Source organism: Astatotilapia calliptera, chromosome 9 (assembly GCF_964374335.1).
Source record: "Astatotilapia calliptera chromosome 9, fAstCal68.1, whole genome shotgun sequence".
Lineage (NCBI taxonomy): Eukaryota > Metazoa > Chordata > Actinopteri > Cichliformes > Cichlidae > Astatotilapia > Astatotilapia calliptera.
The window spans coordinates 24,424,718-24,494,953 of NC_137430.1; the positions used below are offsets into that span (position 1 = coordinate 24,424,718).

The window sequence follows — 70,236 nt, forward strand, 5'->3', positions numbered from 1 at the left end:
ATATATACGTATATTGAAATCTATAGGAAAGCAGCTTTGTATTTTTTGCTCTGTGACTTCAGTGAAAACTTTCTCAGTGACTTTCTGATCTCACTCACTGTTTTCAAGTGTAAGCACTTTAGGGCAAGCACACCCTATCATAGACAAATCACTACCACTTGAGAATGCACCATTGGTCGACTTCTCAAATCCACACTTTCCTTGGATATCACGGAAAGTAGAGGTCTCAGGTTTGGGCTTCAAATCAGGTCTGCAAAGCAATGATGATGATGATGATGTGACGGTAGCTATATTCATTTATATATGGGAACAGACTTGTATAATCTCTCTTGAGTTTCTTTCACCCATAGAGTCGAGAGTTGGCTATTTTTGGTCTTACTGGCAAAATCTGGGGATTTCTTTTTTTTTATTTCTTATTTTTTTCAGGTGGAAATATCAAAAAATGTCCTAGGCTACAAAAATTAATGGTTGTTTCGGTGGAGTGCGGGATATCACATAATGCCATGCTGGAACGTCCCCACCATTGGCTATATTTAATAGGAGTGGAAGCTCCCACTTCAACAAAAGAAAAACAAATATCTTGATGTGAAAAAGGGCACTGAGGAATTACATGTCTGTGTCTGTTTGGTAACATCATCTCTAATTAAAATGTGCTGATCATGAAACCAGTCTCCTAAAGAAGAAAAGGATGGCGTGTCCTATATGTGGGAATAAATCACACAGGTTTCCATAAGAAATAATAAATAATTAGCTCTGGGTTGAGTCCCCCGCGCTGAGTGCCGGTTACTGGAGGAGGAGCAGTGGCGTATTTTCCCCTCTCTTTCTTCCCTGAAATAAGCCCGCTCTGAGTCAACACCTTTCAGAACAGACTGTCAAGAGATTGTGTAAATGATAAGCCTGCGAGATGTGTGATTTTCCCATAACCCGCAGGCCATAAGTTTTGCATTTTTTTGGACAGTTTCATTTCGATATTAGTGGTTCTGAAAGCTGGTCGGGCTTTTAAGCAGCTGCAGTTTAACCACCCAGGAAGTAAAGAAGAAAGAAAAAAAAATACTCAGCATACAGATGAGTTCACACAGCTGAAACTGGAGGCTGTCCACTGTAAAAAATCAAGAGTCAGAATCTCTTACAATATTATTTGGTATCATTATAATTTTTCATATGGTTTCAAAATTTCATTCACATGAATTAGGATATGAACTTTAACCTTGAGGTATAACATATATAGTAAACAAAGTATTTTTTAAATGTTTTTGTTAATAGACACACAAATAAAGCTATAAAAGCTATAAATCTATAGCTATCAATAGTGTTATTTTATTTTATTTTATTTTATTTTGTTTTACACCTAGTAATGTGTTGTCCCAACGGGTAGAATAATTAATTCATGAATTAATTAACTGGGTTTCTGTACATTATACATGCTTTTTTATATAAAGCAAAACTATCTCTGTAAATACAGTAAATGTTAGCTTGGTGTTAAGTTTAAATGCTAGAAAAATATTCTCTCGGTTAAAAAAACGTAAATAAAGATTTGCCATCTTTTGCAGTGCAACAGCAGATTTTTTTTTTTTTTTGTCTTAGTCATCGATTCATACCATAAACACATCGTCTATTACCGCTCGAGGCGTTGATTAACTGCTTGTACTTTCCTTTCCTTCGACAAAGTCGGTCAGTCGCTCAACTCATTCTGACTGCACGGGACCGGGGAGGGAATCCCGGCAGCTGATTGGACAGTCAGGGTTTTCCCACGTCACAGGGGATCCTCGGTATAACTGAGAGGCGAGCCGGTCGCGTCGCTTCAATTCACATGTTTTTTAGTCGGGTCTGCACACTCTGAAGACGCCTCCGAAACGCAGTATGGTGAGTCTGCTGCTTTTTACACTTCGCTATTACCGTTGCTATTATCCAACAACTCTGACCTTCTACTTAAAAAAATTAAAAAAAAGTTTTGCTTTGTACAGAACACTGACCTGGACTCAGAGCAGGAGGAGTTCAATAGGCTTTTATATCAACTTGGACATCTTGTCCTGATAAACATGTTAGCTCCTCAGAGGTTTTTAAAGGCAGTTTAAATATTGATGATTTACCGAGGAACGTGCAAGCTGAGGTCGGGTAACCACGTGACAGCGCGGGGTATAGATAATCGACATCCTTTGTGGGTATGAGTCAAGTGTCACTTTGTGCCATTACAAACAAACTGAGCTCACTGCAGCACAGTATCTCCGTGGAGCACAATGACTACGTCAAGGCTGCAACACACTCTTTGAGTAATTGAATTGTTATTAGTAATGACTGATTAATCGTTTTCTGAGACAAAAGCAGAAATACTTGTAATATTCATTTATGCTGATATCTTTGGGAATTTGCATTGATGTCAAATGAAACTGCTGAACCTGTGGAAATATCTGTTTCTACACTGGGGTGTTATGTCAGAAGAAAAACTCATTTTAGGCCATCCTAATGTAAATACATCTCTGCTGGCGTACTTATTCTTACAATAGAAGAACCGTTTTTTTTTTTTATTATTAGTATTATTAATTTCATATAAAACTTATAAGATAAGATAAGATAACCTTTATTAGTCCCACACGTGGGAAATTTGTTTTGTCACAGCAGGAAGTGGACAGTGCAAAAGTTATGAAGTAAAAATTAGAATACAATAAGAATAAATACAGTACACAACTGTACAGAATAGAATAAAATAAAATACTATATACAGTAGAATAAAATAGAATAAAATATACAATAAGATAAAAATAGAATACAAATGCTATATACAACTGAGTAAGTCCTTATGTCCTTGACTTTTTCTTTTTTTGACAGTCTCTGCTTGAAAACTCAACGGCAAGGCTGCCTGTGGACCCATCAGAGTCAAATGACACTGACAAACACAGACAAGCCCACAGACTGTATCCATCTCTGCCAAATATAGACAGGTGAGACACATCACAGCAGCACTTATGTGAAAATTGGAGTCAGTTTTTATGGAGGAACGTGATGCAAATAATTTGTTTTTCAGGTATGAGTTTTGGTGCAATACTGGGGAAGAACTACACCCGTCTGTGAAGCTGGAAAACACACAGGTAACAAAAGAACAGAGAACCACCACCTTTTGATTGCCTGACCACAACTGAATGATGATATTCGTTGGGTTACTGGAAGCAGTGTGAAGCAAAACTTCCAAAAATGTGTAAAAGGAAGTTGGTAGAGGGAGTCGTGTTGCATAATTTCCCAGAGTCGCAGGCATTTGGCTGTTGATGGATTTACTGCGTGCCACATTTGAGTAGTTCCTGTTTTTCTCTCTTTTATGTGCCTCAGCTGCAAGGGTCCTCTCACAAAAGTGATGTCAACATGAAAACACAGATTCTTATCTTAGAAGAGCAAAAGAACGAGGTGAGTACTTCTCAGACTTTCTGTGTATCCATCCTACGACCCGCGTATGCACGTTTAAAGGTTCACAGTCTTTCTGTTTTTACTCAGCTTCTTTCTATTAATGAGAAATGGGCAAAAGAGTACCGAACCATGGTGCACTACTACAAAGAGAAGGTAAGAAAGGAGCAAGTTCACATCATTTAATGTTGTTTTTCAGCTCGTGTCGGTTTATTATCGCGCTTGTTTATCATTTAAGTGTTGTCTGCGTTCTGCACCCAATGTCCAGGTCGAGGAGTTAAAAGCATTACAGCAGTGTGATCGCTTTGAAGAGGAAGAAGGAAAGCACGTCACGTTAAACCGACTGAAGCTCAAGGTGATCAAAGGAAAAGAGAGCGCACAGGTAAATGCGCCGACCGCTCTTTGATAGATTAAGTCGTTTGATCTGAGCGCTAACGGTTCCCTCATGGGATGCTTTTTCACAGACGGAAGAGAGTGATGCCAGCTCTGAGAAGCTCGAAGCACAGAAAGAAGTAAAAGAGCTGCGAGCGCAGAACAGCGCCCTGACCCGCAAAGGGCAGCATCAACACGAGGAGATCAGACGACTGAACAAGGTGAGGCATCAGGCTTTCTCTGATATTCACTGATGAAAAGGAAGTCTCATTCTAACCCTCGCAGTAAAAACGCTCTAACAGTGGTTTCAATGTGTCTGTGCAGGCCTTAAAGGAGGCGCTTCAGGCTTCTCAGTCCCTTGGAGTGGACAATGAAACACTAGACATCTGGAAACATCAAGTGAGTGCTTTGTCTTCATGTGTGTGATGTTTTTCTTTGCATAAAGACTGAAAACAAAGGAAAAAGGTATTACTTGTCCGTGTCCAAAGGCAATCAAAAAACCTATAAAATTCACTCTGTAGTAGTCTGGCTAATAGCTGCTTTCAGCTGCCACTTTGCCACAAAGCAGGCACCCTGCATGTTTGATTTTTGTCAGCGTTTTACACCGGATCCCCTTCCTGACGCAACTCCAAAAGGGATTTGTGTCTTCAGCTCAAATCCACTCAGCTGCTTTTCACTTACTCACTTAAATGAATGTGTAAACCATATCTTATAAAATCCAAGGTTAAATGTAGTAAGGGGTGTATAAGACTTGCCCAAACTGTTGAGTTACCCCTAATGGACATCTGTTTTTATTTGTCTCACGTCCATATTTAGGCTGAAGTCTTTAAGGAAGACTTTCGGAAGGAGCGCAGAGACCGGGAGAAGCTTAAGGGCAAGTATCTGGAACTGGAGAAGAAGTATACCAAAGCTCACAACGAGCTGCATGTCCTCAGATCTCAGGTACCATTCGTAACCTTAGAAAATTCAGCATGTGAACTATAGGATTAGTGCTTGACTTTAATATGCTTTGTGTATATTCTTCCAGATGACATGGACTCGGCAACTGCACCCCGTGCTTAACTGCTCCTGTGCAAATCAAGCCAAATGTCCGAACTCGGAGGGCCACCAGGTTAGCCAGAATCACATGAAGCTGCAGAGGCGGTGCACTCTCGATAACAAGCAGTGAAGCTCAACCAACTCCTCTGACTTTTTGGGATATTGTTTAGGCGGACTTTCTGGAAGTTTTTCCCGGAGTATGAGCAGCCAGATCAGTGTTCATTGCCAGCAGAGTGAGGAAGTGAGCTCTGTTCCAGCTAACTCCTCTGCTGGTCCTGCTTGTAACAAGGCCACGGCATCAGTCTGGGTCCACTGAGAGACTTATGTGGGGCAAGGGAGGAACCTAATACACAAATATCGATGCATACGCTTACCAAGAGGAGAAAGGCAGCGAAGGGTAAAATGAAACTGTCAAGATAGGCTGATTACACTTCGAGTGTGACACAGGTTTTATTGCACTGCCCAAACACTACTGACATCCACCATACTGATCAATGATGCAACAAAAATGTGGAAATTTCCTGTGTTTAGCACTTGTAAACACCCTGTGCTGCACTACGCTGTAGAAACCTCTTAAAAAACAGAGTCTTGCCCCAGTGATGGGACTAAAAAAGATCAAAACTATCACAGCTCTGTAAGGAGGCAAAGAAACTCGAGCTATGCTGTGATTATAAAGGCTGGTGTTTTTCTGACTTATATTACACTATGTTATGTCGGTCGTATGCAGGCGCTTTTACAACAGCGAGAATCAAGCCTGTAAGAGAAAGAAGTTAATATATAATATATAATATATACATTTATGTTGAGCAGAGTATTTATATATGTTTGGAAACGTTTTTTTGCACATTTTTGTCTGTTTCTTATTTATTTGTCGTGAAAATAAACAACTATACGCTGTTTGTGTTTTAACATGTTCGTACGCACTTCATTCACTGAAATCACTTTTTCACAAGATCAGACAGGCCAGATTGTCTAATTTAGGTAATGCACACTCAACTTTAACACACACTCCACTGGACTTTTTAAGGATTTCGGTTGCACGATACAGCGCACTGCAGTGAACTCATTTTCACGTTAAAGACACCAGTTTGAGGTGAATATGAGATATGTGACGTGGTGTGTTATCCACCCAGTGTCTCAGCAGAAATCAAGACTCATCAGATCAGGCAATGTTTTTTCCAGTCTTCTAATGTGCAGTTCTGGTGAGCCTGTGTGGGCAGCCTCGGTTTCCTGTTCTTAGCTGACAGCACCCAGTGTGGTCTTCTGCTTATTTGAGTTACCGTTGCCTTCCTATCAGCCCAAAGCAGTCTGGCCATTCACCTTTGACCTCTGACATCAAAGAGATATTTTTTTACCCCGAGATTTGCTGCTCACTGGATATTTTCTCTTTTTCAGACTGTAAACCCCAACGACAGCAGTGTGGGAAAATCCCAGTAGATATGAATAGATGAGCAGTTTCTGAAATACACCAGTCTGTCTGGCACCAACAACCATGCCACGTTCAAAGTCACTTAAACCGTCTTTCTTCATTCTGATGCTCAGTTTGAATTTCACCAGCTCGTCTTGATCATGTCACCGACTTGCTGCCATGATATTGATTGATTAGATATTTGCTTTAATGGGCAGTTAAACGGGAATAAATAATAAAGTCTATATCTTTATATGGACTGGTTCTTATATAGTGCTTTTCTACTCTATCTGACCACTCAAAGCGCTTTATACAACTAATTCATTCACCCATTCACACAGGCACTTTTTTTACAAGCTATTAAGTGCTTCATACACATTCTCACTCTGATGGATGCATCAGAAAGCAACATGGGGTTAGTATCTTGATCAAGGATATTTGGCATGCAGACTGGAGCAGACTGGGATCAAACCACCAACCTTCCAGTTAGTAGCTGACCTGCTCTACCACCTGAGCTACAGTCTTTGACTGTAGCTGTGTTTGGTAAAGGATAAAGTTGAATATATAGCAGAATATAGTACACATGTGTATCTGTGAAGCACTTAATGTCTTAATGTTTTCAGCTCATCCGGCTGATGGACCGATTAGTTTGTTCTAGGGTGGGACCTCCCTGCATCTGTCTACAATTTACAAGAACCGCCACTCCTCCTACAGTATTAGTGAGATTTCAGTGAAACAAACACACTAACCACCTAATTCATCCAAACTGTGCTCAAGATCAAAGTCACATTCATAGTTTTACAGGTAACAACTTGTGAATCATGATGGAAGTTGAGCAAGACGAGCAACTAATTCATTGACAATCTGCTCACCTCTTAACAGGTAACATTACCTATTTGCATTATTGAATCAGATAAAGGAAACGTGATTTTCCCTATATTGCACCGATATGTTGAAAAGCTCAGTTGTTAAATTTCAGGAATCAAAACTGATTTTTTTCTGAGGCCTGACAAGCAAAATTTGTGTATTTCTCATTTCAATTTAAACTGGGCAGCTTCAATGACAGACCTACAGTAACTAAGTTTTCAGTGTCACAGCACAAAGATGCAAGAGCAACAAGACGCCAACAACTTGCCTTTGCACTCACTCTTACGAGCCTCAGAGCTTCCTGTGTCGTTGCTGCAGTCATTCAGTCAAATTGGAAGTCATCTGCATGAGGAAAACTGAATATGAAGCCTACTCTGAGGAAACTGATTCCACTTATAGTTTCATTGCATATGTTAGTGCTGGTGTAGCAGACTGCTTTGTAGAAACCAACCTTGCTTGTTTGAAAGACATCTGAAAAAGATTCTGTAGTTGGAAACCTAAATCAAATTTAAAGCAGACCATCTAATTTACTTACGAGTCAAAGACACACTGATGCCTCCAGCAAACCAATGATTGATTCAAGAGACTATAATAAAAAATACTTGTGTTAAAAATAGTTATTTTTTTAAGTCACTTAATATTGTTCATAAGTATCAAGTATCAATGACGGCTCAGCACTGAGAATCAGCATACCTCTACTGACCTCTAGTGGTAACCAGCGCAACAAACAAAACCTCACTCTGCCTCACAATTCTCAGTTCCCTAAATAATGAGGAAATATGACTAAGCCGACCTCGGAGCCAGCAGAATCTCGATTACCTTATTTTAGTAATTTGTCCATTACGTTACATGTTTACATGTCCACTAACTGGAAGTCTGTCTCTGACTGTATCTGTACACATAAGCAGAGGGCAGTTCTGTGAAAGGATACTAAACATTTTTCCCTAAATGTTTTCTACTAGATATCCTATCCTCCGCAAAGCTTTCAAGTAAAGACTTTAAGAGAGCTGCAGGATCCTTCTATTTCTTTATTTACATGATGATAATTTACATCTGGCAGTGAGAAAAAAGCACAGCCTATGCTGGCGGAAAGATTTTTCATATGTAGCAAGTTCATCTTGAATTTCTGGGCTTTGTTTAGGTAATGTCTCACTGAGGCATGAAAAAAAAAAAAAAAGATTTGGCAGCAAGTTCACCCAAGCCCTAGACTTCCACTTGCTAAAGGTCATCACTCAACAAATGATGCTTCTCTGCTGCACCGCCAGAAACCACAGAAAGAGCTGGCTGTACATCTGTAATAACAGCTGTACAGCCAGAGCCTTCAAAATGCTGGAAAAGTTTTTAGAAAGCAGGAACTACAGCAAAAAGGATCGATTTCTGGTAGGGGGGGAATGAAGGTTTTAACTTGAGGGGAAGTATGTTCTCTGGCTCTTGTCTGGCAGCTTATTTGCTGTAAATCAGGTACATACCTGAATTACACGTAAACATTGCTTGCAAAAGGCTTTTGATCACTGAAATATCACTGCTTTGGATTCTCATAAACTCAAACAGTAACAACCAGCCACACTCAACAACATGGTGTAACTGACTCATTAGAAACTACACTGCATTGAACCCAAAGATAAAGCCAATTAACCCGTGTGGATCTAGTTTTATACAACTCATTGTTGTAACTGATTTAAGGCAAATAAGCTCTCCTGCAAGAGCCAGAGAACATGTTCACATTCCATTACAGGAATTTTTGTGAGATCTTTCCCCCTCAAGTGTTTAGAACACAAGGCCCCCACAAGTGGACAGACGGACAGGATGTGCAAATTCTCCTCCATCTGCTGCTTTTCACTCTCACTGCGCTGCAATGTCCTCACACACAAACAACAGCAGCTTCAGAGCTCTCTTAAAAGCCAAAGAAAACCAGCTTTTCTCAGTTGCACTGTGGTTGCACTGTGATCATAAAGTGATGGCCACAGTCGGCAACAACAGATTAGATTTTAGATATTAGTGTGAACAAGACGTTGACTGGGTATACCTAACAAATGTGTACAGGTTATAGACAGGTTTGGTTTATTCAGTTGAATTAAAACAGCACGCATGCTGTTTCTTTTAAGTCTTAAAGGGGAATAGCACGTTACACGCCCATATATGGCATTCTCAGATATTCTCAGTCACCTTAATGACTCATAAACATGCGCAGGCTAGGAGGGAGTGGATTTTTACATGAAATTTATTGGCACAGTTATAGCAGCAATGTGTTCTTGTTTATTTTCAACACTGATCCCATTCCTATTTTTCAGTAAAAGCCCCTCTCAGGAGCAAACGTGCTTTCCAAAAAAAAGTCAGTACTACTTTTGCAAAATGTAAACAAAAACATTGTGCATTGATTTGCTACGCATTTAAACTCCACATTGCAGTTAGACTGGTACAAAGACAACATGGTTCCTCCTGTCTGTGTTTAAACGTTAATGCTCCTTGCAGTTCATGGTTTCTGGATTCCTCTTGCTTAGATCTTAGATCTTGCTCCTCCTGCATAGATGGTTACCGTCCCTCATGTTTCCACATGTTCTGTGTGCTCTGGATGTTACCTTACCTGTCTGCCTCAGCATCCAGAACCTCTCCACTCCTCTTATTTATTTATTTTTGACCGCATGCACACAGCTAATTAGGTTCATTACCAAAAGAGCATCTTGGAGAGTCTTTCAGAAGTAAAGAGAGTTTTTAACCACTCGTAAAAAAGACTAGATAGAGATCTACTTGAACTGTTTAACAACAGCAGTAAGGAATATAAAAAAATGCAAAGAACTGGAGGATTTCATTATTGAGATTACATAACAGCCAACATGCCAGATTTCTGGATACTTTCTCTGGGCTAAAGAACTGAGGAACCATCCAGCAAAGTTTAAAAGGAGCTGGAATCCATGTGGGATGTCCGACTTAAGCTTTCTGTGGAGGCATCAGTAATGATATTCAAGAGAGGCCCAAACCACATCCTGCACATATTACAGCATGGCTCTGTGATTAAACTGAATGTCATCCTTGCACAATTAAACATACTTTCTATGATTTGCATTTTATTTACATTTTATTGTATCCCGGCCTTTTTGGAAACACTGTTTGCTTTACTCGTGACATTTAACTAACACAAATGCATGTGGCAAAATGCTAAATATAAGAGTTTGAGCTCAGTTGAAGTGATTGTCAGCGCAAATGCATAAAGTGCGTATGCACACAACACAAAGAAAGTGAAACTGACTATAGTCTAAATCACCAGATCTGCTTAGCTGCTGCTACATTCTCAGTGGTTTAGGATCAAGAGATACTTGTTGTTCAAGAATAGCTGTAGAAATTATTACAATGATTATGTTTCAGGGCCTAAAGGTGACAATGACTTAAAATAAAATAGATATTACAATACTTTTAAACTGTAACACAGCTGTACCCAGTGCTCAGTGTTGTAGCATGTTATTACATTGCAAACTGTGATGTTGGGGGGGGAGTAATACTGTACTTTTCTGCCTTTTTGTATAGATAAATATGTTAAATACATTCTGTGGAAGTATTTTCAAAGGATAGCATTAACAGCCATCAAGCGAATTTAAAAAGACAAATTCTGGCCAGTATTGCACGCCGGTTTTCAACTAGCTCTGACACATCAGCCGCTGAACTCTGCCAACACCATAGCAGGAATATTAGAACATCCACTTGTCAGAAGACCAGTCCAAGAACTCCCCGTCTCAGTAGAAAGCGGGGTTTGTGTGCTCGATGACGCAGCGCCGACAGTGGCGTCTGACGAACCGCAGAGCCTCCGGTGACACCTCGCAGTCCTGCACGTTGAGCAGCTGCAGCTCGCAGCAGTTGGCCGCCAGAGCTTTGAGTCCTCTGCCTGTTACACTTTCGCAGGCTCTGAGACTGACTCGCCTCAGGCCTTGGCAGTACATGGCTAGCTGCTCCAGCCCGCTGTCCGACACCAGCGGGCATTTACCGACATCCAGAGACTTGAGTCTGGGGCAGCTCCTGGCCAAGTGACTCAGGCCGTGATCCGTGAGCCCCTCGCAGCCCCTCGCATTCAAGTAGCGCAGTCTTGGGCAGTAGCGAGCCACATAGCGCATGCCTACATCTGTAATGCGGGTACAGTGGGCCACGCTTAAGTAGCGCAGGCAACCCTCTAGGCGGGCGACTTCCCGGAGGCCGAAATCCCCCACCAAGCGGCAGTCACTGAGGCTCAGCTCCCTCACTGAAGGGCAGTGGAGAGCCAAATGACGCAAGGCTTCATCTGTTAGTCTGGTGCATCGCCGCAAATACAGATGAGTCAGGCGAGGGCAGTGGGAGGCGATAGTTCGCAAGCCCTCGTCCTCGAGGGAAAAGCAATCGGTCATGTCCAGGTAGTGGATGGAGATCTGCTGGCCGTGCAATGGAGACAGCTGGAGTGAGGCCTCTTGGGTTAGGCTGATGCATGTCACCTTGGAGCAGCCTGGAGGGAAAGGAAGCAGAGGTGATTTTTTTCCATTAAAGAGAGTCTCGCTGTTGATGTTGAAAGAACAGGTGTTAATGCAGAGCTCACATGTATGTATGCACATGGATTTTATGTTATAATGCAATCCAAGAGTAAGAAAAGAAGCATTTTCTCTCTGTCTATGTAAAAATGATTTTAAAAGTTCTTATCTCTTATTGTGGGACAGCAAGAAAGAAATTATAAACCAATTGAATTCTCTTATCAGGCCTCCTATTACCATCTGCTGCACTTTCAAGGCTATTTGTGTACAGCCTACAATGACAGAGGGAGGCGGTACAGTAGCCCAACACTGACTCTTAAAAGCTGATGTTAATTGAGTCGCCACTTGATGGCGCCAGAGTAAAAACCTGCTGTGTTAGATTACAGCCAATCAAGCAGAAGAATGAAAATGTGAGCGCAGACAAAGAAAACACAAGTGCGGTCGTTTTTAGAGACCAAAAAGGCCAATTCAATCAAAGTCTGGTGTCTTTAACACTTTGAAAAGGGCTTATTTTTCCTTTTACTACAAAGAGCTTCCTTCCTGCTGCTAATAGTGCAGACCTCGCTCTGCTCCAGTCAATGTTATTTGTGTCACTTCCTTAATGAAAGCAGCAGACCGCTCCTCTTACCCATGTTGAGGTAAGCTCTGCTTTCAGCTAAAGAAAGCCTTTCTTCTCCCACATGGGGACTTAAGGTTGGAAGAGCTTCTCCTGCTCCTCTAATGATTCTACCAGCTTTACAAGAAATCACTAAAAAAGGACTGAAAGGAGAAGTTCTTTGAGGCAAATCCACACATGTGCATGATGTCAAGTAGTGGCCACTCCTTAAGACTTAGAGCTTGCCCAAAGATTCTAATTAAAGTCAGATGGGGTTATTTGCTTTTTACTCAATATGACTTGTCTGTTTCTTTTTACCCGAGAGGTTTAGGTGTTCCAGGTTGGGACAGCGGGATACCACTTCAAACACGGCCTCATTAGAGATGTTATAACAGCCGGCAACCTCCAGGCGGCGTAGCTCGGGGCAGCACTGGGCCACCACGTGCAGCCCCCGGTCAGTGAGCCTCTTGCAGCCATTGACCACCACCGTCTCCAGGGTCAGACAAATGTTCGGGGTGTCTTGGCAGAGCCGGTGGGTGAGGACCCTGATGGCACGGTCGGCATGAAGCAGCTCTCCTGTTAGCTGGATAGTGCTCCACAGCCTGGGGTCCCAAGCCAAGTTGTACCAGCGGCGGCAAACGCGTGCGCAGCGGCACAGCTGGTTGGTCGAAAGGTGGGAGAAGATCTGCAGGAGGGTGTGGTCAGGGAGGAGATCGATGGGGGCGTAGTGGTGGGTTTTCGACTGTCTGGAGCGAGTGTGAGTGCCGGGCTGAGGGTGGATCACAGCGACCGTCTCAGCGGGGGCAGAAGACGAGGACGAGGAGTTGGTCTCGTGGCCGTTGCTGGAGAGAGCAGGTGAGGAGAGGGAGGAGGACTTGGAAGGGAGAATCAATCCCGGGCTCGGGGTGCTCAGTGTTCTTGTGCTGGAATCTAAACCTGAATAAAAACAATAAAACAAAACAAAATGAGACAGAATAATTCTTCTGTTTTGTTTTTTTTAAGTTTTACTTTTAAATGAATCTTTTGGCTGTTTAAGCTAATATTTGAGCTGTTAGGTGGACCAACCAAAAAGGGATTTCCCCTTTGCGATACCGCCTTACAATAAGGGACTCAAATAATTGTATAGTTAATTGAAAGAGTCAACAACAAGCTGAAGTTAAGTTAATCAGTCCCTTTATAATCTCAATCCAGGACATTACAGTAGATAATTGTTCAAGTAAAGTTAATAAAAGTAATTAATTACACTTAGGAGACAAAAACTGAAGGCACTGGTATGTAATGTGTAACTACAAAGTAACTGTAAGTAAGTAACACAAAAAGAGTAGCTAATGTTAAAGAAATGAGAAGTTACTGTTTTGTGACGTTCAACTTTTGCAATTAATCAGGAATGACTCATGCAGAAAGTGGGGAGTCCTGTTGATTTACAGATAATTATGAAATAATGGCAACCTAATGACTCACAATTTCTGGAAGTCATTATCTTCTAGACGGGTAAGGAGTTATTGAGTTAGAACATTACTAATGAATGACTCATTAACTGGTTGTTCCTGTTTTGTTGGTGTGGCTGTTATGTTCTCAGGAGGTAGAGCGGGTCATTTACCAATCAAGAGGTCAGTGGTTTGATCCCTGGCTACTCCAGTCTGCATGTCCAAGTATTTTTGGGCCAAATGCTGAACCCCGAGTGTTTGTGTGAATGTTAGAGAAGGCGCTTAGGTATCAAAAAGATGTTAAAAAAAAATGTAAAAAAGTAAATAAATATAAAATGCAAAATAAAATTTGAGAAAATAGAAAAAAAAGCATGATTTGTTTTCAGTGTTTCCAGGTATTTCTGTCTGTGATAATGACGTGTTTCCAACGATTTCCAGTCTTCTTATCTGAAATTTGTGGGAGACACCTGATATCTTCTGTTTTCTCGTTTGTGTAACGCGTCGTGATATTTTTCAGTAACACAGTCATGTTACATTGCAGTTACAATTATGTCGTTACTTGTGCTAAAACCCGTCTGTTATCTGCGTGTTTTCTTCTTGTGTGTGCACTTGCGCTACAATTATCTGATTTTAGTGGGCGAGAGGAGGAAAATTGTAGAGTCATACAGCGATACAGCTTCTGAGGCGTGGTGATATGGGCATTATTTTTATCTGATGCATCGGATGCACTGAGGAGTGATAGTGGGGTCTGTCTCTTAGCCGTTTTTTATCTTTGTCTTGTTGTCGGCTTTGTGGTCATATGTGAAAAGTACGAGAACAATAATATGTGTGTCTTTATTAGGAAAAGGATTTGTATCAGTGTGTGGTTCGGCAGACTAAAGGTTTATGTTGTTAACTGGTAAATATGTAAGGGGGCGTTTGAAGTATCATATTATGCACTAATGAGAAAGTAACAGTGTAACAAATTACTTTCTCTGGTGAGTAATTACGTGATGTACTGCATTACAATAACAAGTAATGTGTACTTCACTTTTCTTGAGTAACGATCCCAACGCTGCCTCACAATCTCTTGTTGAGACCTAATAATTCTACTGTAATCAGATTATGACATCGATTGAGGTTTTAAGGTCTCCGAATCTACTAGTCCTGGTTTGAAGAGTGCATTCAAGATATAATATATAAAGGTTGATTCTGTTCATCTGGGCATAGCGTTTTCAGTTTTTCACAGTGATATTTGGTACAATCCAGACGTTTCTTCATTTTTTTTTCTAACACATGGCCTTCTGTTTTGTTCCCCAAACTCTCTAACTAACAGTAATGACATCTTCATGCTTTTATAGAGTCTCCCAAAAACCAAATAACACTTGATATAGTTCCAGTAGCACTAATGGCAGCCATTATACCTTCATATGTAAAGAAAAGGAATATCATTAGTACTGTATATGAAACCTTGCTTGATTAGAGGGAAGTGATGTACTGCATTCTACATTTGCTAGCTATTATCAGAATAAACAGAATAAGAATAAACAGATAAAAAGTTGGAAAAACTGGTCGAGAAACTTGGAATCCACAGTTACAGTACTACACAAGCTTTTATCATCAGTGAAGAGGCGTTTCCATGGATCCTATTATCAGGTTTTGGGATGTTTTTGGAAAAAAGTGTGTCACATTTATCTGCCAGGCGTTTGGGCAGCACACACAGTTCCTCTTCATCAGATTAACTCTGCGGCTTCAAAGCAAAGCAGATGAGGAGTTTGGTGCCTGGTCTGACAATATATGGTTAGCCCTGTGTAAACACTGAGGCCCTGACAGATGTGCACTGATTGCTGCCGTGTCTGAAGATGCAGCTGTGAGAAGACGAGGCTGGATCCCATCACTCTAGCGTGAGACGACAGAATCCTTTGTCAGCCAGGGCGCTGAATCTGATTCCCGGGGTCGAACTGTCGCACTGGGACACTGAGCGCTCTCCTCTGATGAAGTCTGCAACCCTCCAATCTATTCTTTACAATCTTGAGGATTTTAGGTGGACTGATAGTCATCACTAAAAACATTCCAAGAAGTCACTAGTATGATGTCACCCACAGCTGTCCAACCATTAGTACTAATCTGATTGACCTAAAAAGTAACAGTATGTGGTGAAAAAGGCAAGCTAGAATGAATCGCGTCACAAAGATTGCTTCCCAATAATTTGTTTAAAAGACGATGTCTCAGTTTTGGACAAAGGTTGTTACTATAACAAGATGAGATTTTTTGCCTTTTAACAGCAGAAATCCACTTAAAGCTTTCTGGGCTGTTCAAATGTTCCTGCCTTTATCCATGCTTTTTCCTGTTTAGGGTAGAGTAAGCAAAAGCTACTGAGTAGCCAGTTGTTTACGATTTGTTTAGGTGTCAAGCCAGCTCTGATTTATGCTTCCATCAACATCAGAGCTTTTTGGGAGACTCTTTGATGAGCTTACCTCATGAAAATGAAGCACTTTAGTCTTAAGCGAGTCTAAAGAACGGTAAAAAATTGAATGTAGGCTTTTTTTCGATGTAGAAATTTCCCACCAGTGGGATAAAGAGAGAATTTCTTATCTTGCTAATATGCCATTTTTATTCCAACGAAATGTTTTTTTAAACATTTTTTCAGAAGTTCAGACATTTTACCTTTAGTTTATCTGCTTTGATGCAGCTGATTAATGGTTTGTAAATTTTCTAGGCTATAAACATTCAAACTTGTGAACCACCTGAATGCCCAAAAATTTGTAATTAATGACAAAGCAGAGGACGCAAGTGCATAGAATTCGGCACTATTTCTTCAGGAAGCAAATTCCAGCTGTCTCAACATTCATCCATCCATCCATCCTGGATCCTATCTCAGCACTTAGTGGGTGAGAGGTTACACCCTGAAGAGGTTGCCAGTATTTAGACAACACCGTGGAGCTAATTTCCTAAGATATGTGGTGACTGGTTGTCTTACAAAAGCTACATTTGAATGAATTCTCTTTACAAACATTGGGCCCAAGAAGAAGAGCACAAATGTCCCCTTTTCTTCTACAAGAACTTTTCTAGGAGCCTTTTGTAGGAGCTCGTGAATTAGCAGTGTGTGGTTATAGACTCATACTTCTAACACCCAAACATTCATTAACTATTTTCTAAAGGGTCCGTCTACTACTGAGGTGGAGTCTCGTATTTCAAAATCCGAAACTACTGGTCCAAGACAAACTCTGAGTAACTGAGTTTATTTAAGAAAGCCCAGTATGTCTGTAAGATCAATATCAGGACCTCATTTATTAGTAATTCACATTATGGAGATTACTGAGCAGAATTATCAAAAGGTCAAAATAATACCAACAGTCATACAACACCCAATACGTCACAGACGGGCTCACAGCTATCTGCAGGATCTGAGACAATATTTTGGTCAAAAATAAACTTGCAAAGTCTGCAGGTAAGTGGTGAGGTCGTGACCTGTACGATTGTTGTACTTCAACAGACTATTGACAAAAAGGTGATTTCCATGTTAACACTGTCTGCAATCTACAATCTATATTTAAACTCCCAGTCGTGTGAACTGAACTATGTTGGTTAAAATGAAAGGGTAAGTCAATCATCTGCTTCTGCACAGTGTGTCAGCATGTGCAGTACATGACAAATAGACAGCATCCTGTCTGCCATGTGGATTTGTGCGCTGGGAGAGGTGGGCAGTGACACCGTCCTTACAGTCGTATTTCAGATGTAGATAGCAGAGCTTCTGCTCAGTCTGCTTCCCATCTCACTTCTGATGACATCCACAGATTCATCCTCTGGGGAACATGTCCTCGAATCCTGCTTTTTAAACTGCCTCTTGTGTGCTTTAAAATTCTCATTCAAATCCAAATCCTGGCCAGATGAAGAGAATGCATCAAAACTTTTCACATGTTGGGCTTTTTTTTTTTTTTTTATTCTTGTGGGATAGAGTCCACCTCATTTTGGTTATAATGCATCACATTCTTGTGGGTGGTCCATCTATGATTAAAATATGCAGGACTATTCTCTTGAGGACTTGTACCTTTTCTCGGCCAATAGATTTCTCCAATAACAATTCATTTTTTAGCTTAATGCAAAGGATTTAATGGTCTGACGTCGTTACAAACACCTCATCTATTTTGAATTTCACACAGCTGTCCAAATATGTCTCAACAATAGTAGTGCTGTACAACATTCCCACAATACCTAGTGACTGTTATTTTTTTTGCATAATTTGGCTGCAACCCCACACCATGCAGCACAAAACTCTATAAATGTGAAAATATGTTTAACTATCTTCCAAAAAAGTGAAGTTTCACTTAATAATGGGAATGAAAAATATCCTGATACTGCAGTAAATCTTGTGATGTGAAAAAAAATGTATATGTGCAAGTCTTGCGATGAAAACATCACAGCATCCAGGAGAAAATCAGATTTTCCATGAAGCTGTGTGCAGGCATTACATAGACACATTTTGTGAATCATTAGTTTTGATGGATGAATGAGGCACCGCTTTATTGTCCAAATCCTAGCTAATGCGATAGATTCAGCATGCAACTCATCTGCCACTGGCTAAGGAGCAACTTCCAAATTGCGTAATTACATGTGTCACTGATCAGAAGAGCACTCCAAGTCCAGGCTACACCCAACCCCTTTAATCTGAGACACAGTTTCAAACAGCTGGTGGGAAAAGTTAAGTGAAGTCAGCTTCGCAGTTGCTTAACTGTGCATGATTCTGGATAGCTAGCATCTGGATTACTTTAAGGAAATCCAGGTGTTACAGTTGTCTATGTTTTTCAGCTGAGTGAGGATCTTGTTTATCCGGGTATCACTGAAGACTCGAATGATCTCATTTCTGATATTTTCCTTCATTTTCCTCTAAACATTTTTCACATCCATCTGGTACCTGAATTACAAAGTATCACAAGATCCCCTTGTACTTCTTGTCTTCTGAGGGATTCATGCAGTTCATGCAATGCATTTGCAACACATATTCTTCATACTTTCAAATGTTAGGGGTTTGCGAATACAAACACAAATAAAAGAAACAACATGAAAGCACTTGAATGGTCAGTCAAGCACATAGTTTGAAAGCCCATCAGGCGGAATTTGCTATACAAAAACTTGTGGAATGAAAACATTGAAAGTTAGAGCCTGATGGGGTCGATATATTAACTGTTTGCTGATATATCGAGACCAATTTAAAAATGACAGATAAATGAAAACTTAAAAAGAAATGAAAGTAAAGAAAAAAGAAAACTTTAAAAGTAAAAAAGAGACACCCTTCAACCATGAGTGTTGATAGTGCATAGTCTGTCCACCAGAGGACACTCTGCCACTTTCCTATCCGGTCTTTAAGTGATGACATATCAACCCTTATTGCAGTTGTTCTCCTGACTGAAGTTTGGTCCGTTTACAGCATCCTGTCATGCGATTGCATTTGTCCCTAACCATCAGAAACACCCTCGAATAACTTTTACCGAATGGCTTCAGCTTTACTGTGCTAATGTGTTCATATTGTGCTAACCATAGCTGTGTAGCTAGCCACCAGGTAGCACACCATTATATACCAGCTAGCCCAACTTCAGTAACCCTACAAACGTCACTGCTGTTTAGTTTTCTGTCTTCATTTATCTCGAAAGTGATAGCAGAGCTGTACATTTTAATTTTTTTCAGAAATCCCTCAGTCAGAACATTAACAACAATCACAGCTTATATTTCCCTTGCTAGGTGAAGCCAGCCTGGAGCTTTCAACACACTCATTAGTGGACCTTAAGATGGAACTGTTTTGTAATCTTCCTTTCAAAGAGGTCAAGAATGAGCTTTATGCATAAGCCAACATGGATGAGAAGTCCTAAAAGTGTTATGGAGAAAATTATAACAGCTACTGGGCTCACATGTCAAAATATTCTTCGCTATGACAACAAGAAAAACTTTCCTCTAATAAGGTCCATCTGAAACAGCAGAAGGTCTCTAGAAAACGTGGATCTCTTCAGAAGGTTTACTTGCAACTTGCAAGAATAAACTTTCCTGTAACTTCCAGTTGCAGCTTTACGAGTTAACCAGTAGTGTCGTGTTTTATATCTCTGTATCATTGCAAGCCTATCATTAGCAGAACAAATACTATGCAGCTGTTAAAGTTCTCTTGAAGTCACTGCAAGTGCAGATGGTGGAAGATTCAATTTAGTTTAAGAAATCAGAGAACAGTGGAACATCTGGTCTTTACCCTGGGCAAAGAACAACTGCACAGTAATGAAATGAAAGAGAAACTCATGCATTTTGAATGCACATATAGCCACAGCATGGCATACTTGGCTGAAATCATTTGCCACAAATACCCAAATCTGTGCTGATCCATGGCAGTGCCGCAGCAGGATCTCATTAACGTCAGCTCAGCTTCACTTCTAAAGCACATCTGGACTGTGCTTTGATACCAGAAGTTTAATGTAAATCAATCGGAATGATCACTGAAAAGACACCGTGCCTGGATGATGAAGAGGCGCAGCTGGCTATTTGGAGTGAGGTCGACTTAATAACAAAATCCTGATTAATATTTTTCTTTAAAGTAGCACACAAAAACAGATTTGAGGAAATCAGCTGAAGGCTTTCAAAAAGAAAGCAGGAGCAGTGGGGAAGGAAAGAGGGAAGATAAATTGGCAAAAGAGCCTGCAGACTTTACCAGAGACAAAGACAAGTGCACGGGCAGGGTCAATCCAGACTTTGACGCAGTCTGGTCATAAACTAAAGCTATAGGGATTCTACTCAGGATCTTGCAGTGCCGTGAAGCTCTGCTAAGACCCTGTCTGGGGCTCTCAGGATTATTACTGCTGCATCTGGCAGAACAGAGCAATGCATTACCTCAGTGACATTAGCCGTGTGACATGCTCCTGCTCTGTAAGCTTTCACTGGGCTCCTCCCTGCCAGAAGTGTGAGGGAATAAAAAGAAGCTCATTTTCTACCCATAAGTCAGGAAATCAAACCAAAATTAATTCAAGAGGAGTAACACGCCAAGAAGAAGTATCAGCTAATAAAAAACAACCAGGCAGCAGAGAGTTGACTGAAAAAAATGCTATTGATTTATCAGCACTAAAGGGGCATGTGCTCTAGTTCTTTTCTTTAAAAAAGGAAACATCCAACTGAGAGAGAGGACTGCTCGGATGAAAAACATCTGGGTCTGTCTCAGATTTTATTGAATACATGGAAGTTGATATTACTGTACAGTGTGGCGGCTGGGCTATCAGCAAAGCCTTCACTACAGGAAGGTCTTACGTCACTGCGCAATCTGAAAGACAATGGGGCTGCTGGTTCTTTCACAATGCGCACACTCGGACAGGAAATAGACTTCTTCACTCGGCACAACCCCCAACCCACCTATGCTTCTGGACGGCAGCTTTTCTCACACTCACTCAGTCTTGAGATTCTTTCTTTGCATTTTTCTCTCTTTATTTTTTTTTTGAAGATTTTGCTGCAACAGATTTGGCAAGTACATATGCCAAGAACTATAACACGTTTTTCCCCACAATGCGACTAATTTCCTCAAGGGAGTTTTTCCACCTATTAAAGCCCCTCAAACGTTTCCATACCCTGCTCTCGTCACTTTATAAATCCTCAGTAGAGGAGGACAGCAGACGCTCAGATATTCTACAGCCAGATTGGAACGCGAACTCACTTCTTCAAAAATTAGCTCTTGTGTGTGCGCAAATTTTCCAGAATGCAGATGAAAGTTTGCAGTCCACGAGTGATTTGGCCCAATTCAAAGATGATCTGGCTTTTGGCAAATAATTGAAATTCAAGATGATGTAATTTTTCTTTTTAAAGGTCGTTAAATTGGGATGTCAAGGTTGGGGTGACCAAGTTTGGGGAGTCGTGTGCATGATTTCTCTTTTATGGACAGTTTCACCATTTTGGCAGAGTGTGTGAGTGGGGTTAGAGTGCAACGTGACTGTAAGTCATGTCAAACGACCGAGGAGGGTAACGTAGCTACACAGAGCACATCTGACACAAATGGAAAAGTGAATGCTTGGCCAAATGTTTGATTTGGTTGTGATGAGGAGCAAATGTAATGATGTCATGTGGTTAAAGCAATAGAACAAGGGAAGTGCCTGGACTCTTTGGTTATAAACCCCTGACAGAAAAGGGCTTGGTTGAACTTCTGAAAGAGGTTGTTTCACATCAAAGTCCTGGATACCCAACTCATGGAAAAAGCTGACAAGTGCATTTAAGGAGAAAAAATAATAAAAACACAATTTATTTTACCACAAAATACTTCTGGAAACAGTACTGGATGACAGGATTAACATCTCTCTTTTGTCCATATGCTAAATCTGTAGCTACAGCATGAAGATGATTAGCTTGAGTTAACACACCTGTCAACAGCAGGGCTCTCTCCAGTACTACTGCTTTAACAGTCTTTGTTTTCCTTGCTTTTTACTTTCAATTACTCCCTGAATCAGAAGGAATGGTGTTTCTTTGTAATACACACCTGATGGTCCAGATATGGTAAATGGTAAATGGCCTGTATTTGTATAGCGCTTTTCCAGATCCAGGAAAACCGAGTTAATGAAAAAAAAAAAAACGATAACAAAATAACGCTAAAAACCGATAAAAACCCTGAAAACCATACATTTCACACCCGAGTCTCAACTCTCACAGCCCGGTACCAAACGACTCGTTGGGGACCGCTGATTTAGAAGATAGGCCTAATTATTCATGACCCCAAACGATGTACAACTACTGGAAAGTTTTTACAGAGGTCAATTCATATTCTGCTACTTTAGATTTACCTGTGACCTCAGTAAACACTTTCCTAAGAGTTTAACTGTGACTAGCTAGCATGTTTCTGGTAAATCTAATTTTTGTGCAAATAATGAAAAATGACTTTGCAAAGCTATTTTCTGGCCTTGTAGTATCAAACTTCCAATAATTTTGTACAATATTTTCAGCAATCTCTCATAAAAACGTTTTCATCAGTTGCTTTGTTTTAGGCCTAAGGCTGTACAGATCATCATTCAGGCCAAAATTCTGAGCTAATATTTTTCCTCCTATGATGGTGACACAAGTGTATTTCTAGACCCAAATGCTTCAGATAAAGAAGATGTTTAGTTGTTTTTGCATTTGCGATGTTACATAGTTACATAAAACACGATTAATAAAAGAAAGACTCCCCGAGGGTGGAACAGTCTCCACAGCAATGTTCCTCTCATTTTTGTAACGCTGGAGCTTCAGCCACAACTGACGCTTCCCTGCTTACGTAACGAAACAAACCACAGAGTGAAATGAGGGGAGGGGAAGTCCAATGTGTCAGTTCAGCTGTTCCACAATCGCGGTCATATTGCCACATAAAAGCCCAAATACCCAGGTGGATCATAGTGAAAACATCGCTCGCGAGCCAAAATCTTACAGGAAGCGAGCATGTGTTTCTTCCAGGTGGCATCTTTCCCAACTCCTGTCAAATGTGCTCCTGTAGTAGACCTGATAAACGTGACCCCTGTTGAAGAAAATGGCAAGCACATTCAAAACAGAAGGGCCAGCACTTCCTCCCTCTCAGCAGAGAAAGAGAAGACCAAGTCGTAATCACAGAAGAGTTATGAACTGACTTCCCCCTCCTCCTCCTCCTTCTTCTTCTTCTTCTTCTTCTTCTTCTTCTGTAAACTGCTTTCACTTGTTTTTCTTTTGGAGCCTTGTTCTGTGCTTTTTCGCTCAGATTTCCTGGCTTGTGGAGTGGTAGAAAGGAAGGGGTAGGAGTGAAGACAGCTGATGGAGAAAATCTGGGCAGAATAGCATTGGCATTCTGTTCCTCACTGTGTTCTATCTTTACTAAACTATTTCCAACAAGGATTAAATGCAAACCAATGATATTTCTTATTGCAATCACTATAGGCTTGTTAAAAATGCCCTTGGATAACTGCAGGCAGCTGTTTTGTGTCCTAATTTAGGACAGTAAAAAAGGTGCAGATACTTGTTGAGGTGGTGAATTTCTGTGCATTAGTATTTCCTTTAATAGACAGTAGTTAAATATCTTCCGTTAAAAAACAGATGTGATGTTTGAGAGGAGGCTATAAAAAAATAAAAGGAGGCTAACACCTTAAATCTCATTTTTGTTGTAAAAATGCCCCTAAGTCAGCGACACTTACGGACATCTCTCTGCAGGATCTGGCAACAATCAACAGGGAAACACTATATATCTGGCTGAGCAAACACAAGGAAATGGGCCAACAGTATGCAGAGTTAGTTTATAGATGAAGTGTGAGGGATCTTTTGCTCCAGGGAGAGCAAAAATATTAACTTGTTGGAGACAGGAGTGAAGCTGTTTAGACTGCAAATGTGACCCCGACACGGCATTCGACCCACAAAAAGGGGGATTATTAGTTTGTAATGCTTTATATGCTACATTGGAGCATATGACTAGTGCATTACACAGATAGCCTAAAGATAGAAAGATGTGAAGTGAGTCATTGTGCTGACACAATGCATCTATCTGGCATACTTGCCACAGGATCGGTGTCCATATACAAACCTCCCACGTACACTAAAGCTTTCGGTTTAAGTGTGTCTTTGTGAGAAAAATCTAGTAGTGCATCTTAAATAGCAGTTTTTTTATGTTTTATTTCATTTTGACTTGTTTTTTTCCAATTCGTTGTATTTTCAGGTTGTTTCCAGACAGGATTTTATTGTTTTAGTTTTAGTTTTTATGCTTTTCAGTTCTAGTTTTAGTCTTATTTTTAACCCGTCACCTTGCTCCATTGCTATATAAAACTACACAGAGCCCCAACCAGTCAGTGTTAGTCTTACTCTTGCATTAACTCATATAGAAACTTTACTTACGTCATGCAGAAAGTAGATATTTATAGCAAAATATCATCTAAAAAAATTGCTTTTGATAACCCTCTAGTTAAGAGCATATAAATTACAAAGTGTTTACAGTACAGCCATGTACTACAGTGTTGGAAGTGCTATAGAAGGACAGATTACGTTTTTCCTCGGTACTGTTATCTCTGTTTCTTTGGTCCTTGGCAGACAGAGAGGAAGTCAGCACGTTCATTGTTCCCACCATTCTCCTGTGTCTGAGCCACCTTCCTGGTGCCATTATGTACGAGTGAAGGAACTGACCCCAAACATTGGCTGTTTTTACATAATGAAACTGTGCTACTTCATTGGGTAAACCTTTGGCAAAGGCTCCAGCTGATACAGCAACATCAAAATGGTCTTCAAGAGTCACAGCATGTAGGCTGAACACCTCAGGGTGCTGTCTGTTTAGCGCTTACTATGTCTGAGCCACATTCCTAAGGTACCCGGCGTCCAGCTGTACCAAAGCGAACCCTTGAGGCCCAGACTGGGTCACTGTGTAACCCCTGCTGGGAGATACTCAATTTCATCTCACAGGAAGGATTTACTGTCCCAAGCCTGTGCCTTTCAGTCTGCAACTAATAAGCGATTCAACTGGGTCAGGCCACCACAAAGTTGTCTAAATAATAACTGAAAACAGAGACGTATTGCAAAATCTTGCCAGATGACTGCCCAGCTCAGTTTGTTTTCAAGAAAAGAATGAGTGTGACTTCCTAATGTTGGTTTTGTTGGAATACTTGACTGATCATTGAAAGACGGCAGGCACCAGTCTACTTTCCGTTTGCATACTGATATTATGGCTGGGCGATAATTCAGTAATATGGTTTTCATTAGTTTTTGAGATGATTACAACCTATTTGAAATTCTTGCGATGGCAATAGTTTTTGTTTAGAGAAATATGAAACAGCCCTTATGGGACTTGGTGCAGTCTCCAGCCGTTCATTTCCAGGGTCTCTGGTTTGGATCTGACATACAGTGGCTGTAAAAACAGACAGTATCGTTTGAAAAATAATGTTTAAAGAGAAAAATATTCACCTCAAAAATCTAAAAAAGGAATGCAAACTTGCATAGCATTGGTTGTGAATTAATATATACATCTTTTCCATGTGCATATACAAAGTTTCTAGTAAGGTTAACTTTGGTTGTTTTAATGGTAAGCTAACAACAAGTATTGTTCTAAAAACCTCACTCCTTTTCTTTTTTGGACAGATCATTGTTAAAACCAGATTCATGGATCTGCTTTGTACTCTAGATAGTGCAAAGCAGGGAAGTTCTGGGCAGCCATAATCAGCCCAGCAACAACTCCAATCTGGTCCCCATGGAAACCCTTGGAAAATGTGAAGGACAAAAACTGATACAAATTCAATTTTTCCTGATAAAGGCTTCCCACATGACCATTGAGACTACACCAAAGTAATTAAGTAACAAATAAACAATTAGATAACTGGAAAACTCCTGTTTTTCATTATCCAATATAGAAATGAATGTTGGGGGGGGGGGGGGGGGGGGGGTTAGTTACAGGATAATCTGAGGAGCAAGCTAAGAGAACTTTTTCTTTAATTTTATACATTAATTTCCTACAATTTAAGGCCAAAAGGTCATGCAGACAGATTTTTAAAATTAATAATTAGATTAGGTAATTAGATTAATAATTAGATCAGGGGTTAACAGGTGTATTAATATAAATAAATAGTAGTAGCATAGCATAGTAGCATATAAGTAAATAGTAGTAATATAAATTTACCATAGCTAAAGGCTTTACTTTATCTTGTATGACAACTAGCTTATGTTAGCTAATGTTAGCAAGCATTAGATTGGATTAGAACATTTTTATATTTTCTGACTAATATTTTTCAGTCACAACTTAATGACATATATATACTCCTTTCATCCATCTGCAGATGGGTGGAGCCAGAGGGCTGTGGCCTATCACAGCTGTCATAGGGTTTAGTTTAGCTTCATTTATTAGGATCCCTATTAGCCACATCAATGCAGCAGCTGTTCTTTTCCACAGGGGGAAAAAAACTTACACTGTGACAGTTCACTATAAACAACTTACACAGAGACATAAAACATCTTTACAAAACTCCACCACGCACACAAATAAAACAAAGTAAAAAACATAAAATCATAATATCATGTCAGCATGAGCAATCTATCATTTAAGTGCACAGCCAATATCCCCAGGCTTTTTTATCATTTCCTCTATTTGGTCAGACACCATCTCAAAAATGTAGTTTTTTAATAGCCTTTTAAATCCAATTCTGCTGGTTTCTTTCTGTGTCACCCGTTTGGCAGTAAATCTCACCTCTTCACAGCCTGACACAAAACTGTTCTTTCAACTGAATTAGTTCTTGCAACGGGTAATAAAAAAACATCCTTCTGTAGCCCGCCTGGTAGAACAATCATGTCTGTCTCAACAGAAATATGCATTTTTCTACAGTGAAAGGAATCTTTGTAACAACAGCACGAGAGGTCACCAGCCCATCACAGGGAGACAGACAGCCACACGCTTTCACGTTCACACTTAGAGCCAATTTAGAGTTGCTAATTAGCCTAACAAGCCTGCTTTTGGACTGTGGGAGGAAGCCAGAGCACCCAGAGGAAATCCAAACAGCCACAGAGAGAGCATACTACCAGATGACCAGGAGCTTCAACCAGGACTGCTGCGAGGCAGGAACAACTACACCACAGATCTAGTCTGTTACTCTATATTTAAGAATTAACACATGACTGGTGCAGTCTGTTTAGTTAAAGGGCAAATAAAAGTGGAAAACTCTATATTTAAATTCAAATAGGTTTAATTTATTTGGGCACTTACTGGCAGAGCATAAAATTTATGAAATATGTTGCAAAGTTAATATTAGAGATGCTCTGACCTCTAACAGTCTTTTAATCTGCTCTCATAAGGTATCACAATAATATTCCAGCTCATAGCATTCGGTGTCTTTTGGTTGCACTCTTTTATAAATTTATACACCTCTATAAATGTTCCTGTATAACCAATGTTTTCCTCTTTCATTGTGTTACTATGGTGTTTTACAAAGAGCAAAACAATAACTAACTAATGGAACTACATCAATGCAACAGTGACCATACTGCAGCATGGGGACACTGGAGGCCCTAATATGAATACTCCCAGTGTGTGGTGGGGAAACAGCCCAGACTGCTTCCTGATTAGTTTAGTGGACCACAGGACTAGGTGGGGAAGGGCTGTGTAATCTGCCACTGTGTATGAGCATGTGGATGTGGGTCCGTGTGTGTGTGCGCGTATGTGTATATGTGCATGCACATTCATGCGTGTGTCTTTCTAAGGAGGGGGGATTTGACTGTGGCCATAGCGGTTCCAGACCATGTAATTACTCCCACTTAGCATGGAGAAAAAAATAACAATTTCAGTCATAACACAGGGGGGGGGAATTATGGTCTGGAAGCCACTGGCTATGGCCTATACTCTCTCTATATATATATATATATTTCTATCTGCACAGGTTGTGCTCAGAGAAGACACATCCAGGACAATTATCGATTTCCACAAAGTACTCTGGATTAACTTCCAGAAGCTGCTCGGTGGACGGACCTTTATGCGTCAGCATTTCCAGCGAAGCCGAATGAGTAAGAGTGATCTATCTTCCTACAATGCACTCTCACAAGTACATCTCAGTGTATTTTTAAAGCAAGATGTGAAACTACTTGGCACAAACTTTGCACAAAATCTGATGTCTCCTGAGGAGTTTGTCTGATGTGTGGTTTCCCCTGTGATCCTTTTTTTTTTCTCTGAGAAACACCTTAAAATCTCCAGCTGAGTGACAGTTATAAAAACACGCTGTAGTTAGTATTTGTTTTCTTGTGGGCAGTGCAAAGCCACAAGAATACTACATTTAGCATGCCAGAGCAAATTTAAGATTGGCGATGACAATGCATGAGAGAAAAAGGGCGAGTGTACTGTAAAAGTGTATGAGCGTGCAAAACAGCCGATGACTCACTGGTCAAGTCTCCTACACAACAGTAGGGAGACCACAATGTATTTGTGGGGGATTTTGATAAAGCTTTTGATCAGCTTTTGATCAGAATTGTCAAGTGACTTTGTGATTACTTCACTGGGGTTTTACATCTTATTCTCACTGTCTGAGTCATCATCTTTGAACGCATTCTGACCAGTGGAAGTCTGATGTCTACAAATCATCGCGATGATAGCGACAAAGATGCTGTGAAGATACCCGACCTGGATAAAGAGTACTGATGAACTGTGGAAAGAGAGCACTATCACAGCACTGTAGTCCCTAAACATGTGGGAGACCACAAACTAAAAATGATGGGTCACTGCAACACATTAGCCATAATAACTAGAGATGCTACTTAACAGAAGCAGCTGCAAGAAATTTAGAGGATATCGACCCTTTTTTTTCTCCATAAGTATCTTCATAACTGCTTTGCTCATACTGAGGCTGCTGACTTGTGGCTTGTTCTGAGCTTTGCGTAGCTTTAGCTTTTCTTGTGATAAGTGTTTTCACGGTAGTACTGGTACAGCAAAGAGCTAGCAGCATGTGGCTGTGAGTGCACAACTATTTGTCTGTGCACCAGCACAGCAGTACTGACATTTCCAGCAAATTATAATCAGACACATGGGTGGCTGACCGGCCAGTCAGCAGTCTGGGTCAAGAAGGCTGGAAATCAGATAATTCTGGTCCCTGGCCCGTCGATTAAAAAATAAAAAGCCCATTTAAACCGTCGGTGTTCTCGTCCCTTGTTTTTTGCACTACTGTATTTTTACCTGATGTCTTAGAGTAGGGGAAAATACATTTAAAATTGGCATACAGTCATCCATCACTTTAAAAAAAATGTGGAAAAAGTGTATGATATAGATCGTCCAATGGAAAAGAGCGCCTTGCCTGTCTTCCTCCTGGCACCTCTAAATTCCATCAAAATTTCCGAGTCTTTCTCATTATGTGGTCAGGAACACATTTAATCATGAATAGTCAATAATTAATAAATAACTGAAGTTTTGATAGTTGAGAGCATGTGCGCCAAAATTTTTTAAATTTCCAAAATCTGTAGAGCAAATAGGCTTAAAGGTTACTGGACCTGTGTTTTTGGAATGCACTATAATACTGATGCATGAAAACATTTTCTAAAATATGTTTTTGGTGTTATATTCTGTTCTTTTGACTGACAAATTGTTCCGACTGTACCAGATGTTCGAGACAGCTGCTGACAGCAGGCTTCAAGAAGTATCTGCCAGCTGAAAAGTATTTCCAAACCATTAGGGTAAGCACACAGTTTACATTAGTAACACATCCACTCCTGAAAGAGTTCCTATGGTGACTCTTGCAGAGTTGGACGCTTGCCTGGGCAAGCAGGAGGCTGAGGAGGTGAGAGGGAGTCAGAGAGTCGGAGAGGAGTAAGGGCAGGATCTGAGCAGAAGGTGAATCTCTCTCTTCTCCATTCTTACTCCCCATACCTTCACTGTCTCCAACAAAATCCCTCTCGCCCACCTCTCCCAAGTGCATGCACCTCCCACCCGCCCTGGCAACGCTTTGAGCCTGATACGACCACAGTTTAGATAAGCATTCTTCCACAATGAGAAGCCAGAAGTGTTTTTTTCCCCCCTTCTTCTAAAACAAAGCTCAAGAAATGCCTTTGGTTTCTGGGTTCTGATGGCAGCTGTGAGTTTGTTTTCAATTTAAGGTTATCCTAAGAACACACAGGTTTCTCTCCAAAAATAGGCAGCACAGAAAGTGGATGAGGAGGAAAAAGAGCGCTGGAAGGAGGAAAAGAAGAAGAAAAGGAGGGAAAGAAGAAGTAGGGAGGGGAGTTTGGTTAATGAGCACCAGATGCCTTACCTTCAGTGGTAGCCACATTCTTCGGAGCTTTAGTTGGTGTGTGATCTGTGCTCGAACTTATGTCAGAGGAGATGCTTGAGCTCCCTTTACCTGCAGGGAAGAAAAACAAAAGTGCTTGGACATAAAATATCAAGGTTAAGATAATAAACTGCCTTTTTAATTAAATTTGTAGTCATTTGAGGCAATTTTATAGCCCGCAATCCCCCGAAACTTTGATTTTCAGTTTAATACCTGAAGAATGTTTGCTAAAGATAAGGTGGACTCAAACTTTGATGACGTATATTATACAGTAAGGAGGCACAAAGTGTAGGGAAATATAAATCTCATCACTCTCTGCTTTTATGACTTTTATGTTCCTCGGTTTTGGAGGAATGGTTAGCCTTGGCACATGCACAAAGTATCTGCTGGTTCGTCTGAGTTAGTATCCGTTTTTGACATTTGGAAAAAGAATAAAGTCTTCTAAAATCCCCCCTTCAGCCCTTACTTCCACACAGGACGAGTGACAAAACACAGAAAGAGATTAATGAATGGTATCATCTGCAGCGAGTCAGCACTGTCTCACAAACACCACACCAAAGTGATTTCTACGTTTTCGTTCTAGGATTTCGACTTTGAATTTCTACACAGTCGACTCGTCTATGAGTGCTAAAGTGAAAAAAAGTATATCCTTTTGCATGACTGCCTCTGTTCCCAAAGTACGATAGGCTTCACTGCCATGGTGACTACAGGCTGCCTGTGGAGAAGTTGTTTATGGCGTTTCATTCCTCTGTCAGATCATAAATGCAGCTTTGTGGCTTTCCTGAGAGTAACTATGTGCCTTTCGCCCAGCACGACAGGCTAAGGAGGTGTTCCCAAACAGTCACGCCCACATCAAGCGCAGTAACCTAAACAGACAAGACAGTTCCCGAAATATGAAGAAACTCTCAAAAACTTGGGACGGAAGAAAAAAAAAAGCAACCTGTCTGCATAATGAGCCCAACGAAACAACGAAAGATCGCACAGCTACTTATAAAATAATACAAAACCAATGGAGCAGATATGGTATGAACATGAATGACACTTTGCGGTGACATCACTGAGCTGACACATCTGTTAAAGCTCCCCCCAGGCAACAGAAATGAGTCAGATATTCATGAAGAGCTTGCAGATGTTAATGTCAGACCACTTTTCCAGCAGAGCATAAAAGGCTGAGTTAACGCAAGCAAATATATTTTGATATTTAGCCGGTTACACAATTCTTTAGCGAGCGAGGAACTCGTGGCTGCAGGGGCTGTTTGGTTGGCATGTGGGTCGGTCTCTGCAAGGCAATAACTGTTTTCTGTCTTTCATTGAAAAACAAGTTTCAGAAAAGCTCCTGCTTCCTGTCTTATGCTTATATAATGTGCTGGTTGATAGTTGCTGCATAGTTACAACCAGTGTGTAATTAATTGTGGAATCACACTTGAAAACAGATGTGGACTAATGGACTGCAGGATTCTAAAGTTTGGGTTAAGACAATGGTCTTAGATACTATCAAGCGATAACAATGCAATACTACCTTAATTTTACGTTACTCTCCTGACATTGTGGGATCCAAGGTCGACAGAAGGAAAAAACACAGCAAAACCAGAAATATTGTTTTTTTTTTTTATTCTGTGCCTACATTACCCAAAACAGAACTCTATTACTACTATTAGTAATTTGCTAATCTCACACCACTTTGTAGCTGACAGCTGGTTGCTAATTGGCATTCCAGATTCTGGCTGTGTAGATATCACCATCATATGTCAGTCAGTTGTATTCATTTGTTCATTTCACCTGTTATACTCAGAGGTGTACACACCACACTTTGCTCTGTCATTGCTACAAATCACCCAATTTTATTGATACTCCACATTCCCTGGTTGCCACATCCACTGCTTGTCTGCCCGCTGCTTTCAGCCCAACCTCAGCATCACTTGAGGAAGCCTATCAGATTTTGTGCAACCCCTCCAATACATTTAAAGACTTCAGATACATGTTTGACAGACTGTTATGGAGAATTCCTCTGGAAACTGATTTATCTAACAGCTGATATTATCAGTCAATATTAAGTATTTGCTAATATATTGGGCCTAGCATTTATAAATGAAGATTTAAAAAGTAAAGATGAGCCAGGAGAAACACCCTTCAAACATTCTATGTGTGCTAACATTGCACAGTTTGTCCACCAGAGGGCACTCTGCAACTTCAGTTGACAATACACGTTTTTAACTCCCCAAATGCATAAACCATCTGATCTTAGCCAAATCAAGCAGATGGTAAACATGTATCTAAAAGAACTACATTAAAAAATGTTAGGAAATACGTTAATGTTTTGTAAAAGAAAATATTGGGATATCAGATACATAAATCAACAAATAGCACTGAAAACAGGTGAAAAGAATCTGGAGCCCAGTGTCTTTTTTTCTGCCAGAAATTTACACTTTCTGCAATAACTTTGGCAAAACCTACAGAACAATGTGCAACAAGTTTTTTTAATATCATGATGGAAAAGCAGCCATTTATAAACTGAGGATGCAAGGGTTATTTTTAGCTGTACAACAAATAATACATTAGTTATTATTCTGGTATATTCTGGTATCAGGTATAATCTTAATTTTTAATTCTGCATTGGATCTATACAGAAATATCCTATGCAAGTGGGTGACATCACAGCCAGGATGCATGGTGTTCCTCTGCATCTGCATCCTCTCATCCCTAAAACGTTGAGCTGGCGGTGGAGATTGTCTCTTCCAGTTGATCGGCAGAAGCTGGCAATGCATAGGAGGAAACAGCACTACTGAACGGGCCTTGAGGCAACATCTATTTACATTTCTAGGGAGTTGCATGTCAGGTTATGGCATAAGTTACAGCGTAGGGTTATAGAAGGGTTTGCGGTTATAACTCCCCTACGGTGTAGATTTAATGCAGAACCATAAATCTACTGTTAAAGGGGAATTCTACTGATTTTACACATCAGTGTTTGTATTACTAGCATATGTATGTTCTGTGAAGGCTGATACATTTTCTGAAGTGATGTTCTTGAGTTTGAAAATTATATAAATAGATAAATCAGTAGAGTATGGGACTAAGAAGGAAGTATGCACCGTAGGTAAGGATTGTTCATTTTGAGCCTGTCAAAGACTTTAATATCACTTCTTATGTTGAAGACTTTAAATCTTAATCAACAAAAAGCACAATTTTTTAACTGTTTGGTTTATTTTGTGCTAGATACTAACTGCACAGTATGGTGTTCTTCAGTCTGGGTATTCTCTGACTGCTGCACAGCTCAAGGACAACTCAACTTCAGCTCTTGAGTACAGGCCTTGAGCTTGTGATAGAATCTGTTCATGTACCTTAACAGACTAAATTCCTAGGTGGAGTTGCTCCACGTGTTATTTTTAACATCATGAATTCCAACCTTTTCTCTGCAGCTATTGACTTAGGAAGAGAGCTCCTTGGAATGTTATTTATACAAACATTTCTGCTCTGAGGTAGAAATAATGTGTTTGGTAAAGTCCGACCACAATTTTTTTCTGAACAAGTAATGCTGAAGATCAGACCTCACATGAGACCTGCACGGCAGAGATAGGTCGTAACACAAAGTTTTTATTTTTGATGATAACAGACAAAAGGCGGGATAAATTCCTGGATCATTAATGCCACATGTTGGAGATTTTTCTGCATTTTTCTATGAGAGCGAACAGATTCTTATTCTGATTGTGGTAACGTCATGAAAAACAAGGTCTAATGTTATCTTTTAGACGGTTCGAGCTGCATTCCTGTAAGCTGAAACAGCTTTCTGTACTTGTCTGTCCGTTAAGTGTGATGTACTCTAAGTGCTTTTTAATCTATGCAATGCAACATTTTTCTTGTCTCGTCAGTCATTGATATTAATATGTGGCTATTTTATTTTGCCAAGTCTAAACACTTGTGCAAGAAAAAAAAAATAGCATTATGTCTACTTGTCCTCTGTGAACCCCAGTTTCTGAGGCTCCGCCCAAACACAGCATTTTACAGCATCTGCAGGAAAGTTAACTGTAATTGAAATAAAAACTGAAGTGAAGCAAAAATAAATCAGTGAACTTGAGATGTACAGTCTCAATGAGAATCCATTTAAGAAAAGATTATTCACAGTATTTAGCTGTTTGTGTCTTGTGCACTTTTGACTTTACACAAAAAAATAACATGAAATTGACTAGCATGTATGAAATGGCCTCCAAATCAAACAACACCAGGCTGTGGGTCGTGGACTGCAATCTCTGATACTGGCTCTTATCAAGATAAGCTGGACTTAAGTGCCCACATCTATGAGAACCACCTCCACTAAACCTGAATAGATTTTATCTTCAAAAACAAACGATAAGGCTACAAGAACTTGCTAAGTCAGAGTCGTTATGCAATGTTGAGATCCTATTAAACTGGCTTTCTTTCACTTATATGCTTTTAACTGAAGGCAAACACACAATAAGGCAGAGATGAGTTAATTTCCTTGAGAATAAGAAAAGAAAAACACGAATTTTGTTCAAACTTGACTTTTCTAACACAACAGGCCGCTTTTCAAAGGGATTAAAAACGACCGCCGCCAGATGTCACTCTTATTTTTTATGAATAAATGTGACATCTCTAAAACCAATATAAAATACAAGGCAAAAGTAGCCACCAGCTTTAACTGCACACACCCCAAACATCTCGAAGACATGTGGAGTAAATTAAAGTGTGCATAAAAACAGAAAACGCACAAAGGAGATTAAATATAGTGCACAACTCCGAGGAGATGGTGCTAGTTTTAAGCTAGCTAACTGACGTCTAGGGACAAGCTCGAGGAAGCTACAGACCCAAGAAACTCTGCATTATTTTCTATTTTTAGATGGCCAGGACACAAAAGAAAAAAGCCACAGACGATGATATCACAGCCCCTCTTTTACCCACTAAAAAGGGAGTTTTTCATATATACTTGCATAAAAAAAGAGCGAGTTTTAAAGTGGCATTCACATAAATGTGTTTAAAAGTAATTTTTGAAGCACTTACCCTCGCTTCCATACTGTTTTCCATTGTTCGCACCCATTTTAAAGAATACATAATCTACGAGCACCAACTCCGGTCATCAAGTTAAATTCCAGAGTAGGCTAAAATGGATTCTTTCCATCAAGATAGCAGGCTATACAGTCAAGAGTTTCGTGTAGGGCCGTTAGCTCTGGCTCCAAATAGTTAATCCAGATGTTGAGCAGAGGACGTCTGAGCATTACGCAAACCTAGAATCCCAGACTTGCTTCCAGCGGTGCAGACTTTCTATATCTGAACATCCACAGGCTCAGAACGGCGAAAAAAAAAGGACCAAAAAAAAAAGGACCAAAAAAAAAAAAAAATCCCGATTGGAGGAGTTTGGAGAAAACTTTGTGAAGCGCCCTAAATGGTAAGCAGCTGTTTATCAGACTGAGTGCGGGCAATCACAGCGGCCACACAACTTTCTGAGGACGCGCAGCTCCCCTCCAACTGGATTTGGATTTAAAGAGACCGCAGGCCGGGGAGGGAGATGTGGAGGTTAAAATAAATAAATAAATAAAATAAAAGCGTACAACATCCCAAAACTGCGCTTTAGGAACATTTAAGTACAGCATTTCTACCTATTTGCAACTTAGCTCGCTCATTTTAAACATTTTTGCACACTTGGAGTTTGCCAACTGTACACGAAGAATCACAGTCCAAGGAATCTACTCCTCATTACTACCAGGTGCGACTTCAACAGATTTATGCCCATCCAGTTAGAAGTGAGGACACATAATCGCTGATATATTCGGAGAACAGAAGCCCACTGAAAAAAGAGAGCGGTTTAACCACATGTTACAATGTTTCTATGAATAGCAGCCGTACAGGTCATTGGATATGCAGAAGTACAGACACGGGACAAAACCAGTTGTCTGCTGTTGACAGTTGACTTCGTATTCTTAATACATGTTAAATTCCTTTCTAAATGCACATCGCCAGTAGGTCTTCAGGATTTAGTTGAACATTGCACCAGTGAGTTTTGTCTCAAACATTTCTTTTGGAATGTGAAAAAAAAAGTTAAATTTCCTCCCTTTGTTAGAATGCAAATATTTCTAATTCTTTACAGACTACTCACATTTGTGCTATATTGGTAACCGTGTTGGCTTCCGCACAGAAAAAGCACTACTGTGCTCAGCAGCAATCAAGAGATTTCTTACTGCCGAGTTTCCATTCCACATCGGTCTTCCACTCCTACATTTTCACGCCAAATGTCACTCTTATTGTACAAAACCTAATTTACATCAAAGAAGAAAAAAAAGAAGAAGCAAAAACTAAATTGTGGTTTAGAGAGAATGCATTTGAGAGCTGAATCATATGCTACACCAAAGCTATTTTTTTCTTTATTTTTTAAATGTGTGGAGTCTTACAAAACATCAAGAGTGCATTATGTACTTTAACAATGTTTGATTGGCTCACATGGTACCAATCAACTGGGCTCTTGGCTGTCTGAGGTCAGATGTCAGACCTCAGATCTTTACAGCCAGTAATCTCTGCCACGCTGGAATGCATAGTAAGTGACATTTAAGCATCCTGCAGGAGATGGATGCGATTATGAACTCTGAATTACTCAAACACAGCCTTCTGCAGTTACACATTAGCATCTCTAACTGATAACGGAAAACAAATACCAGTTATTCTGGTCCATATTTATGGCTGATTTAACCCGTGAGAGTTTTCATAAAGGCTGTGGATGCACGTTTAGATCAGCTGTGCCTGTTGTCCACCCTGTGTTGAAACGTGTCTACAAGGGGTGGTGGGTAAGAGGAGGCGGAGGGACTTTAATTTATTTCAAGAATAGATTCAGATTTGGCTACAGTCAGGGCAGAACGTGCTAAATCAGCAACACTGAAGCCGTCCTTCGGCATAGCTGCACTTTGGGAGAAAGTGGCCAAAGCTCTGCTGGTGTCGGCCACAGCTGTACTCGAGGGAGCTGAATGGTCATTTTCAGTCTCTGTGGTGGCCGAGCAGCTGGGAGAAAGTGGGACAGAGGTGATGTCCTCGAGCTTGTTGTATAGCATCCTCATTGTCTCAGGGATGGACATACAGCTGAGTGGAGAAAAACAAAACAACTGAAAGTTCCTAGAAGGAGTGGAGCTAAAATTCAGTACGGCAACAAGACAAATCCCCTCCTCTTACAACCCAGTTGTTGAAACAGTCTGCTACCAGATATCTATATTCTTAATAAAACATGCAGGAACTTTAAACAGAAAGCAAATCACAGGTAAATAAATGTGCAAGGTCACAATGTGTTAGTAGAGACGTCAGTGGGACACAGGCGCTGTAAAGGTTAAGTGCCGCAGCTCGGTGGGAGAATGTAAACGCAGAGGAATCGGGAGAATGTGATGAAGACACATACTGAAGAGAGTTTAATCTATAGTTGTAACACAAACAGCAAGGAAGCTGCTGGTATGTTAGCCAAGCATTGTGTTGAACACACAGTTTAACCTCTTAATTAAGAGCATCTTTTTTGTTGGCGTGTGTAGCATGTTTGTAAATGTAGGATGAGTACTAGTGGTTGAGAAAGAGTTACTGTAATTCTACCATGTAATCATGTGCTCACATTTGTTATGCTAGTTAAAGCTGTAAAGTTTAGACACTGTTCAGGTAGCTGATGAATGAATCAGCATAATAAACTACATTCAGTTACTCTGCTGCACACAGATCTTCATAATGCAGAATTTCTGTACATTGTTACACACACTTGAGTGAGTAAATAATAATCACATTTACACCAACATCTGCATGTAAGCATGGTTCTTAAAGACAGAAAACATACCTCATGATGACAGAGGAGAGGTATTCATTAATGGAAGGATCACGTGTATTTGCTCCAAATAAGCTGCAGGTAATCTGGTGAGGTTTCGGTACATTCACCAGCACTGTGGGCACAAATCAGTTTAAATTACACACCACATTCCTTTAACTTGTTCATTTTCCCAAACTGATATTACAACCAGGTTTTTTGTTTTTTTGTTTTTTTTACTTAATTTGCCCATCTACCACCATGTTTATAGCCAAAAAACGAACCCTGCAGGAAATATGATGACGTTCAAGAAACCAGGCTGAGATTACTTGTACTTTGTGGCATGACACTTTGTCCTGCTGGAAGGAGTCATGGGTACACTGGTGGACATTGCTAACAGCAACACTCAAGAAGGCTGTGACATTTAAATGATTCTAAGGGGACCACAGTGTGTCAAGAAAATCTCCTTCACTACTCCACTACCACCTCCACCACCCTGAAACTGGAAATCAGAGCCATGCTTTCAAGTTGTTGTTTTCTAACCCTACCATCTGAATGTCACAGAAAAAAATAGACCAGGCAAACTCAGGCCAGGCAATGTTTTTACAATCTTCCATTGTCCAAATTTGATGAGATTGTGCAACTTTAGCTTTCGGTTCTTAACTGACAGGAGCAGCACCCGATGCGTCATCTGCTACTGTAGCCCACCTGCTTCAAGGTGTTCTGCATTCAGAGATGCACTTCTGCATATCTTGGTTGCAACAACTGGCTATTTGAGCTACCATTGTTTTCCTATCAGTTCAAACCATTCTGGCTATTCTCCTCTGACCTCAACAAGGTGTTTTCACCCAGAGAACTTCCACTCACTGCAGTCTTTTCCCAGACCATCCTCTGCAAAACTTAGAGATTTTGCACCCTGACACCAAGACAAATTTCCTTATTTGTGTACAAACTTGGCCATAAACATGATTCTGACTGTGGTGATGTCAAAAACTCCCAGTAGATCAGCAGTTTATACTCAGACCAGCCCAATTGGTACTACCATGCCAAATGAAAAGTCACTTAAACCATATTTCTTCCCCATTCTGATGTTCAGTTTGAGCTTCAGCAGGTTGTCTTGACCATGTCTTTATGCCTATATGCATTTGATTATTGCATATAGGTAAAAAAAAAAAAAAAAAAAAAAAAATAGATATATTAAAAAGGATAAACTTTTAAAACAGCTAATTTTTTCCCAAATTTGAAATGAACTTAATGCTCACAAACACCCAGGGAGTCAGCGTCAGGTGGCTGGAAGGTCACAGAAAAGCTGCTGTCAGACTCTGGAAGGACTTCAAAATGCAGGCCACAAACTGAACCTGGTAAGATGCATAAATGAAGCGTTACATATTTTAAGCACAACAATGTTTGCTGCCCACTTTACACCATCTCTGTGTCGACCGGTTTTGTAATGTAAAAACACTCCTACCTGGACTGGCACAGTGAAATATGAAACAGCTCCTCAGCAGGGTGTTAATGGCACACTGGTGGCGCAGCAGCTCCAGCAGGGCTGGGACATGACCAGGGTGGGTGAAGGGAACACTGTCCACCACAGCCCCCCTGTGGGCAGGCACATCCCATGCAGCTCCAGGGAAAACATAACTATGCATCACACCACCAGGAAGAGTCTAGATGAATAAACATTGATTTTTTTTTTTTTTAAATGCATAAATTACATATTAAATACTAACCCCTCTTTTACCTTTTCCACTTATAATAAATAGTATCCACATACCACTGTAAAAATCATGTTGCTTTCGCATGTCATCTCCCAGGAGCTGTTTGCGCTTAATGAATCTCTCATGAGAAGCTTGGGTAGGGGTGCCCACTGCAGGTCAACATCTGGTACAGTCACATGTAGGAAATAATCGGAGACAGAGCAGCAGTAATGAGCAGGCTTTTTGTTTCATGTCCATTTCACAAAATACTCATGAAAGCCTCCCTGACCTGTAATTTGGCTGAGCTTCTTTACAAAAGACGGCATCACGGGCATAGCTGGCTGCAGTTTAAGCAGGAAACAGGCAGGCAGCATTTCATTTGGCACCTCATTCAGCGGAACAAACACAGGATAACTGCTCCAGGACACAATTGTACTCCATTAACACCAACGCTAGTGACAGTCAGACTCACTCATAAATGGAAAATGAAACGTGTCCCGCTGGGTGAGAGATTAAAAATCAGAAAGCAGGCAGATACCCCTGAGGATCCAGCTGGGGAGGCTGAGGGACCACAGATGCCATCTGAAGCTTGTGGGTCACATTGCTGACAACTACAGTAACCTGGGCGGCTTGAACAACTGGATTCAAGTCTGTCATTTGAGGAAAATCTATTACTTTTAACATCTCCGATGACACCTGTATTGAATGAACTGAATGAAAGAGAACGCAATTTATCACGTTTTTAACTCAGAAGCTTACCTGACACCAAAGTTTTTGTTCCATTGGTTGGAGGAATAAAGAACCGCATGGTGAAAGGACAATCTAGAACAGGGATGTCAAACTCATTTTACACCATGAGCCAAATTCAGCCTAGTTTCCTCTTAATTAGGCCAGACCAGTGACACTTCCCTTTCTGTCAGTGTAAATACATTTAACTTCAATTTTAATGACTTTTCTATAATAGACAGTGAAAACTTTTACATCACCTAATTGTTTATCTATTACTTTGTGTGGTGTGGTTGACTGTGGGGGAGGTGTTTATCAGAAGGAAAGTTGTAAAATTTGTGAAAATAAAGTTTTACATCTTTCACATTTTCCAAAGCCGTCCAGTGGGCCAGATTGGAGTCATTACTGGGCCAATTCTGGCCCCCGCACCTTATATTTGACACTCTTGATCTAGAATTTAATTTGCATAATTTAAATACAACCAATTCAATATACAAGTGTAACTATACCTTCTTTTCCCATGATTAAATCCCCTATCCTGCCATTGTTTATCAAGTCCATTTCAGGGTCAAAATACTTTTGTTCCCTGAAAAGAGGAAAAAATACAAACAAAAAAAAACAAACTGCAGTTTATATGAAGAGCTACAATTATTTACTCTCCTGATCATTTTATATACATGCGTTTTGGTTTATGAAATTTAAATTGAAGCACTGAACAGGAATTCATTTTGTTTTAAGCAGACAGACTTTTGGAAAGTTGTTGCTTTGTCACACACCTTGGCAAATGAGCGATTTTCCATAAGTCTTTCCCAAGGCACTGTAGAGATGCCAACAATTTAAATTTAATTTCACTGGAAAAGAAAAAAGGGAACACATGGCTAAATGATCACAAGAGCCTCAGATTTATAAGAGCTAAAGAATATTTGATAAGCTGAGGTAGGCACTTGTCTCCAGGGATGTTGTACTGGGCAAAGAGGCCTTGTAACTTCAGGGAGAAGGCGGCAAAGTTTTTGGACCTGTGCACCCAGAAAGCAGCACAATCAGCAAATAGAGCTAAAACCATTAGTGCTGTCATTATGCTCTTAAAAAAATTTAGTGGATAATGGCACTGCTTACTGCAAGAAAAATGTAAATTTAAAAGCAATCCATTCCCTTACCTTAGCAGCTGAAGCAGGGATTCACTGGGCTAAGAGACAGTTTTATTTTATCAGCATGATTAGCAAAAGGTGAGAAGTTCTAATGACTTGCTGGAAACAGCACAGTCCACTTACAACAGGGGATTCTCCGTGAGGGACCACCTTCACCTCCTCCACTTCACCACACGGCAACAACAATACCTCAACGTAGAATAAATCAGCTGATAAATAGCACGTGGCCTCAGCAAAATGAAAACTCATCCTTGGGAGAAAAGATTCATATGGATAACAAGGTGTCATCACAGTAGATTAATAGAAAAACAGATGAGGAAAGATATGAGTCTAAAAAGCAAAAACAAAGCCATGGAGGTCAGTTTTATACCCTTGTTGTTTTGCGATAATCTCTAGGCGGAGCTTTGTGGTGTTGATGGTGCACACTGAAACATAACGAGATTCATTTTACTTATGTAAAGTAAAAATACTTCAAATAAATAAATAAATAAATAAATAAATAAAAACACATGTTACTCACATACCGTTTGATTCTTCCTGGAGTTTTTCCAGGGATCTTTCCAGTGGCTTACGGGATCTGGATTCATCTCTGGATTTCTCCTATTATAGGAACAAAGGCGAGAGACAAAGAAAACAACAATGGACTGTTTGTATGGCAAAAGCAAAGTCTTGTGCAAACAGCCTTTGGTCCTGTCTGCCCATCTCACCATGCAACACAAACTGCATGACACCATCTCAAGGAAAACACTGACATTTGCATGCTTTTCATACTGGGATGTGTGTGTTTAATGAAACAAATGTTTTGGAACTAGGAGTTTGAAATTATTGTACTTAATTTTTTTTGAAGAAGAAGAACCCCACTTCTTCACAAGTTCTCTTTAAGATCACTGCTGGAAGAGAAATTGATAACTAGCCCCAGATGCCTTATCCCTTTGGACCACACATCACTTCAGACCACCAAGCAATCACATTTCTTCAACACACTCCAGAGACTGACCACTGCCAAGCTCCACTCCACATTAATCCAAAAGTATTATCTACCCTGCTGCTCCACCCATGACAAATCTAAAGAAAACTAACCAACCCTCTCTTCTCACAGAGGCCCAGCATACAGATAGAACAATAATAATAGTGACTGCACAGAGTACAGCCCGTTTGCCTCATGTCAGTGCTTGAACTCTCAAACCTCTAACCAAATAATATACATGTACAAGAGGGACATCCTCTATTTAAGAATCAATAAATAGTGCAAAGGAAAATTAATTAAGCCAGCAGTAGTGCATGTCTGGCCAAAAGGGATGCTGTTAAAAAGTGGAATCAAAGCCAATGCCATAAAGATAACCAACAACCCACAGTCAAACTACTTTGTTTTGATTTGAAGGCTTTACTCCATACACTGTACCAGGTGCTTGATAAGTAAATCCAAGTAGGTTAAGTGATACCAGTCAATGCAAAAAAAGAGAAGAAGAAGAAGAAAAAAAAAAGACCGCTGATCAAACAAAACAAAGCCGTGTGTGTTCCAGGATGAATGATCTCATTCTGAGTGGATAGCCACACCAGTTCACACCACATTATCATATTAGCAGAGCCATGCACTAACCAGCCACATAACGCAACATACCCCCTTTAAACCCCAAACAAAACAAAGGAGGGGGTCTTAGTTTAAATTAGAAATAAAATGAGTAATCTCTTTTGCGTAAGACGAGATTTAAAAAAAAAAAAAAAAAAAAAAAACCCTAACCGTACAACTAAAATGATTCAAATAGACCATTTGAGTAGAGGCATTTTCATTTTTATTTAATGAAGTCTGCCTCACCATACACCTTCGGACAAGCTGAAAAGTGTCAGCCCAACTCTTCTCTGCAAACTTCAAACACAGCTCTGGAATTGTGACCCTGTCCATCATCTAAAGCGTCGAAAAACAGAAGATTGATGGGAAAAAATTAAATTAAACTTTCTTCCCATTTTAAGATGTTTTATTTACATTTGCGCATTTTTTTAACTTAAATTGTGTGTTTATTTAGTGAGAACACTATATTCAAACCGACATACCTGGCATGTGGAGGTCTCTTCACTCTTCTCCTTTTGAACAAACCTGCCACTATTTATGCGGATTAGCCAGTTAATCAGTTATGTGGTACCTTTCATCCGCTGTTCCTAATCTGCATTGTACTGTATGCTCAACTGCGAGGGTAATTATCTGATATGTCCATACCCGGGGCTATATTTTTTTTTTATCTGAAAGAAAATATTACACTCACACACTAAAGTCAAAGTGAGACGCTGTGTGCTTCTCCCAAGCAGGCGGGCGTTGTCAGTCGGAGCCAAGCCCACAGGACGTGCAGTCAGTCTGCTGCTAACAGCTACCAGCCGGGTCTCTGGAGTTAGCTAGAAAGCTAGCCATGAGCTAACAAGTAGCTAGCTGAGTCTTTTCGTTTCGCCACCTTAAATTCCGCTTCATCAGACCTTTTGCCAAGGTGAGTGCTGTTTATTTTTGGATTTGTGTTAATACAAGACATGGTACTGGTGCAACGGACCCTGCTTGTCTTTCAGTTTTATTAGCGTCGCATCATTTAGTTATGATTAGCTGCTCGCTAGCCGTTTTTTCCCCTTTACCCCCCCCTGTGTGTCCACACTCGCCCTCGCTAACGAGGAAGCTACTGAGTTTGGAAGCAACGAGCGAACATCTGTTGCAGAATATCCGCTTTTAGAGACGTGTCTTTCAGATGTTATCTTCATCCTGAAATGTTACTTTGATGTCAGGTGGCATTTACCTGCCCGGTAGCATAGTTAGCTTGTTAGCCACATTGCCCAGCAGTCAACCAGCTAAGTTGCTAATAAGTTAACGTTGTTGTTAGGGACGTGTACACTGACATTTGCTGTGCTAGTTTCTTTTATTGAAATAGTTGGTTAAATAGTTGATTTCTCAGTTCATGTTATGTATAGATTTTTGTGTATAGTATTTTGTTTTTTTGTATTCTTGGTGTGCTTATGGTGTGGCGTCTTGTTTGTTTTTTATTTGCTAAATAATGACTCGCTGACTAATTTGTCTAACTGGTGTATTGACTTTCCACCCACATTTGTGCTGATGATTGTAAACTGAAGGCATAGTATTGTCTCTACAGTCTCCCTGTCTTTACATAAGGTGACTTGGGTTTGTTTAGAAATTGTTGTTAAACGCCTCTCCAAGCCCAGAACGACTGACTCGTTAATAGTTCCCTTTTCACTTCCACTCAAAACAACTTGTTAAGAGATGTTTGCAGCTTTAAAAGATGAAAGTAAAGCAACATTCCTTCAGTTCTTTATAGTACTATTGACTTGCAGTAAATATAAACCTTTTATGTTAATTTGTGTAGTGACGAATTGGCTGCAAGCCCATGCTTATCCCTGATTCCCCCCCCCCCCCAAAAAGGGTTTGTGTTGGCCTTTAGGAAAGGGCTTGAACACACATTTCTGGACAGTATGCATTTTCTATAGTGTTCTTGGACAGTCCAGTATGGAAAAGAGGCCACTCAATGGCTTTATCATGTGTCACATTTTATCCACTGTTGTCAAAGACATATAAAGTACTGCCAACTTTTCAAAACTTGTCTCCCTTTTCTTAGGGCAGGTTCACTTAAAACTGTTCTATTAGTGGAATTTGTGCGCTTTATTTGTAGTTAACGTTACCTTTTCTGTGCTATTGACAAGCAGTATTTGGTCCTCAGGCTCCAATGTGTATTTGTAGTGACACTTGGCTGCCGAAAGTACTGCACCCACAAGGCGCCTTTCTGAATTGGTATTTGTGTTTCGGTATTTTAGCAACACGCAAAAGAGGTTTAAGATTATGTTAAATGTACCCTTTTGCTATGTTGTAGATTGGCCAGTGCATCTGTGATGTGAGGGTCATGTTTCGACCAGTTTGTTTGGTATAACCTTAACAGCTGTTTTTACACAGGAATTAAAGAGTTAGTTTCTTGGGAGAAGTTAGGAATCCCTTTGCTGGACTAGGCCTAAAACTGATTCAAACAACATATTCATAAATCTTTCAAATCTTTGTGTACCTTCAGACATCTGAGAGGGAAAAATTAATAAATAAAATCGATTAGTAAATGTCTTTGCATGGACAAGAAAATTATTTCTTGTCTCTTGTATGAGGAAATTATGCCAGGGGTAATATTTCTACCAGTAGTAACTTGCACTTCTATTGCTTTCTCCAGCTTGTGTTTCACAACTAACCAAGATGTAAAAACAAAATGTACAGCTGGAAATTAGAGCCACGTTTACAATTTGTGTGATCTGATTTCTGTTACTTCTGAATACTTATGGCCTGAATTGTTAACAGGTCAAGTGGTATTGCGGTCGCGTTTGTAAAGAGGAAAGTAATACTGCTTAAGGCAGTAAGGGATAGGTGCTATTTGCACAGGCAAATGGCTTCAGAGCAGAATTTATAATGAAAATAAATTTGCATTTCTAATGCGTCAGTCTTGTGTCATGACAATGTTTCCTGCATTCTTGTTAAGCTACCGAGAATCATTCTTTTGTGCGACGTCTCAAGTCTAATTGTAGTTTCTGCTTTTTAGCCTTTTATTGGTTTGGGATTTATTACCATGATGACTGTGCAATCAAAATGCAGAAATGGAACCTGGAGGCACTGGAAAATATGATGCAACATCTTTCTCTTTTTTTCTTTTCTTTTTTAAATTCTCCACAGGAACTATCATTCAGCCCTTTGTTGGACCTGCAGTCTTTGGATCTGATTTTTGCAGTCCTCACATTTCACAATCCCTTCCCGCCATCTTGCACTTTCTCCCTTTGATACTTGCATCTCTCGGTACACAGAGCCATGGCAGCTGCAAAGCCAAAAGGGCAGAACTCTCTAGCCCTTCACAAAGTGATAATGGTTGGCAGTGGAGGAGTGGGCAAATCAGCTCTTACACTCCAGTTCATGTATGATGAGGTGAGCTGCTCACATCACAGTACTCAACTGAAATTCCAGTTTTGAGGTTTTAATAAAAAAAACTCTGGCATAATGGATCTCTTTCTGTTTTCTAGTTTGTTGAAGACTACGAGCCCACTAAAGCAGACAGTTACAGGAAGAAAGTGGTGCTGGATGGAGAGGAGGTGCAAATTGACATCCTTGATACAGCCGGGCAAGAGGACTACGCAGCCATCCGGGATAACTACTTCCGAAGTGGCGAGGGTTTCCTCTGCGTATTTTCCATCACAGAGCTGGAGTCTTTTGCAGCAACAGTAGACTTCAGGTGCAGCCACTTAGATTCTTTTAATGAAGCGCTTACCCATCCATTAGGATGTAATTAAGCTATTCTTCTTCCTTTGCTTTTTTGATACTTCATCACAACTCAAGGTTTTTCTTCCATCAGGTTGACTAGACTCATATGAGTAAGGATTTTGTGCATTTACCATGCAGCGCTCTGTTTATTTACATAATTCACGGCTGAATGAGAGTTCCTGTTCATTTTGCAGAGAGCAAATTCTGCGAGTGAAGGAGGATGAGAATGTGCCCTTTCTCCTGGTTGGTAATAAGTCAGACTTGGACGACCGACGGCAGGTTAGCGCAGATGAGGCAAAGGCACGTGCAGAGCAGTGGGGCGTGTGCTACGTGGAGACTTCGGCCAAAACTCGTGCCAATGTTGACAAGGTTTGTTTAACTTGCTGAACATAATAATTCCTTCCTATGCTGACACCAAGCAAAACAGACACATAAACACAGAAATGTGAACACTTGTGTTTTTTATGTTCTCCTGTTAACAGGTTTTTTTCGACCTAATGAGAGAGATCCGGGCAAGAAAAATGGAGGACAGCAAAGAGAAAAACGGGAAGAAGAAAAGTAAAAGTTTGGCCAAGAGAATTAGAGAGAGATGCTGTATTTTATAGTCGTTAGAGGGAGCAGGCTCGCTGCTTATGTACATACGCATTTCTCAGACTTTTGCTTTTTTTTTTAAATTTTAATTTAATTTAATTTTTTGTGCCCATACCTGACCATGACCTTCTGTTCCTGGTTAACAGGACATCTGACCATGTGTCAGGAAGTAGTAAGGTGGCGCTTCATACACCATTTATAGCTCTAACTTTTTATGTGCTGACACTCCAAATAATTTATGTACTCTCTCTCTTTCTCACTCTGCCCACATTACAGAGTGTAATAATTCAGTGGTGTTTTTAATTTAGACCTAAGCTTGAGAGGCTAAGTCCTGAAATGTTCCAAAACTTTTCATTGTAAAGTCTGACGTGTGTGTGTGTGTGTAACACACATATTAAGAGAGCTGTGCAGTGCAAGTTGAAAAAAAGATTTAAATGAAAGTCTAAGCGCCAAGGTTTAAACAGGGAAGATGTAACTGGAGCTCAGTACTGGAAAGCCCCAATCCCTTTTAATTAATCCACCATCTTTGGTAAGAAGGGTTAGTTAACAGACTCGGCAGTGTAGTGTCAACCCAGAGTTCATCAAGAGCCACAGAGGAGATGAACATTGCACTGAGCCTATGAAACCTTTCAATTAGAAAAAAAGTTTCATTATCAAAGCTCGAGACAAAATTTGATGCCATTCCTGTTTGTCGTTTTACACCTCAGTTTTACTACGTTGTACAGTTAAGTATACTTCTTTTTAGTCGTGACGTCAAACATTTCCCTTCTTCTCCTCTATCATATCACCCAGTGTAAGATAAGCGCACTAATGTTTCCACTAATCTCTCCCCTTACCCCACAGACTTTTGAGTCTTCTCAAATGCACAATGGACATTAATTGTTACCCTTGAATCTGTGAGGGATTTTGCAACACTTGAACTCTTTTTCAATTCTAACATTTCAGAAGTTTTACCTCACTTGGCATTGTCTTTTTTGCGATAAAGGAATCCCTGGTGCTCAGATAAAAGGTGATTCCATAACACTACATCCCTTACATGCTGACACATCTTAATTTTAAAAACAAAGAAACACATTGTAACATGTAAAAAATGTCTTTTTTCATTTATAATTTTTCCTGACATTTAATCTGCAAACTTGTATCTCCTTTTTCCTTTTGTTAAATGGAAAAGTCCTTAATTGGAAAGCTGGGGTAAATTAATGAATAGATCATTTTTAAGGCATGAAATGAAAATGAGACTGCAGGCTGCATAGACGTGAGGTGATACTTGTCCAAAAAAAGTTTTAGTCGCCAAAGAAAAACGCTAGCTAGTACAAACAAGTGCCCACTTATTATTTGAAGTGAATGACAGCTTGCTGTAACGAGCATCAAAAGTAAGCACTACAGTCTTTGCAAAAGGAGTGTCGGGAAGCGTCGAGATTTCAGTCTGATTCGCCTGGGGAAAGAAATGCAAGGTTATGAGGGCTTTAGTAATTCTTGTGCAGTGCGTCACTGTTGCCTCTCTGTCCATTGTGAATGTGAAACATCCCCTCATACTCATCCTGTTTGCCTGTAATCTTAGACTGCCAATGATTTGCAGAGTTTAGAGGTCACTGGCGTTCTACTTTGCTACTTTTTGTGCAAGGCTACCCTGTGTTACAGTGCTGTAGTAACATGCCGAATGTGTTCATTTTATCTTGTAGATGGCATTTTAGAGGCAAAGGTTGAAACAGTGTATAGAAATTGGCAAATTGAGAATGCATAGACCAAAATACACTGTGAAAACTGCCCCTTGTTTCTTAATTTATGACTGAGCCTTTTCTTTTCTTGTGAACAATATAATTTATTTTTAGTAACTTATTATTTGTTTTTAATATTTCAGTAAAGTTAAACAGCCACATTGAGGTTGTTGCCATTTTTCTCTCTGATTCACTACCAATCGTTAACTTAATAAGCTGCTCACCATTTACACTAAAAGATTGCCACAACCAATAACGTGCCCAACACTGGAGTCTATGCAAAATGTTTGCTGTAATTGCAAAGAGGAAATGTGAAACTTGGAAACAGTTTAAAACACTGACTGGGTCTAGAAACTATTGAGAACTAGAAGCACTTGAGCTGGAGCGCCATTTAGAGATCTGACTGCAGTTTGGAAAAAAGTGTGTCATCCAACAGCTATGAAGCTTTCTTTTGTCTGTATGTTTGTCTTTTTAATGTGCGTTTATCATGCAACTCATGTCTACAGCAAAGCACATAGTAGGAGGAGTTGGACTTTAAAACAGTAACGTGAGGTGGCATCAAACTGATTGGTAAGCAGTTTATTCTAATATATGTCCTAAGGGCTAAACTCCAGTACACCACATAATGATTGAAACGCCCTGAAAGTTAAAGTGGCACGCACAGAAACTGGAATGAGCATAAAGATCCCAGTTTATTATTACTCTCCTTCTTTAGCTTGAGATTATTACATTAACCGCATTGTGTCTTCATTGTTGAGGATTACAGAAGCTGCCCTACATAAAGTGACTACCGTAATGCTTGCATACTATAACACTGGCTAAACAAAGTCTTTCTTGTTTCAGTTGTTTGTTGTGGGTTTTTGTTTATTCAAGGAGACATCATTCATAATCATTCTACTGCTGTTACTTTGTTTCCACATATTAATTTAATAGACTTGATAGCCCGAAAAATTTCAGTGAAATACTAAAACAGATGTTTGTGTGAACGCTATGAGCGAACTGTCCTACTGGGTATTCAGATAACTTGTTTTGCCTTTTCTATACCCTTGGAGTAAAAAAAGAAATCTATAGGTATCTATGTAATTGATTGGATGGTTGTATGTATGCCATCAGTTAAATGTTTCCTTCATGTTTACTTATTTTTAACATAACCACTAATGTAGCCTATCTGTTTGTGAATACAAGAGGTGATGCTTACATTTCAATTCATTTTTTTTGTGAGTTTGGAAATGGCAAATAAAGTGGACATTACTAATAACACTGTGTATGTTCTGTGTGATACGTTTATTGTTTTTTGCACTGAACAGGTGAACTTTGAAGTGCTGTGTTATATGTATAAACATGGATAATATCTATCTCCTTACCCTGATCTTTCTTAGAGGAAAAGCACTATCTTAAGGTCATAAAACAAGCTCTTGAAGTGTCTAGGTTCTTTCTAAGCACCTTAGAAACTCGTGAAGTCTTTCAGCAGGCCTGTATTGCCAGGAAAATAGCAAGACATGTCCATAAAAACACACCACAAAAACACTTGCCAGAAAATGGAAAGGTAACATTTATTGGTGTCTTTGTTGGATAAATAACAATAAAAACAGGTAAATAAATATATTTGTCACAATTTCAGCTTGTGCATTTGGTTTAGAGAAAAAAGTAAAAATTGCTTTAGCTTTTAGGTATCTTTCTTGTGTTACACAGTGTCTGCGATGAATGATGTTGTAATTTGTAAGGTATTTTAGTTTTATTGCATATAAATGTATCTATGCGCACACAGAATTTGAAATGTTATTGTACAATAGTGAGCAAACTAAGGTGTAGGTTGAGCTTGTGCATTGCCAGTCAGATCATCTTCTAATATTATTAAAAAATATCCTGAGTAAATGCAAAATGCAGTTAATGTATTAATGTGTTAATGTATTAACGGTAAAGGTTATCCAAACCTACCTGACCACATGTGAAAAGTTCTGCAAAGAAAAGTGGGCCGAAATTCCTTTGATGTGTGAGACTCATTGCCAGTTATTGCAAATGCTTGACTGCAGTTCTTGCACCCAAAGGTGGCCCAATGGTTACTAGGTTTAAGGGGTATTTACTTTTTCCTGAGGCCAGGTAGGTTTGGAAAGTTTTTTTTCTTTAATAAAAAGAAAATCTGTTTTGTTTTTAATACTTAAATTTAACTTCTTAATTTTCCAATCATTCCCTTGACAAATGACCATATTCTGTATAGTAATAATTAATCATTTAAACTGAGGAATGAGGAACAGATTAACTGTGATTAACGGCGCGTGACGGCAGCATCTGGTCTTATTGTAATCAATGGAAAGACGTAACCTGTAGTTCCATTTACTGGATACGTAGAAAATAACCATCTCCTGTACACTCTGGTTAATATCGCATTTTCATATCATATTATGTGGTGGTTTTTTGATGGTAGGGGTTTCCCTTTCGCTGTGACGTTACCAATGGATTACGAATACGAGTGCCATTGGTTGACAGCGACGCACAAGGCCTGTAGTTTGAAAGCAGCCTGGGCCCGGGTGAGCTGTACCGTTAGCTGTACTGGGAACAAAGTTATATTAATATAAACACATTCAGAGATTTTTTTGAGCTATTTAACGCAGAGGTTTTGCTACTTTCGGGTAATGCTGCAATCAGCTGAGGTAGCAGTCCAGCAAGATACGTGGACGCAGGCGTGTTTTTGAATGGCATTGTTTTCTTGCATGTTGACTGAGTTGTCTTGAACTCCACACAAGGAGAAGCTAGCTGGCTAAGTTGCTAGCGGCTAGCTGGTTAGCCGCGGACTATCCGGCCAACTCGCGTGCTGTTCACTTCCTTGTTGCACACCGGAGTGTGATGGAGGGCAAGAAGTTTGTGAGAAGGAGACGGAGTTGACTACTTACATTTTAACACTATTCGGTAAATGGATTTACATGCTCGCACAGACGATAACGTTTTAGAAAAAGTGGATCTTAAATTTAGAGAGGCTTTAGGCCTGTGCTTTTACCATGAAACGGAATGCGACTGTGTAGCCGAGTACAGTTAGCCAGTTAATACTAGCTGGCTAAACCGACTAGCATTAGCTGATAAATCTGGGAGATGTCCGTCCTGGAACACAATGGTTGAGTATCGTATGGCTCTGTAACCAAGAATCATTTTGTGAATTTGATATGAGCCGGAGTGTGCTGGCACTAAGTGTCATTAATTTCCCTCTGAACTAACTCACTTTATCTTCAATCTGAACTGTACTAGCTTTGTAATGCTAACGTTAAGCTAGCTAGCTGGCTGGCTGTCTACCTGTGATTTTGCTGTTACGTTAGCTGACTAGCCTGTCACCATAGCTAGCCCAATGTTTTGTTCCACGACACACCAAGGGACATAGCTTTGGTAAATTAGAGAATATATTATTCTTAGCGTGGTGGTAGCATTTATTTGGGAGATAAATGCCTAATTCGGAGGTGCTTCGCGAGGGTCGGGGACGGAGCCCCTCTGCACAGAGAAATGCTAGCAGGCAGGACAGGCGTAGCAAACCGGGGAGCGGTGCCGCTCAGCGAGACAGGCACCGTGAGAAGAGGCGCTCATCGGCTTCTAGAAGAAAGAAACGCAGGCAACCCAAGGAAAGAGGCTTGTGGCATACCGGTACAATAGAGGACCCTGACAATGATCGAAGAAGTGCTTTTGAGAAAGATGTTGAACTTCGGACACTGGTGGAGTACGATGACGTGAGCTCCCAGTCAGAGCGTTTTTCTGGGAGCCCGTCTCCTAAACTTGACCCCCATGCTGAGAGTCTCACAGCGGACCGACTTAGCGATGTTGACTATAATGGACCAGCATCCCCAGACAGAAGTCACCCCAGAGAGCGGGAGGCAGTAAGCCTCAGCAAGGACGAGAAAACAAGAGGACCACCTGAGAGAAGCAGGCAAGAGAAGGAGCTAAGTAAGAAAAAAGACCGTCACAGTCGGGAGAGGGACTCCTCAAAAGCCAGGAGTGGAGGAAGCCTGAGTGGCTCTAAAAATCACAGAGACACTACAAGGAGCAGTGACAGGAATGGCAAAAGGACATCTACATCCCAGTCCTCACAATCTGCTGATAAAAGGGATTCAAAAAGGCACAGAAGTAAAACAAGATCTGATAAAGAGCCCCCATCTGCATACAGAGATGCTCCACAGTCTTACAGAGATGATCGTGAGGACCTCAGGGCATACAGGAGAAGTCCTGGTTTTAAATCAGAAAGTCCCTATGGGACATCATATTCATATAACTACCAGTCTCCTGGCGGTTATAACCAGCTGATATCTAGAAGAAGTCCAACTTATGCGAGCAAAAGACTTTCTCCCAGTTCCACATATTACAGCCGAGATGCAGACATGTATGGGTCGTACGGTGCCCCCAAGTCACCCAGTTCATACTCGAGCAACAAAAGGAAGAGATCACCTGTGAGCCCAGTGAACTGGCGCAGGTCTCCGAGTTACGGTCGGCACAGTCCTTATGAACAAGGAGAGTTTGGCTCAAGTCCTTATGGTAACCGGAGGCGATCACGGAGTCCATATAGGAAGTCCTTGAGCCCAAGTCCTGATGTCAGGTGAGTTGTTATTACGCAGCTAATTGAACATGTTTAATTTGTTGCACATGCTCTGTTGGTGTGGTGACTTTATTAGATTTGTTATAATAAGGCTGCACTGTTTCATTTTTCATTAAAAAAAAAAAACAACCCAAAAAACAACTTGCATGTGTCACTGCAGTTGCTAATCTGACTGAAATACCTTGAATTATAAGTGCTTTTGATGTACCAACTGAACATGCTGTTCTCATCATTTCCTTTCCAGGCGATCTGCTAGGTCACGCAGTAGAAGTCCATATTCAACTTCAAGGCATTCACGTTCTCGCAGCCGACACCGCCACTCTCGTTCCCGTAGTCGGCCATCTAGTCTTTCACCAAGCACGCTCACCTTCAAAACTAGCCTTGCTGCTGAACTCAGTAAGCAGAAAAAGGCTAAAGCTGCAGAAGCAGCTGCTAAGGCCAAGAATTCGAGCAATACATCGACTCCCACCAAGGGTTCCTCGTCCGCTCATCAGCCCAGCCCTAAATCGAATCACAACTCCAGAAAGGGTCGCCCTCCTTCTCCACCTCAACCGGAGAAGGGACCCCGAACTCCCACATCAACCCAGCCTCAGTCACCCTCAGAGAGGTCATCCAAGAAGACAACAGAGCACCAGACCAGCAGGGACAGGGATGTAAAGGGCAAGGATGACTCTATACATCGGGACAAGAGGAAAGCACCAGCCTCTGGACAAGGCAAAGAAAAGGAACGTACCACAGGTCAAGCCATGTCTACCCTCCCATTGCTGCCATTGCCCCAAACAGTTATTGAGCACATGGACAAAGGAGAAAGGTATGGATGTGCTGACCAGGAAATGTTTGTACTCTGTAGATATGATCAGACTGTTTCAGTATGCTAATGCTCTTTCAACATTTTTGCAGCTTGAAAGACAGCTCACTCTCAGGGAAGAAAAAGTCAGAGAAAAAGGCTCGTCAGCTTTTAACAGACTTGCCTCTGCCCCCTGAACTTCCTGGAAGCACAGATTCTACCCAGAGCCCATCTGATGACAAGAAGTCCCAAACAATTCGCCGAAGACCTAAGTATGTTCTTGATGTATATAGTGCTAAATCACTTTTTGTTTTGTGCTGTTGCTGCTGTTTTCTGTGTTACTATTATTTCAATGTAAAATTAAATTTGTAATTGCCAGAATCTGTGGTCCAAGATATGGTGAAATTAAGGAAATTGCCATAGACTGGGGAAAACGTTGTGTTGACAAGTTCGAGATCATTGGAATCACAGGGGAAGGAACCTACGGTCAAGTGTACAAAGCTAAAGATAAAGACACCGGTGAGTTTTACTGAAGATTAATATTCTCCTAATTCCTCTACACCAACTTTGGCACTGATTCATAGTGTATTCTTCAGAAAGTGCAGTTTTTCTTTGACATACAAGTCAATATTGTCATAAAGATCTGTTTTATGTATTTCTTTCTGTTGTCTGTTAGCTGAAATGGTGGCATTGAAGAAGGTTCGACTTGACAATGAAAAGGAAGGCTTCCCAATTACAGCCATCAGAGAGATTAAAATTTTACGTCAACTGAACCATAAAAGTATTATCAACATGAAGGAGATTGTCACAGACAAAGAGGATGCTCTAGACTTCAAGAATGATAAAGGTAATTTATATTTTTGTGAATATTTATGATACTTAGTGGAATTTTAAAAATAGTTTAAAAGATATTTATTTATTCTTTAAAATTCTTTCTTTCCCTTTTGTCTTAGGTGCTTTTTATCTTGTATTTGAGTACATGGATCACGACCTGATGGGTTTGCTTGAGTCTGGTCTCGTTCATTTTAATGAGAGCCACATAAAGTCTTTCATGCGACAGTTGCTGGAGGGACTCGATTACTGCCACAAGAAGAACTTTCTTCATAGAGACATTAAGTGCTCCAATATTCTGCTCAATAATAAGTAAGATTGCCTTTTTTTACCCATTTACAAGAACTTAGTGCTTCATGTTTTAAAACCTTGCTAAGGATGCTTTCAAATACGCTTTAAGCAGTGTTTTTCTTTTCTTTTTTTCCCTTCTACTCAGAGGTCAAATAAAGCTTGCAGACTTTGGTCTTGCTCGGCTGTATAACTCTGAAGAGAGGTGAGCCCTCATACATTCTATTTCTGAATCTTACCTTATGTAAGATACTTATTTATCATTACCGGTATCTTTTGGGTGTGATTTTGATACTAATAAACAGATGTTGTCTTTGTTTTTGTATTTTCAGTCGACCATATACCAATAAAGTGATCACACTATGGTACCGTCCCCCAGAGTTACTTCTGGGAGAAGAGAGGTACACACCTGCTATTGATGTATGGAGCTGTGGGTAAGTGCTGATACTTTTATTGTTAATCATAAACATTTAATAATAAGAATATCTGAAAGGTGGCATATGTGTGTCATGAATTGTGTTATTTTGTCTATTAAAGATGCATTCTTGGTGAGCTGTTCACAAAGAAGCCAATCTTTCAAGCTAACCAGGAGCTTGCCCAGTTAGAGCTTATTAGGTAAGCATAGCCTAAATTCCTAAACCATGACTGGCTCTCACACAGGGCCACAGATACAGTTTCCCTCCTGTGAGCTTTGAAATTAAAGAAATACATTTATTTCTCCTCACATTTTATTTTCCTCATATTTCCATCACACATTGGTGGTTGAAAGAGGAAAGAAGTGAGCTCTGTTGTACACAGATGTAATGCTTTACCTCTGTTACCTCTGCTCTTTACTGTACTTTTTAGAAAAAATGCCTTTCTGGTTTTTTTTTTTTTAGCCGCATATGTGGCAGCCCCTGTCCTGCAGTCTGGCCAGATGTCATAAAGCTTCCCTTCTTCAACACCATGAAACCAAAGAAGCAGTACCGGCGACGACTACGAGAGGAGTTTGCTTTGTAAGTTGATGTTTACTTTTTCTTATTGTAAGTCGTATCTGTGGAATTTGGCCTTCCAGCATTTATTTTAAACATGTTCCTGTGCTTTTGCTGCTGTTCAGCATCCCTCCAGCTGCCCTCGATCTTTTTGACCACATGCTCAATCTGGACCCCAGCAAACGCTGCACAGCTGAACAGGCGTTGGGCAGCGAGTTTCTCAAGGATGTAGATCCAGACAAGATGCCTCCACCAGAGTACGTTTGGGTTCATGTTCCATCATCATGTTCATCCTGTAGTGTTGCTGTGCTCATCAGATCTTTTACTTTCTCCACTTCTTTAGTCTCCCACTTTGGCAGGACTGTCATGAGCTGTGGAGTAAGAAACGCAGGCGACAGAAGCAGATGCCGGAAGAACTGGCAGCTCCAAAGGCACCCCGCAAAGAGCTGGGCCTTGATGACAGTCGCAGTAACACGCCGCAGGGTTTGTCTGCCCCCGGAGCCATCAAAGCCCAGAATGCAGCTGCTTCTGCTCTGCTAGGTGAGTTTGACGACTGCTTTTATTTATTTAAGGTGTTGTCGTCTTACACTTGGTTTCATTTCATACCTTAGTTTCATGAGCTAAAAGTAAACTCGGATAGTCTGATGTATTTAAAAATCAACTTGTTACCTCTGAGCTGTGAGGTAATGTATGGAAATGAGCTTTTTAAAACATTACAGCTTTCACCAGACTAACATGCTTTAAACTAGAGGTTAAACTGGAGGTCACTGTTCGGTTAAATAGCCATTACATCCGGAATGTAGCTCAGTCATTCATTTATTCACTAATCTGCCTTTGCCTTCTTCTCTGAAATATTTAAAAGATCCGTGTTGCTAGACAACACACTGAACCAAACTCACTTATGCTCATATTGTAATTTCCTTCCACAGAAATATATATATATATGTGACTCTTGGTTCTTGCTCTAGTAATGAATCTTGCAGACTGATATTTCCATTCTCTTCACTTGGGAAAAGTAAATATGTCATCGATTAGATTTATGTATTTAAAAAAGGATAGAACTTGTCATGCAAGGTTATAATATATACGGCTGTTTCCCGAAATGAAGTTATTTTAAACAAAAGCCTTTTTTATAAATATGATATGGCCAGAAGTTGTTAAAGGAACTTTTGCTTTCATATATTGCATTCAGGATATTATCAGTGTTATGACTTCTGCTCAATCTTGTCATTTGTCTTCCTACAGACCCAAAGGGAGCAAACTCACAGTTAACCCAGGAACAGCTGGCAGTTCTCCTGAACTTCTTAGGGCAGCCAAAGAGTGCAGTCAGCACAGCCCAGTTTGTCCAGTCCATGAGCTCAAAGGTCAACCAAGAGACATTACAGCAGCTCTCTAAAGCCTTAGCTCCCACTGACCCAGCTGAGCCTCCTCTTCAGCCTGCAACTGCCAAGCCTCCCCCACCCACAGCCCCAGCAGGAGTACCCCGTACTCCTCCAATGCCCAAACCTCCTTCGCCCCCGATGTCTGCTCCGTCAAATATTCCAGAAGGCGAGGCTGCAGCTGCCACACAGACAGCCATGACTATGCTGCTAGCTCAGCTCCTCCAGGCTCAGCATACACAAAGGCAGGAACCAGTCGATGGTGGAGAAGGAGTAGAGAGCACCAACTCTGCTGGAGCTGCAGCACCGCTTCTACCTCCAGAGGTTAAACAGCCTCCTGAGCCCAGTCCTGTCTCACCAGGTGAGCTGCCTTCTGAACACACTGTGTCTGTGTACCTCAGTAGATTGACAAATACTTTTTCTTTAACTTTTATACCACTGAAGGTCAAATATCTTGTCAGACCAGCAGAAATATTTTTTCTGATTTTGCTTTAAAAATGAAAATAATCGGAGTTTTTTTATTAGCTGATCATCAAAAAGTGAACTAATATTATACATGTGCAATATAATACATTGTGCAACTGTGTTTTCAGTGTCTGATGTAAGTGGGGTGTCCATCCTGCCCCCAGACCAGAGACCACCAGAGCCTCCGGAGCCACCTCCACATGCTGACCTTGACTACCGGCAGCCACCACCTGAGCCCAAGACAGGCCATGCCCCCCCTATTGCATCTGCAGGTGCAGGTGACGGAGGGAGACCCCCAGAGCCAGACTATCCACCTCTGCCCACTGCAGAAGGTTCTGGATACGGTGGCGAATACAGCCATCCACCTCCTCCACCTTTTACACCTGCAGGGTTTGGGGAAAGCTACATGGGTCATATGTTGGGTGGGGGCTTGCCACCTCACACTCTGAGAGAAGTGTTTAGTGGGCCTGGACAGGCTGCCAGCTCCTCTACTGCTCCTGGGGCTCTTGCTCCAGCCCACCCCGACCCATTCCCTCCAAGTGCCGGAGCTTCTGGACCCAGCAGTATGGTTTTCACTGGGGACAAGGACCACCGTTTTGAGTACAATCACAGCCCTTTACCTGTGGAGGGACAGTCTAACCCCAGTGCTATCCACCTTTACAACCATGCCATGGCAAGAAAGGATGGTGTACCTCCTCCACCACCCATCCCAGCACCAGGACAACCCTGGGGCTCCCCCTCTCAAGTCGGGGCTCCACCACTACCCCTTGGCTTTGTCCCACATGTGAACTCGACGGCAACAATCAGAGGCCGAGGGCTGCCTTTCTGAAAGACTGGAAATATGTAAAGTGACTATGGGTGAAAGGGTTGACCCTGAAGCCTCTTAGACCAGATTAGATGGATCTGGAGATGCACATTAAGTTTTTAATAACTTAAATCTGTATAAGGCGTTGTATTCCTCCTCAGTCTGGAATGTGGAATACGCTGCAGAAGGACAGTTAACATCGGAGGAGCTTTTATTGCTCATACCATTTTCATATTTTTTTTGTAATCTATTCTGCTGTCTTTTAAATTAAACTCGGATCTTTTTGAGTGTACATTTATCAGGCTGGGTAAATTTTAAAACTCTACCTTAGCCTTTCTGTAATTGCTTCAGAGCAGACTAGTATTAATGTTTTGCACTACTGAGTGAAGTAGGCGGAAACTATTTTTGGTTATGAAAGGAAATGGATGATGTGCTCCATCTGCACAATTAGGAATATAACCCATAAGTAATGTTGTCCTCCTTTTTCTATTGTCAAGATTATCTTCAAACAGTGGTGGCCCATTTGGGTCAGATTAGTCATGAGCACAACAAGCTAATTGAGAGAATAAGGAGTAGTAACCTCTCAGACGAATGCACCAAATCTGATCCAGCTTCATGGAGAAAGGCTGTTTGAATTCCACATGCCTTTTTTTGCCAGTAGGTGTTGTAAAATCACAAGCAAAACAAAGAAGCATAATCGGAGTTTGAAAAGAAAACAATGTCTTCTTTTTTTTTCCTGTTTTTTTTCTTTCTTTTCTTTTGTACTAAAATGATTTGTCAACCACCCTCCTCCTCCACCTTTGGCAAATGTTTATTAAAGAAATGCCGACGGTATTGTCGTCTGTTACATTACTGAAAACACTAGTTCTCACAGTGGTGTGGTGACTTCACAGAGCACACCACTGGATGGCAGTGTCATGCCAGAAACACTCACTTACCAAGAGTGTGTTCATTGCACTACAACCATTGACATGTAAACTCACCCTTACTAAACTGTTGGACCTTTAGCTTAACACCAAATTTTGACACTTTGAACATTTGGTATTTTTTGCCTCAGCAAGCACCCTGTGCAATTCAGTATAATGGAAGCTCCTGTATTTTGAATTTTTATCATTTAAACCGTGAGAGACTTTATCAAGAGCGACGTGGCTAAGAAGGTGCAGCACTCACTTGTGCTGCTGGCGGCACAATGTTGGAGCACAGATACAGAGTAGCACGACTGTCAGGAAGAAAGAAAATGTTCTCCAAGATGATGGCTCCCAGCAGATTTAATCTTCAAGCGCTAAGAAAACGGTTTCTTAAAGAAACTAACCTGTCCTGCTGAATGCTCCCTACTAATATCAGCTTTGATAAGACTTTTTGCTGCTGTCAGTTAACTCTTGTTGCACTCGGATAAAAGCAACAACAGAATTCTAATAGATTTTGGTGAGGGGGAGGGGACTGCGCTTGCACATCTGGCTTGTTTTACCCATCATATCCACATCTGAATTTGCCACACGTTCATTGCTGGTGATGAGAAAGTGATTATCTCCAAGGAGTTCTCTTCTGCAAATCTAATTCGCAACGTGGATGGCGTCTGATCTGTGCTTAATATGGCGTGGATGATGGATTGCTGAAAGTTTATGGTAGCTTCAGTCAGAGTGGCAGCATTTTTTTTTTTTTCAGGAACATGATTGAAACAGTGAGTACAGTTTTAAAAGATGGAGACGGGAAAGCTACAGAAACAAATCACTTAGTCAGTTTTAGTGAATTATGCTGATGTCCAGCTTGAAAAATGACTTTTCAGTCAGGGCCGTGCTATATTTTTTAAAAACTGCTGTAGTAATTCTTTCCTTTTTCCCTCAGTGTAAGTTGCTTACCAAATGTTCAGCATCATGTACAGTCAACTCCACTGAAAACAGGATCCAAACATTCAGCAGCAATACACAAAGGAACTATATGCACAGGTGAGCCAATCACATGACTTCCCATCAAAAAGAGACTATATACCGTATATCATCATCTATGGCAGTAAGCAGATCTTAAAGATCTAACACAGAAAAACAGCTAAAGAGTAATACAAACAACCTCAACATCTGTAAAGCTCGCAGGTGCTACCCCCTTTGTTCAATCCAAAGAAAACCTGAAAAATAACATTTAACTTTTCATGCTAAGCTAACTTTAGCACTAAAGCTGGCTTTGTGTTCAACCTACAAGCAAGGGTGGTATAATCTTCTCATCTGACACAAAAGCAAATAAATGAAGCAAATAAACATTTCAAACAACTCCTTTTATCGAGGCCCTCCAGTGAAAAAACTGCAATGTTTGACATGTAAACACATTTACTCAAAGTTCAGCCTGACAGAAGCTCCACTAGTAGCCAAAATAAACTTTTGTACCTAGCTGTACATATTGAGTGCGAAGGTGGTGGTGTGGCAGTTTTACTTATAACAACATAGAATCAGACACCGGTAAAGTTATAAGCAGTATGCCAAGATCATAGTGTCTTTGACAACCATGCATTGTTATTGCAACCATCACAGTAAAACACAAAATCACTTTAACTTCAGGGATAGCAGTCTGTCCAGTTGGGAAACAAACTGCTGTGAATCCATTTCATCTGCTTTGGTACACTTTATCAAAGAGGGGGAGATCCCCAAGGCCTGATCCACCTGGGATTAAATAAGGGATTAGACCCAGGATAGTTCATGAAGTTCAGAAATATATATACACGCTATTGCACTAATGGTTATTTGAAATGCAGTGAAAGTAATGAAAAAGTGTGATATTATAAATCAGAAATCAGCGGGGCCACCATGTAAAGATAAATGGATGTAGGTGGAGTAGTGCATCAAGAGTGTTCTCAGCAGGCACTGAGGGGGGTATAGTTTGTAAAATGGTATAAACGTGATGTTTTGGCAATGCTATTACTCTGGTTCTTGCTGTGAGCAAACGGATCATCTGAAAGAAATGATTATACCAAAGGTGAGAAGTGCATTTATAAAACGAGGCAACAAGAAGACAACCCTCAAAAAGGAATGGTATTGCAAGTGGAGGCCACAAACCACTGCTATCTTTTTCTCCCTCCAGGCTGATTTTTCTCTAGTTTTGCTGGCAGGAACCAGGTTGTCCTCCAGGACCACATCTATACGTGCCATTTCAAGGAGGTTTGCTGTGTCTCCCAGCACAGTCTCAAGAGTGTGGACAAGATCCCAGGAGATGGGCTTTTACACAGGCCTGTTGAAAGGCACCAACCCAGAAACAGGACCCCATCTGCTCCTTTGTGCATGTTTCTAACCAAACTGTTAGAATCAGACACCATGAAGGTGGCATGAGGGTGTGATATCTTTCAGTGGGACCTGTGCTTACAGCCAGCACCATGTAGCTCAATTGGCATTCACCAAGGATATGCCTCCCCAGACCATCGCTGAGCCACTGCCAAACTAGTCATGCTGGGTGATGTTGCAGGCAGCATAATGTCTTGCCACGGTGTCTCCAGACTCTGTCGTGTATGTCACACATGCTAATTGTGAAGCTGCTGTCATGCCAGTGGTGGATCTGCCAGTACTGGTGTTCTCTGGTGAATCTGAAAAAAGGATGCCACACTCAAGGAGTGTGATTCTAAAGGTTTGGTTGGAAACATGCACGAGTAGCCTGTTGGAGGTCATTTTACAGCACTGTAGCAGGACTCCTCCTGCTCCCCTCATGCAAAGGAGCAGATAATGGTCCTGCTGGTCCCTGTTTGACTCTCCTCGTCTCACAGTAATGAACTGACTTTCTGTTACACTGCGATGATCAAGTGAGCTAAAATCTTCCCTTATTTAATTTCATTAATTTTGTGGTAAGTGTAAGTTGCTTTATTATAACAATACTTTGAACACACTGAATTGATTCTATTTAGTCCTTTAAATAAACGTCAGTTTGTGCTATTAAGACAATATGACACACATTAAAGACACCAATCAGAATCAGAATCGCATTTATTGGCCATATGCACAGACGCATACAAGGAATTTGGTTCTGGTAGATGGTGACTCTCAAGCACAGCAATGTATATCTCAACAATGTAAGCAACACAATTCACCCACACACACACATGCGCGTGTGGATATATACAGCTACACATGCATACACATACATACACATACATATACAAGCTGTGTAAACCAACCATAAACCATTCACTTTATTATTGTGCAGAACAACCTACAGTCAGTGCATATGAACCACTACTTATAGAAGAAAAACAGGCTGAATTTATTACAAAAACCTTCCTGTTTTGTGACTAGCTATCAGGAATACTAAATCTGAACGAGAGGAGGTAAGGCTGTTTGCTGGGTAGCGTGAGAAGCGTCTGATAGGATGAAAGGTATTTGCATAAAATATGTCTAGGGGTCATGCTAATCCAGGTGCAAGAAATGGGCTTTGAAAAGTGCTTCATCTGATAATTACATCAAAAGAAGTGACAACACGTAAATACCATAGACAGATATATGGATGATAAGCCTGGCTCGAAATTTTGCCAGGCACTTTTGTGTACCTTATAAAAAAATGTTTATTTCTACACCTTTCAAACAGGAAATGTAATTTAGAAATGTGAAATGTCAATAAATTTGTTGATTAATTTATATATTAAGTTGATTTCAAACTGCTGATGCAAAGCAGGAAACACAACAAAGAGCAACTTTGAAAGACTTCACTAGGTTGCGGTTACAGTCTTTGTCACTCACAATCACATTTATAAACCCTATCAGACCCTCAGATACATTCGCTAACTGTGTGCGTAACCTGTAAAAAAGACAGCATCAGCAACATGCCACACATACTTAACTCAGAGAAAGTCTTTGCAGTGGATGCACACGCTCCACCTGCTGTTATGCCTGGTTTGAGGCACAGTGTGGTGCTAAAAGACTGGAAAGGAAGCTGAAAAAAAAAAGAAAAACCAGGAGCCTCTCAATCCATCACCAGGATTTCATAAACCTCGCAAAACTGAAAATTATGACGAGTACACTTCATCCTTAAAGCCCATGAATATGGACACATGCCCATTAACGCTGATGTCTGACAAGCAGAACTGACAGCATGAATTCATTCTTACTTGAGTGCCTAAAAAAGCATCGAGGGACTGGCTCTCTGATAGCGGAGCGGGCTAAGGTGTTCCCTTGAATTTTTAAGCTGCTGGCTCTTGTTGAAAATGGATTATAGCCAATATCATTATGATCCATAAGCTTATCATATTTGGCTAATAGACTTGAGCTTGTTAAGCTATTACTACTCCAAGGTGCTTTGAGGACAGGAAGAGGTGCTACCTGTGCTGACTGTTGACATTCAAATGTAGAAGGGAAATGATTAGGAGTTAAGGATGATTTATTGAAGAATTAAGGTGCTGACTTTGAATTAACCTTTGAGATTTTGGCAGCAACTAAACCACGGTGGGACCCACAGTGCGTCACTGCGCCTTAGGCCAAAATGCTCCTTAAAGAGGTGAGTCAGCTGAACTAATGCCTCTTTAATGGCCAGTGGTTAAACCTTGTTTTGTTTTTGTGTTCTGTCTATAACGTGAACGAAAGGCAACGCATGTCTTTGACATTTTAAGATAATGTTATGTATACATTTTGTTTTCGCTGAGTAATTTCCTCCTGGGGCGTGTTCAACATAGTTTTTAATTAAAATCTGAAATCTGAAATAAGTGAGACAATTGTTGTGCAGTCTTCCACATGCATGCACAACATAACTAACTCTCATGCCTGCCGCGTATTATTTAAGCTTAGGTAGAATACCAATCATTAACGTGACCAAGTTACAGGGTGTTAGTCTCACTTAATGAGCTCTTTCCTTTAGAAGACACTGCATTAGCTGTGCAACAGATACAAAGACGGGTTATACTGAACAGGCAGGCTTCATAGTCAATCAGTAAAGATGGAGTGTTAAAGGGCAGCTTTTGCATCCTGCTGCTGTTTATGAGGTTGTGTGATCGGCAACAAGGTGACACTTCCCAAAGGTTATGCTGCACTGACCTTTACTGTGCTAATGTCACGCATGGTGGCAAAGATGACCACAGGTTAGTGAAGCCATCACATTAGCGAAAGGTCATGATCTCAATCGCTGTCAATATGTGCTTTAAAGCTACTGATTTCTGATCTTCTCTCCCTTTTTTAGGTGAATTTGAAGAGACGGATCAGCTAAATTTGGCACCAATTACACACAAAATGTAGAATTGTCACTATACAGAAAAGTTCACTGGAATGTTTTTCTATTCATCTATGAGACGCGGCTTCACCTCTTCTCTGACGTCCCCATTAACTCTGACCACAAAGACACGGGGTTCTCCAATCATTTACAGCAGATATGACCCATAAATGTCATGCTCAACTTCACTTCACGCCTTACCTGTACATGTAAGGTCAGGCTCCAGTAAGTTATTATAAAAGCGAATACGGCTCTGCACAACCAGCCATTTTGACCCCCAGACTTCTTTTAGAAGGGCACGTCACAGCACAAAGTGTTTAGAGGGTTTTATATTAAGAGCTTTCACTGAATGGTGCATTCGAAAAAAATTTAAGAGACCCAAGCCTGGAGTCATGCTGAGCTGTGAGATGTTCTTCTACATCTATGCAAACAAACACAAACATAGCTTAGTTAGGCTAGTGATTACAGCTTGATTTGGCTGTCGCCTAAAAGTAAAGAAAAGTACAAGTTTAAATTAACAACAACTATTACATCTATTCTTGAAGTAAAACTTACTAGAAAGTAAGAGACTAAGTTGGCATGTGGAAGTTCTACTGCCCCTTCCATTAGTGCTTTGAGTTAAATTGAATATTTAAAGCACGGCTCTGCAACTTTTACTCAGAGTAGGCCTCAAAATCTAATAAATAATAAGTTTGGTTTCCCTACATTTCCCAATTTTCTCTTGCATTCACTACCTTAATAGCAAAAGTAGGGAAAAGTCATAAATATTAGGCAACTGACTCAGAAATAAAAGCTACATCTAGTTAATATTAATATTAGCTTACTATAGCTAGGGTTGATATGTCAGACGAGACTACTTTGCAGACTGCAGGGAGCAAACTTGTGTGGTAGTTCTTGGCTAACTTCTCTTTGTAATAGTGATATTTTCTCTTTTCAAAGCTACATAGCTTAGCCTTAAATCTTTATCATGCATTGAATTCTGAGTGATCTAAGTGATGCTAGCGATAGAGTTTAAAGACAAGCAGGAAAACAGTCTATTAGCGATTAGCGATGACAGACAAAATAACTTTTAGCAACCCAGATTGTCAAAGGTCAAAGAAAAATGTCTGGACTGGTTTGAGCTAACAGCAAGCTAGCAGAACACAGAAAACTATTTGTTACAACCAAAGGAGAACATCTCTGAATGTAAAACTCATTAAACCTTGAAGTTGATGGGCCACAGTAGTAGAAGATTCCAGTGCGCCATAAATAACATGAAAGCATAAATTCATCCTGCTTTGCATCAACAGCTTAGGCTAGTGGTGGTGATGGTGCTGGTGTAATGGTGTGGGGGATATTTTCTTGGCACATCTTGAATCTCTAAGTGTGTCTTTTGAGATTTCTCTCTCCACTCACCCCAAATTGCCCCTTCCTGTGTCTGGTTCTGCAACCGGAGATTTCTTCCTGTTAAAAGGAAGTTTTTCCTTCTCACTGTCACCAAAGTGATTGCTTGTCTGATTGTAGGATCTTTACCTTACAATATAAAGCTCCTTGAGTCAACTGTTGTCGTGATATGGCCCAATATAAACAAAATGGGACTAAATTGAAAGCTCCTCTCAAATGGGTTTCTTGAACATGACAATAGGTTCACCGTACTCAGATGGCTGTCGCAGTCACCAGTAAAAAGGGAGTCCAACCCAGTACCAGCAATCTAATAATGTGGTTGCTGCGTGTATGAGGGGGAGGTAAATGCATTAGAGGGTTACCTGTGTAACAGGAGGCTGAAATACCCACCAACCATCAGCTACAAAGCAAAGCGCAAATTGCTTTAAATGTGGATGGGGCTTTGCAGTGAGAAAAACCTGATGGCTTTGGTAGACTTTGATCAGTTTGTTGCCTCAGACGAAAGGGTCACCACAAATTTATGCAAATATGATCAGAATGAACATTTTTTTTCCTGAGCGCCCACCCACAGGCCACGTGGGGGTCAAACAATTGTTGGATGAATCACATGTTTTGGCTTTCGCGGTCAACAGATCTCGAGGTTATATATGCGCTGCCCTCCACCGTTAAAACATTAAATGAAGAAATATGTGTTGGGAGCATGGTTTTCCATTTATCTGACAGTGTTTCAGAGACTCGTGGAATCAAAGCAGAAAACATGGTGGGGCAACACATCACAATGCGCTTTATGTTCGCGCTTCCTTTAATTTGTCGTACGTCTGTATCTATAAAGAGAAAGTTAAAGGAGCGGGATTTCATTTAGGAATCCGCTGCTGTATTTACTGTTGGATGTTCTGGATCAGTGAGAATGAAAAGGAACAGTGATGCAGCAGTAATAGCAGCAGCGGTTTGTTTTTCATTCATCATGGTGTAAAGACATGTATTGAAAACGATTTTGGAAATAATGTTCGCAGAGAGGACAGTGAGTGAGAGTTATGTCAGCAAATCCCTCGCTTTATGCCATGCAAAATCTCATATCTCCAAGGTGAGGCAAAGCTAGATGATCTGTGAAAAAGGCTACATCTGTTTTATACAGCAACTTCCCACACATTACGGCTGTCTAAAGCCACAGCAAAAACAATCTCCGAAGCCATTAACGGAAATTGTGTAAGCACACACAACTGCTTTTTCCATAAATGTGAAGAGAAATATGAAATCAAGCGTGAAAAGTAAGAGTCGCATTTCTGGAGAATTATTGTGACTCAAATTGAAATGGCGTGGAGTCGGGGGGTGGGGAGGATACAAAGCAGGCAAACAGTGTGGCATGTGGAAAGGTCGATAAGTCACTAAAACATCCTAGTTATGAGTCATCACTCGTTTTGTACATTGACCCTTGCCCAAACTCTGTGTGCACTGTGCTCAGCAGCTCTGCTTGCATTACTGTAAAGCCTTGACACCCCACTGGAAGCATGTACAGTAACTTTACAGTACACGTTGTTCCATAGCTTGTTTCTCCACCGGCTCCTGTTAAAAAAAAAAAATGCTACAGATGAAATGCTGACATCTTCCTGAGCAAACAACCTGTCAGAGAAAAACATACTGCCAAACAACAAGGAAGGATCTTTACCTGGAGGGAGAACTCCACACCCCACAGACTCTTGAACTGATCAGAATGAAGAAACAAACACAATTTGTGGCTGGTTGTTTACAGCAACAGGAAAAAGTGAAGCACACCAACAATGATTGATACTGTCTTGTGTAATAATCCAAGCAGCAGGAAAGAATTTAAATATATACTTGGTCGTGTTTTTTTTTTTCTTCCAATGATCTGTGCATCAGAATAACAACACAGCATCTATATAGTGCCGTAAACAAAGGTTTTTTTTTGCATATTTATCAACCTCACGTTTCAGATCATCAGCCAAATTTTAATATTTAAAGACAAAAAAGCTCAGTGAGCCGAGTTAGTAACATTAGATTCTTATTCATTTTAATTTTAATCAAGTAGTAATAGCTGTAGATTGGATATATTACTTTTCTTTCTGATTTATCAATGAGCTCAGTTCGCCATCACATTCAGAGTAGAAGTACAGCTAAAGAGAATTTGTTTGGATTCCATTGGAGAGGCAACCTCATTCAGTGTCACTGTGAACCACGCAGCAATAATATCTAATGAGTTTAGGTTGCAGGTAAATGACTACCCCTGGGCCTGTCTTTGAATATGGAGGTGCATTAAAGTAGAATAACAGAGGAAGGAGAATTAAAAAGTTATTACTTCTTTTTTTTAAAAATCATATTCTTCAAGTCATGGAGAATAATGCATCAGTTAGTATGCTGTTTTCAGCTCAACTTTTACCACAAGATTTAAGTTGACTTGGCATTTGAGTGATGAAGTACATGAGCCATATTGTCAATTTGTTTGAATTTCTAGAGCGTTTTGGCAGCTTGTTGACTGATGAATGTTCTCCTCTGAATCACAAATATCCTCCTTGGTTTTTAAAGCTGTCCTGACTTATTGGTACCAGTAAGACAAGAGGGGAAAACAATGTCTGCTCTTATTACAGAGGGTGTTTGTTCATGAAACACCAGTGTCTTCATTTGCATCCTTGGTAACCTCTGTGCGCTCTATGTCTAATGGAAAAAAGAAAAACAAATCAAGACCTAGAAATGCCAAGCAGTTTGATTTCTTTCAGTCTGGGAATAGCTAAAAATACACATCCCTTCCAATCATTCAAATGTGAAAGTACTTTAATTCTTTGGGCATTCTGACCCTTTTAAAGTCATGCCATAGTATCTCAATCAGATTTTGACCTATTTTGCTTCTCAACACTGCTTCACCTTCTATATTGAACCAACTGTTATTCTACTTATGATCCTAAAGGCACTAATTCGATGCTTTTGCCCTGATCCCACTGAATGATGCCCAGGCAAACCCTGGAGGTACTTTTTTTTTTTTTTTACCACGTAAATCATTCTGATTGATTGATTTTTTCTGTGTGAATATGTTAGTCAGTTCCTAATGATGACACACCAATTATTTCAGTTTCCGTTTTTATTAGTGTTTTTTTTTACAAAAACACACATGCTTTAAGGTCCTTGCAGAGTCAAAAACACAGAATTCTGCCAGTGATGTTTTAAATGGATTTAATCAGTGAACATTTGTCATGCATCCTAAGTCATTTTAAAGAAGAAAAACTCATTATCTGGATTGAGAACTTTCTATGATTTTATTGAGCCAAGGCCTCAAACTTACACTGGGGTTTTTTCCAGCCTTGTGTGAAGCGGTTTGGAGGTTGAGGTGGGCATCTGACCAGGATGCCTTCTGGGCAACTCCTGGGTGAGA

At 40.4% G+C, this 70,236-nt stretch overlaps 5 protein-coding genes across 10 annotated transcripts; 3 read left to right on the forward strand and 2 right to left on the reverse strand.

Moving 5' to 3' along the window:
• Positions 1-1,728: 1,728 nt before the first annotated feature.
• On the forward strand, positions 1,729-5,700 carry LOC113029239 (TNFAIP3-interacting protein 3-like). Of its 2 annotated transcripts, none has more exons than XM_026180008.2 (10): positions 1,729-1,863; positions 2,827-2,939; positions 3,023-3,086; positions 3,322-3,396; positions 3,484-3,549; positions 3,632-3,775; positions 3,858-3,986; positions 4,090-4,164; positions 4,582-4,707; positions 4,793-5,700. In XM_026180008.2, the coding sequence occupies exons 1-10, from the start codon at positions 1,861-1,863 to the stop codon at positions 4,931-4,933; spliced, it is 936 nt and encodes a 311-aa protein (XP_026035793.2). In that variant the 5' UTR covers positions 1,729-1,860; the 3' UTR covers positions 4,934-5,700. The 2 variants fall into 2 exon arrangements, with proteins under 2 accessions (XP_026035793.2, XP_026035794.2); XM_026180009.2 differs by having other exon boundaries at positions 3,662-3,775.
• A 3,581-nt stretch (positions 5,701-9,281) lies between these two features.
• LOC113029256 (F-box/LRR-repeat protein 7) lies at positions 9,282-36,496 on the reverse strand. Its single transcript, XM_026180032.2, has 4 exons — positions 35,295-36,496; positions 30,264-30,353; positions 12,479-13,096; positions 9,282-11,543 (listed from the first exon to the last, which is right to left on the reverse strand). Exons 1-4 carry the CDS (start codon positions 35,329-35,331, stop codon positions 10,807-10,809), a joined length of 1,482 nt encoding a protein of 493 aa, XP_026035817.1. The 5' UTR covers positions 35,332-36,496; the 3' UTR covers positions 9,282-10,806.
• A 143-nt stretch (positions 36,497-36,639) lies between these two features.
• med1l (mediator complex subunit 1-like) lies at positions 36,640-44,027 on the reverse strand. 4 transcript variants are annotated; one of them, XM_026180030.2, is made up of 17 exons: positions 43,679-43,819; positions 43,443-43,532; positions 42,151-42,226; positions 41,997-42,051; positions 41,750-41,876; positions 41,636-41,664; positions 41,423-41,494; positions 41,255-41,329; positions 40,988-41,064; positions 40,512-40,574; positions 40,291-40,402; positions 40,042-40,166; positions 39,830-39,936; positions 39,524-39,722; positions 39,318-39,413; positions 38,089-38,191; positions 36,640-37,358 (listed from the first exon to the last, which is right to left on the reverse strand). In XM_026180030.2, the coding sequence occupies exons 2-17, from the start codon at positions 43,530-43,532 to the stop codon at positions 37,091-37,093; spliced, it is 1,674 nt and encodes a 557-aa protein (XP_026035815.2). In that variant the 5' UTR covers positions 43,679-43,819; the 3' UTR covers positions 36,640-37,090. The 4 variants fall into 4 exon arrangements, with proteins under 4 accessions (XP_026035815.2, XP_080162217.1, XP_026035816.2 ...); XM_080306091.1 differs by lacking the exons at positions 43,443-43,532; positions 43,679-43,819 and adding an exon at positions 43,888-44,027; XM_026180031.2 differs by lacking the exon at positions 40,512-40,574.
• On the forward strand, positions 43,963-50,465 carry ralaa (RAS like proto-oncogene Aa). 2 transcript variants are annotated; one of them, XM_026180033.2, is made up of 5 exons: positions 43,963-44,103; positions 46,320-46,565; positions 46,661-46,869; positions 47,093-47,267; positions 47,381-50,465. In XM_026180033.2, the coding sequence occupies exons 2-5, from the start codon at positions 46,452-46,454 to the stop codon at positions 47,501-47,503; spliced, it is 621 nt and encodes a 206-aa protein (XP_026035818.1). In that variant the 5' UTR covers positions 43,963-44,103; positions 46,320-46,451; the 3' UTR covers positions 47,504-50,465. The 2 variants fall into 2 exon arrangements, with proteins under 2 accessions (XP_026035818.1, XP_026035819.1); XM_026180034.2 differs by having other exon boundaries at positions 46,448-46,565.
• Positions 50,466-51,646: 1,181 nt separating this feature from the next.
• cdk13 (cyclin dependent kinase 13) lies at positions 51,647-60,137 on the forward strand. Its single transcript, XM_026180029.2, has 14 exons — positions 51,647-53,777; positions 54,022-54,588; positions 54,678-54,836; positions 54,944-55,083; positions 55,241-55,411; positions 55,518-55,707; positions 55,832-55,888; positions 56,016-56,117; positions 56,221-56,298; positions 56,562-56,678; positions 56,780-56,911; positions 56,998-57,194; positions 57,900-58,394; positions 58,627-60,137. The coding sequence occupies exons 1-14, from the start codon at positions 52,639-52,641 to the stop codon at positions 59,325-59,327; spliced, it is 4,245 nt and encodes a 1,414-aa protein (XP_026035814.1). The 5' UTR covers positions 51,647-52,638; the 3' UTR covers positions 59,328-60,137.
• The last annotated feature ends 10,099 nt before the right edge of the window (positions 60,138-70,236 follow it).

Bases quoted from the DNA above. Each gene is read 5' to 3' on its own strand.
- med1l (XM_026180030.2), bottom strand. From the start codon at position 43,532: ATGATGGACAGGGTCACAATTCCAGAGCTGTGTTTGAAGTTTGCAGAG. The intron at 40,575-40,987 runs GTATAGTTACAC...TCCCTGTTCTAG, and splicing joins TTTAATCATGGGAAAAGAAG to ATTGTCCTTTCACCATGCGG. The intron at 39,723-39,829 runs GTATGTGGATAC...TTATTCATCTAG, and splicing joins GCAACATGATTTTTACAGTG to ACTCTTCCTGGTGGTGTGAT.
- LOC113029256 (XM_026180032.2), bottom strand. From the start codon at position 35,331: ATGGGTGCGAACAATGGAAAACAGTATGGAAGCGAGG. The intron at 30,354-35,294 runs GTAAGTGCTTCA...TCTTCCCTGCAG, and splicing joins AAAACAGTATGGAAGCGAGG to GTAAAGGGAGCTCAAGCATC. The intron at 13,097-30,263 runs GTAAGGCATCTG...GTTTTTATTCAG, and splicing joins GAATGTGGCTACCACTGAAG to GTTTAGATTCCAGCACAAGA.
- ralaa (XM_026180033.2), top strand. From the start codon at position 46,452: ATGGCAGCTGCAAAGCCAAAAGGGCAGAACTCTCTAGCCCTTCACAAA. The intron at 46,566-46,660 runs GTGAGCTGCTCA...TCTGTTTTCTAG, and splicing joins TCCAGTTCATGTATGATGAG to TTTGTTGAAGACTACGAGCC. The intron at 46,870-47,092 runs GTGCAGCCACTT...TTCATTTTGCAG, and splicing joins GCAGCAACAGTAGACTTCAG to AGAGCAAATTCTGCGAGTGA.
- cdk13 (XM_026180029.2), top strand. From the start codon at position 52,639: ATGCCTAATTCGGAGGTGCTTCGCGAGGGTCGGGGACGGAGCCCCTCT. The intron at 54,837-54,943 runs GTATGTTCTTGA...TGTAATTGCCAG, and splicing joins ACAATTCGCCGAAGACCTAA to AATCTGTGGTCCAAGATATG. The intron at 56,299-56,561 runs GTAAGCATAGCC...TTTTTTTTTTAG, and splicing joins GCCCAGTTAGAGCTTATTAG to CCGCATATGTGGCAGCCCCT.
- LOC113029239 (XM_026180008.2), top strand. The intron at 3,087-3,321 runs GTAACAAAAGAA...TATGTGCCTCAG, and splicing joins TGAAGCTGGAAAACACACAG to CTGCAAGGGTCCTCTCACAA. The intron at 3,397-3,483 runs GTGAGTACTTCT...GTTTTTACTCAG, and splicing joins TAGAAGAGCAAAAGAACGAG to CTTCTTTCTATTAATGAGAA.